Source organism: Schistocerca gregaria, chromosome 8 (assembly GCF_023897955.1).
Source record: "Schistocerca gregaria isolate iqSchGreg1 chromosome 8, iqSchGreg1.2, whole genome shotgun sequence".
In the NCBI taxonomy this organism is placed as follows: domain Eukaryota; kingdom Metazoa; phylum Arthropoda; class Insecta; order Orthoptera; family Acrididae; genus Schistocerca; species Schistocerca gregaria.
In genome coordinates this window covers 472,956,236-473,028,324 of record NC_064927.1, presented here as the reverse complement: position 1 = coordinate 473,028,324, position 72,089 = coordinate 472,956,236, and the positions used below count along the sequence as shown (strand labels likewise).

General features: G+C 41.6%; 1 protein-coding gene across 2 annotated transcripts; it reads right to left on the bottom strand.

Annotated features, from left to right (window-relative positions):
* Positions 1-28,687: 28,687 nt before the first annotated feature.
* LOC126284477 (KIN17-like protein) lies at positions 28,688-65,990 on the bottom strand. 2 transcript variants are annotated; one of them, XM_049983436.1, is made up of 3 exons: positions 65,786-65,990; positions 55,433-55,593; positions 28,688-29,239 (listed from the first exon to the last, which is right to left on the bottom strand). In XM_049983436.1, the coding sequence occupies exons 1-3, from the start codon at positions 65,801-65,803 to the stop codon at positions 28,915-28,917; spliced, it is 504 nt and encodes a 167-aa protein (XP_049839393.1). In that variant the 5' UTR covers positions 65,804-65,990; the 3' UTR covers positions 28,688-28,914. The 2 variants fall into 2 exon arrangements, with proteins under 2 accessions (XP_049839393.1, XP_049839392.1); XM_049983435.1 differs by having other exon boundaries at positions 65,724-65,907.
* Positions 65,991-72,089: the final 6,099 nt, after the last annotated feature.

The following is a 72,089-nucleotide window of genomic DNA, read 5'->3' as shown; positions in this document are numbered from 1 at the left end:
CGAGTATTTAAATAATTTCTGGAAATAAAGTAAAGTCTAGTTTTCCTTTCGGTTTGTTAAATTATACAGTAAATTTTGTGTAACAAGAAATCATGACGTAAATGATTCAGAAGTCATGACTGGTGCGTGCTAGATTTTGGCGCGAGGCGCACCCAAAGAGTTAATTCTGATTGGCTGTGTGATGTGTGAGCCAATGAGATGCGGGGACGGTTAGCAGACTAGGAGAGGGAGTCGCGAGTGGATGAGGGGTCGCGAAGGAACTGTGATCGAGAAGAGACATGCTTGATGTGTCCTCGCGAATAATGTGTAAAATGAAGTCATAAAACGGCTTCATCGGTTCGGTACTGTGCGATTTGAGACTGGAAGAGTCCAGTAACGCGTAGTGTGAGTTTGAGCGAGTTGTGACTTTTCGTTCCGCGAAAGACGCGAGTAACTTTAATAATTAAAAGCGTGGCGGTACTTCGTAAACTTTTACTAAGTGCTTATGGCGAGCATTAACGTTAAAAAACGAACTATTATTGAACATCGACTGCAAACGTGTATGTTAGAAAATCGTCTGTGTTGCAGTTAAGTAAATTCCGTAACTTTGAAAGCTAATTCTGGCGGGGTTTGAGTGTGGATAGAATTGTGAACTGAACTTTCTTCAAACGTAGATTAGCGGGCTGATGATCAGACTTAAAGACAATAAAGAGCTTAAATAGAATTACCAACTTCGCGTTCTCGTTTGAGTAAACAATTACTACCATTCCAATAACTCAATTTATTTAGGAAGATTGCTCATAGATTGTATTTCAGCAAACATGTATCGCGGCCTCCGGTGAGCGGCTATTAAATTGCAGTTTCTTCAACACTGCTTTTCTGCAATTTTTCCAGTAGCTGCTATCAGGAGAGGCGAGTGCAGCAACTACCTAAGAAACGAGGTAGGTGGATTTTCTTTCAGGGAAAGGAAACTGCGCGATAAGAGCCTGACCCGTCGCAACGCTATTAATAAACCAAAAGAAATGTGGAAAATCATTAATGAGAATCTAGCATCGGGTAGCAAAGAATTTGTATCTAGATCCAAAATCAGTGCTTATAGTTTTAATAAGTATTTTGTAAACAGTGTAGATAGTGTAGTTACTAAGATACCTGATAGTAAACATGAACCTAGCTACTATTTGGATGTTGCCTATAAAAACCAAAATGGTATGAAAAATGTGTTTTATTTCGAACACATTTGTGCGGAAGATGTACAATCTGTCATTCTTTCTCTTAGCAAAAGTGATTCACTGGATATTTATATCAGCTCTAAAATATTGAAACTTAGTAGTCATAATATAGCAGAGGTTCTCTGTAACATTATAAACTACTGCTTTAATGAAAGTTGTTTCCCTGAAAAATTAAAAGTAGCTAAAGAAAACCCCAGTCCACAAAAAAAGGTGACAATAATTTGACTAGCAATTATATGCCAGTTTCTCTTGTACCACTTTTATCCAAGGTCATTGAGGAACTAATGAGTAATCAATAATCAATTTTCTAGATTCTTGTCAATTACTTTCAAATAGCCAGTTTGGGTTTAGGAAAAGTCTATCAACATGTGATGCTGTTATGAGGTACATATGCAACTGTCTTGAAGCAAAAGAAGAAAAATTTATTGTAAGTACAAAGTTTTTTGATTTATCAAAAGTGTTTGACACTGTGTACCACAAAACATTGCTGCTGAAATTAAAAACTGTGGGTTTCTCAGTCTCTGCTATTAAAATTATTCAGTCATACTTATCTAATAGATCTCAAACTGTTTACTTAAATAACCAATATTCTAGTTTCTTACCCGTTAACCATGGTGTTCCTCAAGGGTCAATCTGGGGCCCTCTCTTGTTCATATTATATATGAATGACCTACTTAGCAATGTGATAGACGATACTACAAACTGTTACTTGTATGCAGATGATATCAGTTTAAGTGTTACAGTGCCTACGAACAATAACATAAGTACCTCTACCTCGCTCAAGGTAGATATACTTTCTGACTGGTGCAATCAATAGCCTGTCTATGAACATAAATAAAATGCAGGAATTAAACATTTCTTATAACAATAGAATCACCTTAGAGACAGTCCCTGTAAAGTTTCTTGGCATTGTTTTGCAAAATAATTTAGGCTGGCAGGCACACGAGAATTACGTAACTCCAAAAATTTCTAAAGGAATATTTATGCTCAGAAAATTACAAGCAACAGTAGATGAGAAAATTTTGCTTTCTGTCTATTATAGTTATATTCACTCTCATTTGATGTATGGGACAATCTTGTGGGGAAATAATTGCTACTTAAAATGCTTATTTACAGCCCAGAAAAAAGCTGTCAGACTGATATATAAAGTACTACCTAGAACTCACTGTAGAGAATTATTTATTAACCTTAGTATTATGACCTTGCCATGCATATACATATTTCAATGTCTCTTGTACATTAAAAAGAACTTTTCTAGTTTTGATCTGAATTCTAATGTACACAGTTATAACACACGACACTGTAATCTTGTAATAAAAGACTAATGCTCATATACCAAAACTCTAAACAGCTTCAAACACACATCTGTAAAGCTATTTAATAAACTACCAGAGTCTTAAGAGTATGGAGCTGAAAAAATTTAACATATTTGTAAGAACTTTATTAATTCAATTATACAATGGAAGATTTCTTTCTATGAGCATAATTTCTAACATAGATTAAATATTTGTGTATTTAGTGTCATTGTTGTTTGTACATTTATTGAGGTTGCTTATACAAGCCATACATCCCTGTAAATGTTTTGTTTTTGGACAATAAAAATCAATCAATCAATCAATCATTCTGTGGATTCACAGTTTGCACCGGCTCGGAAATCCCGTGCTCAAGCGTTTCATATGTCAGCGGCAGAACCCGGTCACATGACATGTGACACACGATCTGCTTGCGATCTTTTTGGCACCATTTCAGTCAATGGTTTTGTATTTGTAGCGTGTTGTGTGAGCTGAGCAACAAACAGTTTGTGTGTCTAGTGAGAGTGTGTCTTCGATATAACCTTTTTTTAAGATTTCATCAGTGGACATGAGTGAAAAGTGGAAGAACATTTTTCTGGAAGAGAATGTTTCTGCTATTGAAAAAGTGGAGGCATCTCCTGGCGTGAGTCGCATGGAGCTAGCAAAGCAATTTGAACTGGCTCCATCAACACTCAACACTATTATGAAAAACAGATCATCGATAATGGAAGGGTTTGAGAATTGTGGAAATTTGAAATGTATGCGTTTGAAACCATCGACTTAACATGAAATGGAGGAAGTTTTATTAACTTGGTTTTAGCAAGCACGTGCTGCAAACATTCCTATAAACGGAACTATTTTGAAGGAGAAGGCGCTTCAAATATCACTGCAGTTAGGAATGGAAAATTTTAAGGCGTCCAATGGATGGATTGATAAATTTCGACAGCATCAAGGTGTTGTATACAAAGCGGAATGTGGAGAAAGTAAAAGTGTGGACGAACCAACTGTAGCTCAGTGGATGCAGACTCTCCCTAATCTGATACATGGCTACAAAATGCGTGACATTTATAATGCTGATGAAACCGGCATGTTTTTCAATTTAATGACAGATAAGACATTTTGTGGCTTCACCACCGTCCAACGCACGAAGGGCTGAACTAAGGGCACTTGCCGACACAAGTAGGGGCAGCTGTACCGTTACGTTGAATTTCGGCAAGGGTGCGTCGCACACCGGACTGCACGGGAACAAAGCAGGTGGACAGTGCGAGCTAGTCAACGTGATGCAAGACACGTCTGTCAGTTCTCCTGCCGCAGACAAGTGCGTCGAGTCAATGTGACTCCGCCATAAATGTGTACACATGGTCGTAAACGCAGTCGCCGTTCCGCAGTGTGCACCATACTGTTAAAGTGTCTTTCGCTCCTTCACGGACGTTACGGCGCCTCCGGTCGCGCCAGGAGCAGAACATTCAGTGACGCAGCCTTTTGCCTCGCTCAGTCCACGCGGTCGCGCCACGGCTCATCACTGGAGTGTATACCCTCCGGGATCAGAGATCCAGCCGTGCCGCCAGTACAACGCACCTGTACAGACAGACATTAGCGACGAATGGTATTTGTCATTTATTGTAACGCTAGGAAGAATAAATGTGTCCTGACCCGAAACTGCTTTAGTCATTTTTTGCCACCAAGCCTCTCCCTTGAGCATTGTGTGTGGGCGCGGCGATAAAGCCAATTCACTGCGGAGATACCACACGTTCCCGCTTCACTGGTGACCCCGACGTGATCTGAGACTAAAAAAAAAAAAACACATGTTGACGAACGTTCGTCAGTATGAGAGACATGGAACCGCGAGTAGGCTTGCGCGTAAATGCCCGCGCCGAACAGTGCTCCGTAGTGAAATTTTTTTTTAACTAACTCTTTTTTTTGTATTGTTTTGTGCACGTATGTTTCGATTGCGAACTGCTTAGTGTTATTCTTTTTTCGTGTGTTTCCCTTGTCGTGCTATTTTCACTGTGTACTTTCCTCTTGTGTGAGGATTCGACTACGAACTAAAATGGCGACATTAGAGGAGTTGCAAAAGACCGTTGAAAAACTGCTCGCATGCAACACGAGGCTACAGAGTGAGCGACAAACACGGACTACACACACGGACCTCGCACAGCCACAGACAGCTCAGGACAATGTTGGCGTGAAAATCCCCACCACACCGACGCCTCCTACGACCACCGGAGCGCTGACAAGCGCTGGATGGGTATTGATCAGGCTGCATCCCTTTTGGCCGCGTGACCCTGTAATGTGGTTCAGCCAAGTGGAGGCGGTATTTATGAGCAACCACGTGACCTGCGATCTGGCAAAATTTGGACACGTAGTGAGCCAGCTGGACCAGAACTACACGGCCGATGTGTGGGATATAATCACCCCCCCACCGACGCAGTCAAGCCACAAAAAATTCAAGGAAGAGTTGATCCGGCGGATTTTGGCGTCCGAGGAACAACGAGTGCACCAACTGCTGCGGCAAGAGGAATGCAGCGACCGGAGGCCCTTGCAGTTCCTGCGCCACTTGCGGAGCCTCGCGCAGTCTGATATGGTGCCCGATTCACTGTTAGCACTATCTGGGTGCACTGCCTCCCAGCTCAGATGCAGGCAGTGATAGCCGCACAGACGGAGATGCAGCTGGACGCCTTCGCTAACTTGGGCGACAGCTGCACGACACGCTCACAACGGCGTCTAGCACTACGGCTGCGGTAGCTTACGGCTCTGTCCCCCTACTTCTGTGGCAGCATGCGCCTCCCGCACTTGCATTGGACGCCGACCTGCACCAGCTGGTGCAAAACTTGACCGCAGAGGTAGCAGCTCTCTCCACGCAAGTCGACCGGTTGCCGTGCTCGCAGCAAGAGGGCAGCATGCGCCACAGCGGCAGCATACCGGGTGACAGGCAGCGTGGCTCGCGCAGCCAGCAACTCAGCAACAGCCACTCCAACAGTACCCTGCAGACATCAGAGCACTCACTAAGTAGCTACTGCTGGTAGCACACCCGCTTCAGCAACGAAGTAAACCAGGTGCCTTGCTCCTTGCTAACACCCAAACGCCAGTGCGATATCGAAGCGTCTGTTTGTTGCAGAACAGGGGGCGGGCGTGAGGTACCTAATTGACATGCATTCAGACCTCTCGATATTTCCCCGTTCTATGTTACGAGACCGCATGCGGGCCGAGGCACTCTGCCTTACAGTGGAGAACAATTCCGCCATTAAAACTTACGGCACACACAGGCGCAATATAGATCTAGGTCTACGTCGCATGTTCTCGTGGACTTTTACTGTGGCCGACGTCAATGAGCTGATCCTGGGTGCAGACTTCTCCGCCACTATGGCTGAGGACGTCGTTATCAGGAGAAACAAAACTGGCGTTCGATGGATCGGAGCGTGGAATATCAGATCCCTTAATCAGGCAGGTAGGTTAGAAAATTTAAAAAGGGAAATGGATAGGTTAAAGTTATATATAGTGGGAATTAGTGAGGTTCGGTGGCAGGAGGAACAAGACTTTTGGTCAGGCGAATACACATTATAAATACAAAGTCAAATAGGGGTAATGCAGGAGTACGTTTAATAATGAATAAAAAAATAGGAATTAGGGTAAGCTACTACAAACAGCATAGTGAATGCATTATTGTGGCCAAGATAGACACAAAGCCCACGCCTACTACAGTAGCACAAGTTTATATGTCAACTACATCTGCAAATGACGAAAAAATTGAAGAAATGTATGATGAAATAAAAGAAATTATTCAGATAATGAAGGGAGATGAAAATTTAATAGTCATGAGTGACTGGAATTCGGTAGTAGGAAAAAGGAGAGAAGGAAACGTAGTAGGTGAATATGGATTGAGGGTAAGAAATGAAAGAGGAAGCCGCCCGGTAGAATTTTGCACAGAGCACAACTTAATCATAGCTAACACTTGGTTCAAGAATCATAAAAGAAGGTTGTAAACATGGAAGACTCCTGGAGATACTAGAAGGTATCAGATAGATTATATAATGGTAAGACAGAGATTTAGGAACCAGATTTTAAATTGTAAGACATTTCCAGGGGCAGATGTGGACTCTGACCACAATCTATTGGTTATGAACTGTAGATTAAAACTGAAGAAACTGCAACAAGATGGGAATTTAAGGAGATGGGACCTGGATAAACTGAAAGAATCAGAGGTTGTATAGTGTTTCAGGGAGAGTGTAAGGGTAAAAATGGCAGGAATGGGGGAAAGAAATACACTAGAAGAAGAACGGGTAGCTTTGAGGGATGAAGTAGTGAAGGCACCAGAAGATCAAGTAGGTAAAAAGATGCGGGCTAGTAGAAATCCTTGGGTAACAGAAGAAATATTGAATTTAACTGATGAAAGGAGAAAATATAAAAATGCAGTAAATGAAGCATGCAAAAAGGAATATAAACTACCCAAAAATGAGCTCGACAGGAAGTGCAACATGGCTAAGCAGGGATGGCTAGAGGACAAATTTAAGGATGTAGAGGCTTATCTCACCAGCGATAAGATAGATACTACCTACAGGAAAATTAAAGAGATCTTTGGAGAAAAGAGAACCACTTGTATGAATATCAAGGGCTCAGATGGAAACCCAGTTCTAAGCAACGAAGGGAAAGCAGAAAGGTGGAAGGAGTATATAGAGGGACTATACAAGGGTGACGTACTTGAGGACAATATTATGGAAATGGAAGAGGATGTAGATGAAGATGAAATGGGAGATATGATACTGCGTGAAGAGTTTGACAGAGCACTGAAAGACCTGAGTCAAAACAAGGCCCCAGGAGTAGACAACATTCCATTAGAACTACTGACGGCCTTGGGAGAGCCAGTCCTGACAAAACTCGACCATCTGGTGAGCAAGATGTATAAGACAGGGGAAATATCCTCAGACTTCAAGAAGAATATAATAATTCCAATCCCAAATAAAGCAGGTGTTGACAGATGTGAAAATTACCGAACTATCAGTTTGATAAGTCACAGCTGCAAAGTACTAATGCGAATTCTTTACAGACAAATGGAAAAACTGATAGAAGCCGACCTTGGGGAAGATCAGTTTGGATTCCGCAGAAATATTGGAACACGTGAGGCAATACTGACCTTACGACTTATCTTAGAAGAAAGATTAAGAAAAGGCAAACCTACGATTCTAGCATTTGTAGACTTAGGGAAAGCTTTTAACAATGTTGACTGGAATAGTCTCTCTCAAATTCTGAAGGTGGCAGGGGTAAAATATAGGGAGGGAAAGCCTATTTACAATTTGTGTAGAAACCAACTGGCAGTTATAAGAGTTGAGGGGCATGAAAGGGAAGCAGTGGTTGGGAAGGGAGTGAGACAGGGTTGTAGCCTATCCCCGATGTTATTCAATCTGTATATTGAGCAAGCAGTGAAGGAAACAAAAGAAAAATTCGGAGTAGGTATTAAAGTCCATGTAGAAGAAATAAAAACTTTGAGGTTCGCCGATGACATTGTAATTCTGTCAGAGACAGCAAAGGACTTGGAAGAGCAGTTGAATGGAATGGATAGTGTCTTGTAGGTAGGATATAAGATGAACATCAACAAAAGCAAAACGAGGATAATGGAATGTAGTCGAATTAAGTCGGGTGATGCTGAGGGAATTAGATTAGGAAATGTGACTCTTAAAGTAGTAAAGGAGTTCTGCTATTTGGGGAGCAAAATAATTGATGATGGTCGAAGTAGAGAGGATATAGTTTGTAGACTGGCAATGACAAGGAAAGTGTTTCTGAAGAAGAGAATTTTGTTAACATCGAGTATAGATTTAAGTGTCAGGAAGTCGTTTCTGAAAGTATTTGTATGGAGTGTATCCATGTATGGAAGTGAAACATGGACGATAAATAGTTTAGACAAGAAGAGAATAGATGCTTTCGAAATGTGGTGCTACATAAAAATGCTGAAGATTAGATTGGTAGATCACATAACTAATGAGGAGGTGTTGAATAGGATTAGGGAGAAGAGAAGTTTGTGGCACAACTTGTCTAGAAGAAGGGATCGGTTGGTAGGACATGTTCTGAGGCATCAAGGGATCACCAATTTAGTATTGGAGGGCACCGTGGACGGTAAAAATCGTAGAGGGAGACCACGAGATGAATACACCAAGCAGATTCAGAAGGATGTAGGTTGCAGTAGGTACGTGGAGCTGAAGAAGCTTGTACAGGATACAGTAGCATGGAGAGCTGCATCAAACCAGTCTCAGGACTGAAGACCACAACATCAACAACATGGGCTGCTAGCCGACATCGCAAACGGCCAGCTCATCGACGCGACAACGAATTTAAAGATAGTGGGACAGTGCCGGCAGGCTGCATACTACAGTATTAAACCCGTGGAGTGCCCCCGACCGTACGCTGACATCCTTGAACAATTCCCCGACCTAACCGCCCAGCCGGTGCACTGAGAGACATCAAACATTCGACATTGCACCACATAATTACCACACCCGGATCCCCCACATCATGTCGCCTATGTCGACTCGCGCCTGACAGACTTGCAGCAGCAAAGGCAGAGTTCGAGGCCATGCTGCGGCAAGGCATCATGCGACCATCAAGCAGCCCATGGTCATCGGCATTGCATTTAGTGCCCAAGAAAGACAATTCGTGGCGCCCGTGTGGGGACTGTCACACCCCTAATTCGCGAATGGTGCCAGACTGATACCCAGTCTCACACCTTCAAGACTTCAGCTACGCCTTGGCTGGCTGCGCGGTGTTCAGCAAGATAGACTGCGCAAAGGTGTACACCCAAATTCCGGTGGCGCCTGAAGACATTGATAAAACAGCCATCGTAATGCCATTTGGGCTTATCGATAGCCTGTTTATGACTTTCGGTCTTCGGAATGCTGCCCAGACTTGGCAGCGGTTCCTGGACGGCATCTTGCTAGGCTTGCCATTTTGTTTCGCATACCTCGACGACATCCTGGTGTATTCCAAGTCGCCCGAACTCAACTGCTGCCACTTAAAGATCGTCTTTCAGCGCCTGAGTGAAGCCAACATCGTTATTAATCCCACTAAATGCGAGTTCGGTGTGATGAAAATCGAGTTCCTCGGCCATTTAATCACGCCCACCGGATCGACACCGCTACCAGAGAAAGTGAAAGCAATACTGAACATGCCGCGTCCGCAGACGCACAAAGAATTACGACGTCACCTCGGCATGTTGAACTTTTATCGTCGACACTTGCCCAACGCCGCAGTCATGCAAGAGCCGCTGACTAAGGCGTTACAAGGTCCTACCTCAAAAGGAAAGACCCCCATGAATTGGACAGAAGCAATGGAGCAGAGCTTCACGGACCCAAAAAGGAATCTCGCAGAAACGAAGCTGCTCGCGCACCCGGTACATGACGGCAACTTAGCTGTAGTCATGGACGCAAGCCAGGCCGCCATTGGCGTTACAACAGTGCGTCAGTGGGAGTTGGCAGCCTATCGGTTTTTTCTCTAAAAAGCTTTCCGAATCGCAACGTGCTTGGAGCGTTTATGACCGAGAGTTGCTTGTGGTGTATGCGGCGGTGAAATACTTCCGACCATCCATAGAAGCCCGACAATTCGTCATTTTCACCGACCACAAACCCATTACCCACGCATTCGAGAAAAACCACACTAAGTGTTCACTGCACGAACTCCAGCAGTTAGAGTACATGTCGCAATTCACAACAGACATCCGACGCATTTCGGGGATAGACAATATCGTCGCTGATTGTTTGTCCCTAGCATGTGCCGTTATTTCGCCCCCTGTGAACTTTGAAGATGTGGCCCAAGTACAGGAGAGTGACGAAGAGCTGCACTGCTTCCGTCATGACACTTCCAGCGGCCTGCAACTGGAGCTGGTGCCTGTCCCCGGCTCCGCACGGAAGATTTGGTGTGACATCTCAACCGGCGACTGTTCCTCCAGGAGAAATTCCAGCGCAGTGCCTTCGACCGTGCCCACGGACTGTCACACCCCGGCACCAACACCACTGCGACGCTCGTGGCTGCACGTTTCATCTGGCCCACGCTTCGGAAGGACTGTGGCAAATGGGCGCGCACTTGCACAGCATGTCAGCGCGCCAAAGTCGGGAGACACACCCACGCACCCGTGGGCACCTTCCCGGACGCGACACGCCGATTTGCACACGTTCACGTGGGCCTCGTCGGCCCGCTTCCTCTCTCACAAGGCAAGCGGTACCTCCTAACTATGGTGGACCGCTTCACTCGCTGGCCGGAAGCAACGCCTGTCGCGGACATCACCGCCGAGACCGTCGCCACCGCATTCGTCGACACCTGGATGGCACACTTCGGATGTCCCAGTCATGTGACAACTGACTGCGGCCGCCAGTTATACTGCGTGCTGTTTACACACGTCGTCCCGGTTACACAGGACAACCAGCTACCATCCGGCATCAAATGACACGGTTGAACGGTTCCACAGGACTCTGAAAGCTGCTCTAACTTGCCACGACAACTCATGGCCAGAGGCACTCCCACTGGTGCTGCTCGGCCTGCGAGTAACGCCGAAGGAGGAGATCAGCGCGTCACCGGCCGAACTTGTTTATGGGCAATCTCTGACAATCCCGGGCGATTTTGTCGAAGATTTATGACTCCCCCGCAACGTTGTAGCACCCACTCTGGCAGAACGTCTGCGCACTCACATGGTCGGCCTCCGAGCGCACGCACTAACGCGACATGGCACCAGGAAGGGTTTCGTCCATGCCGACCTGTAGCGTTGCACTCACGTCATGTTGTGTACCGGCGCAGTACAGCCACCTCTCCGACCACCTTACAGTGGACCGCACCGCGTGATCGCCCGAGGAGACAAAACGCTGGTAATCGAGTGAATCGAGTGCAATGGGAAGCCCTCGACAGTGTCAGTCATCCGTGTCAAACCAGCCTACGTCTTGCCCGCTCCATCAGCCACGCATTTCTTCGACCGGGCAGAAGATCTGATCACAGTCGACACTCCCTCTGCCAGCTGTCAGACGGAACCCGCACCCATAGCCACAGGTGACGCACAGCTGCAGCCTGCTGTCATCGCACCGCCACATGCTCCTCCCACCACCACGCCCAGGCACATGGCACAGCCGCCCGGACCACGGCCACCAGAGGCGCACTAGTCGCCCCAACCACAGCCACCAGCGGACTACGTCACGCGCGCCAGCCACCGCGTCCGATTCAAACGGCCGTGCTGCGTCGCCAGCGTGCCACAACAGCCAAACCAGCAATCACGTGCGCGAGCTGCCGAACGCTGTCAGAATCCGGTGCCCACAAGCCGCCATCCGCTGTAGAGACCCGGCCTCCAGCTGCAAGTGCCGTCAGCCGGTAACTCCAGTCGAGCCCCGGACCCCATCTCGTGCATTCGTCACAGCTCCTGGACCTGTGTTCGCGTCACTTTGGCTCCGCCGCGTCGGGCGTCGAGGCCAGATCGGCATCCGCGCCAGTTTACCGCAATCACTTCGCCGTCAAGCTCCGGACATCGCGCTCCACATTGCCCGGCTTCTCCGTAGCAGCTCCCGGACCCGCGTTCAAGTCCCGACGGTACCGCAGTCGTGCAAGTGCCTTTGAGACGTCACCACCAATGACATTCAACGCGCACCTTCACGTGCATCGCTACGGACAGTCGCAGCCAGTGCCTGCTGCCGCTGTCACTAGCCGCCAGCGCGAAGACACGCCCACCGCACGCTCACCGGTCCGGTGCGCTGACGTCACAGGCCGCCGCCCTTCCAACGCCAACCCACCCCCACCAACGCTGACGCACTGCCATCACGCAGTACGCAAACTTTAAACACACGCGCGCCACCTATCGATACCCGCATTTTCGCAGTTACGGAGCTTCGCTCTCCAAGGGGGGATCTGTGTGGCGGCAGCACCGTCCAACACACGAAGGGCTGAACTACGGCACTACCGACACAAGTAGGGCATGCTGTACCGTTACGCCGAATTTCGGCAACGGTGCGTCTCACACCGGACCGCACTGGAACAAAGCAGGTGGACAGTGCGAGCTAGACAACACAATGCGACACACGTCTCTCAGTTCTCTTGCCGCGGACAAGTGCGTCGAGTAAATGTGACTCCGCCATAAATGTGTACACACGGTCGTAAACGCAGTCGCCGTTCCGCAGTGTGCACCATACTGTTAAAGTGTCTTTCGCTCCTTCACGGACTTTACGGCGCCTCCTGTCGCGCCAGGAGCAGTACATTCAGTGACGCAGCCTTTTGCCTCGCTCGGTCCACGCGGACACGCCACGGTTCATCACTCAAGTGTATACCCTCCAGGATCAGAGATCGAGCTGTGCTGCCAGTGCAACGCACCTGTACGGACGGACATTAGCGACAAATGGTATTTGTCATTTATTGTAACACTAGGAAGAATAAATGTGTCCTGACCTGAAACTGCTTTAGTCGTTTTTTGTCACCAAGCCTCTCCCTTGAGCACAGTGCATGGGCGCATTGATAAAGCCAGTTCACTGCACGTGAGTGACTGTGAGTGGAGATACCACACGTTCCTGCTTCAATTTGCTTTTCGTGAGGAAAATTGCCATGGCGGTAAGAAGAGCAAGGAACGTCTTGCTGTTCTGTTGTGTACAAATGCAAAAACTAAAACCTTTGGTTATCAGGAAGTCAAAAAATCCGAGGTGCTTCAAAAACGTGTCCATGTTTCCGTGCAGATATACAAACAATGCCAAGGCATGGATGACGAGTGATATATTTTTACATTTTCTCAGAGAATTTGATGTCAAAACGGGGAGAGTTGCAAGAAAAGTGCTGCTGTTTGTGGATAGTTGTGTGGCACATCCACCAGATGTGTCCTTTCTGAGAAATGCGAAAGTAATTTTCCTGCCACCCAACTGCACCAGCCATCTGCAACCTTTGGACTTGGGAATAACACACACCCTTAAGGTTAAATATAGGACAGCCCTTGTAAAGAAAGGCCTTGAATTTGATGGACCAAAGAAAACCAGGAAGCCAACAGAGCTCACAACTGAAGCTGAATATTTTACAGGCAATGAGTTTAATTATATACTCGTGGAGGGAAGTCAGTGCTGAAACTATTAAAAACTGTTTCACAAAAGCGGGATTCTGTGAGAATGAGATGGCAGCTCCTGTGGAAGATGTTGCAAGTGATTTGCGAGAGTTTCAGGAATTAATAGGCAGTGATTCTGATACTTTTGAGGACCATGTGGCTGTGGATGACAATGTGGAAACCACAGGAGTACAAAGTATTGAGGAGCTGACTGCAGAGAGAAGCTTGGAGAATAATAATAGTGGTGGTGAAAGTGACAGTGACAAGGAAGATGACCTGGTGCCCTTATATACTAAGGCAACTGAAGACAATGAAACATTCAGGAGATATATGGTGGCCCACAGACTTGAGGAAAGAACAGTAGTCCAACTTACACATTTGGAGCAAGAAATAGAAAACAAACATGCTTGCTTGAATATTTAAAAAATCATAGGTACCGTCATTTGAGGTTACTTTGCTCCATAGGGTCCATGGAGGTATAAGGAGGGGAGATTCTATGACATTACAAACTTGAAGCCGACATAAACCGAGCACCGCCACTGCAGTTTGGTCAGAGGACTGATTTCCGATTTGTGCTACTGTGTAGAGCTGAGGAAGTATTTTTCATTTTATAATGCCAGTTTGCATTGTTTACGGTTGTACTAACCGTTGGAATAGTGCTACCAAGTTAAAAGGAATCACGTTTCATGCGTAAGTGGCCCCGTTCGTAAAATATTGTCATTTATGTTCGTGAGATGTGCGTCCTTGTTTACGTTTTGTGAAACTGTTTTCTTCTTATTTTATTTCAGTTTTACGATCAATGAAGCTCGTAGAACTCTGTGGGGTCATACAGTAAGAAGGAAAGACTGGATACCTAACAAATGGAGCAAATATGTTCCCAGCATTTTCGAGAAGAAGATATTGACCGAACTTCAGTTTCGAGTGTTCGAAGCAGGGAAAATGCTGTACCATCAATTTTTCCTGCCTTTCCACCTCACTTACAAACGGTAGTCTACGCAAAATCAGCATATTGATTCTGAATCCCTATAAAACTAGGAAATAAACGTACAATGCCAGAAAGTATGACTGTTTTAATTAGGCCTCTAATTTCAGTTGTGTTTTTATCTATAACCAATAATGTGCGGATTACAGTGGAGTTAATCAATGTAACAATAGTTTCCCACATCCTTTCATCTTTCCCTCTCCTTCCCTCTTTCCTGACGAAGCAACCGCCGGTTGCGAAAGCTCGAATTTTGTGTGTATGTTTGTGTGTCTATCGACCTGCCAGCGCTTTTGTTTGGTAAGTCACATCATCTTTGTTTTTGGATATATTTTTCCCACGTGGAATGTTGGCCTCTATAATATTCATATCATTAATTTGAACCCAACAATTACGTTTGTTATTGTCACTGTTGCATTTTGAAATCTTTTCTGTCGTCTTATTTTCTCTTTCTGTTTTTGCCAGTAGTTTCACTTTGTATTCACCTTCTCCTTTGTACCATAATCTACTGCACAATTTTATCCCACCTATATATACTCAATAATACGTAACACACTTCCAAACCATTACCAAAAAAATTTTTTTTCTTTTCTTTTTTCCGCTTTTAACACTACCACTACTATAAAACCAACCATTTCTAGTTCACAAACTGTTCCTTTCACCTATGAAACAACCATTTTGGCTAGTTTCGCTTTATTTCCATTTCCATTTCCGTTTTTCCCATGTCACTGATCATTTTTAGCCGCTTCCCACAGGTTTTAACGTCATTATTTCCTCGTCAGGCAATTGTTAGCCTCATTTTATTAATCTGCCAACACAAAACCACTCCTTTTAATACATTTACACGTAGGTTTTTCGAAATTTTCCCGAATATCTCCATCCTTTAACGTGTTTTGGCGGCAACACAACCACCTAACCTTTATGCTCATCGTTGTCTATCAACCCAAGTTCACCACAGGATCAACATAGCCCACCTTTAACAAACACTTTTTCGCCTTTTTTCACACCAGATCACCAGTTGCTTTCTAGTTCACCTTTATCTCTCCCCATATATTTCTATTTTCATTTTCATTTCAGCCTCATGTTACACTTTCCACCTTCTAATACCATGTCACCCTCATAACACTCCCACAAAGACCCCATTAAGTTTTCTTTACATTCCCTCCGCAAACATGCTTTCGCCCTAGCCAGATTACGCTCTCATATTTTATTTTCTCAGGCTTGCCTGGCATTTGGTATTACTCCCAAAGCCCTCACACTTAAAGTTCCCATCTCTGGCTGCAACCCTTATTTCCATCAGTCCTTATACTAGTTCCAAACTGAACAATATGCCACCCTCCAGCTCAAAAAACTATCCAATCTCCTGGTTTCCCACCTCCGAAAAGGCAACTCACTCACCCTTCACAACCTTTCCAGCAAACCTCAACCTCCTCTCATTGCACACAAACCCAGTCTCTCCCATCTACTCAATCTCCCACTTCCAGCTCCACTCCCCCCAACACCTCAAAATTCCAATCAACACAATCTGGAACCACAAAACCCTAATTCAGTAGTTAACCTTTCCTCCAAACCTCTCTCCCAATCCGAAACCTCTGTCCTATCCAAAGGCCTCACCTTCAGCCCCACTCCCAGATTCAACCAAACACCCCTCTTCAAAGATTTACTGTCCTACACTCGTACTCTCTGCTGGAAATATCACTTTGCCACGAAGAGAAATCATCCTAATCCTACTCCTAATGATCCAACACCCCAAGACACTATCCAAATTGAACCCTGCCTGGAACAGTTCCGTCCTCCGTCACAGCGGGACCCACCTCCTCTTCCTCAAAATCACCCTCTTCAAACCTTCGAGGAATTTCTGACTTCCAGCCTTGCCTCTCAATCCTTCTTAAAAAACCTTAATCCTACTCCCAACATCACCACTGCTGAAGCCCAAGCTATCCGTGATCTGAAAGCTGACCGATCCATCGTCATTCTTCTGGCGGACAAGGGTTCCACGACCGTGGTACTTGATCGTCGGGAGTATGTGGCTGAGGGACTGCGTCAGCTTTCAGACAACACCACATACAAAGTTTGCCAAGGTAATCCCATTCCTGATGTCCAGGCAGAGCTTCAAGGAATCCTCAGAACCTTAGGCCACCTACAAAACCTTTCACCTAACTCCATCAACCTCCTGACCCCACCGACACCCCGTACCCCTACCTTCTACCTTCTTCCTAAAATTCACAAACCCAATCATCCCAGCCGCCCCATTGTAGCTGGTTACCAAGCCCCCACAGAATGTATCTCTGCCTACGTAGATCAACACCTTCAACCCATTACATGCAGTCTCCCATCCTTCATCAAAGACACCAACCACTTTCTTGAACGCCTGGAATCCTCACCCAATCTATTACCCTCGGAAACCATCCTTGTTACCATTGATGCCAGTTTCTTATACACAAATATCCCGCACGTGCAGGGCCTCGCTGCGATGGAGCACTTCCTTTCACGCCGATCACCTGCCACACTACCTAAAACCTCTTTCCTCATTACCTTAGCCAGCTTCATCCTGACCCACAACTTCTTCACTTTTGAAGGCCAGACATACCAACAATTAAAGGGAACAGCCATTTATACCAGGATGGCCCCCTCGTACGCCAAGCTATTCATGGTTCACTTAGAGGAAGCCTTCTTGGTTACCCAGGCCTGCCAAACCAAAGTTTGGTACAGATTTATTGATGACGTCTTCATGATCTGGACTCACAGTGAAGAAGAACTCTCGAATTTCCTACCCAACCTCAACTCCTTTGGTTCCATCAGATTCACCTGGTCCTACTCCAAAGCCCATGCCACTTTCCTTTACGTCGACCTCCATCTGTCCAATGGCCAGCTTCACATGCCCGTCCACATCAAACCCACCAACAAGCAACAGTACCTCCGTTATGCAGCTGCCACCCATTCCACATCAAACGGTCCCTTCCCTACAGCCTAGGTCTTCGTGGTAAACGAATCTGCTCCAGTCCGGAATTCTTGAACCATTACACCAACAACCTGAAAACAGCTTTCGCATCCTGCAACTACCCTCCCGACCTGGTACAGAAGCAAATAACCACAGCCACTTCCTCATCCCCTCAAACCCATCAAACCCAGAACCTCCCACAGAAGAACCACAAAAGTGCCCCACTTGTGACAGGATACTTTCCGGGACTGGATCAGACTCTGAATGTGGCTCTCCAGCAAGGGATACGACTTCCACAAATACTGCCCTGAAATGAGATCCATTCTCCATGAAATCCTCCGCACTCCACCAACCTTCGTAACCTCTTAGTTCATCCCTATGAAATTTCCAAACCACCTTCCCTACCCTCTGGCTCCTACCCTTGTAACCGCCCCCGGTGTAAAACCTGTCCCATGCACCTTCCCACCACCACCTACTCCAGTCCTGTAACCCGGAAGGTGTACACGATCAAAGGCAGAGCCACGTGTGAAAGCACCCACGTGATTTACCAACTGACCTGCCTACACTGTGAAGCTTTCTATGTGGGAATGACCAGCAACAAACTGTCCATTCACATGAATGGACACAGGCAGACAGTGTTTGTTGGTAATGAGGATCACCCTGTGGCTAAACGTGCCTTGGTGCAAGGCCAGCACATCTTGGCACAGTGTTACACCGTCCGAGATATCTGGATACTTCCCGCTAACACCAACCTGTCAGAATTCTGGAGATGGGAACTTGCCCTTCAGTATATCCTCTCTTCTCGATATCCGCCAGGCCTCAACCTCTGCTAATTTCAAGTTGCTGCCGCTCATACCTCACCTGTCTTTCAACAACTTCTTTGCCTCTGTACTTCCGCCTCGACTGACATCTCTGCCCAAACTCTTTGCCTTTACAAATGTCTGCTTGTGTCTGTGTATGTGTGGTTGGATGTGTGTGTGTGCGAGTGTATACCTATCCCTTTTTCCCCCTAAGGTAAGTCTTTCCGCTTCCAGGATTGGAATGACTCCTTACCCTCTCCCTTAAAACCCACATCCTTTCATCTTTCCCTCTCCTTCCCTCTTTCCTGACGAAGCAACCGCCAGTTGCGAAAGCTCAAATTTCGTGTGTATGTTTGTGTTTGTTTGTTTGTTTGTGTGTCTATCGACCTGCCAGCGCTTTTGTTTGGTAAGTCACATCATATTTGTTTTTAGATATATTTTTCCCACGTGGAATGTTTCCCTCTATTATATTCATAACATTAATTTTCTGTGCAATAGTCCTTCAAGTGGAAAATTTAAGAGGATGCTTTCTTCCTCAAATATGACGCAACTTCAGCTGGCACCTACTCATCACACGACTACATCACACTTTCATAGATATATTCAGAATGAAATTTACAAACAGAATAATCCACACCTTTCATATATCTGCCCATGACATTATTTTCATGAAATATTCACTAGAAAAAAAACAAAAACTTTCTACATAACGAGACTCCAAACGCATAAATTTGCCTGAACTTAAAACTGAGGCACAAGAAATAGTTTGGAGGATGAACTCTACTCCCCTTGTGGACATAAACAAAAAAATTCAGGGATTCACTAACAAAATTACTCAACTATATGAGAAATATGTTCCATTAAAGAGCAGAAAAGTAAAAAGGGAACCTGCACCTTGGCTGACTGATGAACTAAAACAGCTCATGAATTTCAGAGACACATCGAGCAGAAGAGATACACCCTACAACTCAAAATTATACTGTATACAAGCAGAAACGGAACATAGTCAGTCAACCAGTGAGAAACACTAAGCTCAGGCATGCTTGTACATTAACTGACAATAGATGTAGACCAGCTACCCTGTGGAAAAATCTCCGTAGTCTCGGTTTGGGCAAAATAAAAGTTGCAGAAAATCCCATGGCCCCAGCTGATGAACTAAACCGATTCTTCACATTACCTACAATCACAACTGAACTGAAAAAAAAAAAAAGAGAGAGACAGAATCTCTGATTACATCATGGGGATGGACGACTGTAGCAAAAAAAAGTTCTATCTACAGAATGTCACTTGCAATACTGTCAAGAAAGCCATCATATGGATTAGATGAGCATCTACTGGACATGATGGCATCACTATCCAGATGGTAAAACTTATTATTGATCCACTACTGTCCTCTGTAACAGACATTTTCAATGATTCCTTAATCACAAGTGTTTTCCCTGAGGCCTGGAAACTGGGACAAATTAAGCCACTGCCTAAAAAGGAGATTGCCACAGCACCCTCTGACTGCCGTACCATCAGCATTCCTCCTGCACTATCAAAAGCCGTAGAATATATAGTCCATGACCAGCTCACCAACTGCCTAACTACTAACAACGAACTAGATGAATACCAATCAAGTTTCCATAAACATGGAAGCACAACATCTGCACTGATAAAGGTGACAGATGACCTAAAACTTGCCATGGACAGAAAAGAGGCGACTATCATTTGCTTCTTAGATTTCAGCAAGTATTTGATACTGTCGACTTAGACATCTTACTTGCCAAACTAAGCGGTCTAAATTTCTCACCAAGTGCAGTGCAATAGTTTCGCTCATAGATGACGTCTTGTCTGGGAATATAAAATCACAATGGCGGCGAGTAGTGTTAGGCGTTCTCCAAGGTTCAGAATTATGTCCTATACTCTTCTCTCCGTATGTCAATGATGTGTCATTGGTTCTGACCTATTGCAAATATCACGTATATGCTGATGACCTTCAGTTGTATCTAACAAGAAGACGTGAGGTCGTGGATTTGTCCAAAATTTTGTGTGGTGATGAGGACCCCTAACACCTGACATGGTTAAAATATTAGGACACACTACTCAGAAAATCCAGAGAAAAATCAATCCAAAGTTTCTTAGGTGCCTTATGTTAGTCCAGAGCCTAGTCGCCGTCTGGCCTAGATGGTTAGGGCTCGGACTCTACGCCAGAGGTCTCGGGTTTGATTCCTCCTCTGGCACTTTTTTTTCCTTCTGTTTCATTTTCTTTTGTTATTCCACCAATTATTCAAAAAGTTTCTCAATCCTGCATTATTTTTAAAACTTTATTTTAGCTCAATAATGTAAAGTTTTTCATTCACTGAAAAATATTCGTGCTCATTGTTCTATTTCTTTTTATGGGGTTTCAAGGTTTAAAGGGGCTTTGTAAGGGTCCCCTTGGCATTATAACGGTCATCTGCACATAGGACAGTGCGCGAGCCGTGAGACGTAAAAGGCAGTTTGTTTTTCGATTTCGTCGTGAACAGACGTGACTGTTTCAAATTTCAACGTGTTATTCCGATCCGAGGTTATACATGTCGACTGAAGAAGATGCTGGCTCATCTGGAATAGGAGAAGAAATTCCTGAAGAATCCATTCACAGTGATCTATCAAAATTACGACTGAAGGACGCAGTGGTGCATTATGAAAAGCTGTTGTCGGAAAATAATTTAATTGCATCGACATCCTTGGAAGAAATCTCTCGTAATGCTATGTAATTGGTCAGAGAATTTTATAATAATACACTGGAGCTTTTGGGTGAAAAAACATTAGAAACTAAAGAGGAATTAATTCACGCTCATGAAGATTGCGAAGAGTGTATTCCTGGCTGCCAGGGCTGATGGGGTTGAGATTGATCCCCTCTCCGAAGATGAGTTGGCTGCGCAGTTGCAGGCACTTGGCACCAAGAGGGCTGGAGGCACTGATGGCATCACCAACCATCTACTGAAGAACCTGCCGACAGGGGCACACCCACTCCTGGCCGGCATCTTCAACTACGTCCTTCACACTGGGGTCTACCCTTCCCAGTGGAAACTTGTGGAGGTAGTGGATATTCCCATAGTGTACATGTACCCATGCCATGCTGCCAGTTACCATCCCATCAACTTACTTCCTTCGCTCTCCAAGGTGTTTGAGCATCTGTATGCCAAGCAGCTGCTGTGTCACGTGAAGGTTGAGGGCACCATCCCGGATGAGCAGTTCAGATTTAGGGGTGGCCATTCCACCTTCCACCACCACATGTGTCTGGTGGAAGAGGCCATGTGTGCTCTGGAGACTGCAGAATTCCTCTGGGCAGTGTTCCTAGACGTCTCCAGTGCCCCTGACTCCTCGTGACATGACAGCCTCATTTACAAACTCTTTGTGCATGGGGTCCTGATGTCGCACAGAGTCCTCCTCCGCTCCTACCTGGCAGACAGGACATTCCATGTCTGGCTGGATGATAGCTCATCGACACACTGTCTGATACATGCTGGAGTGCCTTGGCCCTCTGCTGTACTCCCTCTTCACCATGGATGGTGAAATTGGCTCTCTATGCAGGTGACACTGCGCTCTTTGTGTGAAGCATGAAAGTGATGGAGATGAGATGTCTTCTCCAGTGTGGCTGTGAGGCCCTGAGCACATGGCCAATCAAGTAGCGGCTCAAACAAAATGCTGAAAAAAGCCAGGCAATAGTCTTCACGTGGAGACTACTGCCACCTGATCTGCTGCCAGTCACCAAAATGGGAGGCCCCATTCCCTGGAGTAAAACTAGCAGATATCTCGAAATCACCCTCGATGAAAGGCTCATTTGGTGGCCACATGTCCAGGATGTCAGGAGAAGAGTGATAGGGAACCTATGTGCCCTGTACCCTCTGCTCAACTCGTTGTCAGCATTGCCTCCCCGCCACGGCATTGCCCTTTACTTGGCACTGGTCTGCCCAGTGCTGGAGTATACAACTGTGGTCTGGGGCTGACACCCATGTCAGTGTGTTGCAGAGGGTGCAGAACTGGGCACTGAAGCTTGGTCTGCACATGTTGTGGCTATACTCTACACTTGCCTTCATGAGCAGTCCAGCATTCCGTTACTATGGGATAGATTTCAATAGTCTGCCTGGCTGTCCTACACGCGGACCGAACAATCCCACAACCAGCTCATCAGGGATCTGGGCCATCAAATGCACCACAGGCCAACCACACATTGGCATGACCTGTTGTGGAACTAACAACCAGTAACAGAGTCAGATTGCCACCAACAGCATCCCATCAGACTGGTTCCAAACATTAGGGCACCACACCAACAACATAGGAATGGCAGGAATAGCATTCCACATTTAACTAGCACCAACACGAGCCAGGGTAGGCTCATTTGGAACAGCAGTAATGTTTCATATCAGTTACCAGCAAGAACAGGTAAGCTTTTCTCACCTGATGATGGTGGCCAGGTGGACCGCAGAAATATTGTGTGCAGATGACAGTTTGATCTGGCTAAAGATGTGATAAGAATTTGATCTGTTAATACGCTGGGAAAACCTACGTAGTCACAGCCCCCATCGCTCTATCAATTGTAGAAAGTTCAATCCAATTGGCCTAAGAAATATTTTAAACCATCATAAAAGTATGCTAAAAGCATTCTCCACAACACATCTAGCTCTTTATGGTCTGTAATGAAATACTTTTTCTGCACTTGATAACCCAGTTCTGCTGTAAGAATTTTTCGCAAGGGAAAGGCATCATCATCGCTGCAAAGGAAAGGGGTCATCACCTAAAATCGCAGATTTTTCTGGTATTTGAAGCAGACTATTTGGCATGGCTATACTGAGCGCAGTCATGGAAAATGGCATTGCCACCAGCATGCCCATTTCCACCCACATCTAAATATTGGAAACAGTAATCTCCATTACCAATAAAAATAAAATAACAAAAAATGTTCCCTTATAGCTGAAAGATATAGAACAACTACACAGTGGACACGTTATTTGGACTTGTTTCCCACCACTTGTTCCACAGCATCATGGGAAGTTCCACCAATACTGGAAACTATTCGAAATTTGAATCCATTCATCTGTTTTGCTTGGAACCCAAAAATAATAACAACAACAATCATGATAATAATAATAATAATAATAATAATAATAATAATAATAAATAATAATAATAATAATTTGTTTCAGGAAATAAATCAATTGACAGAGGATTCCTTGGAATACGATGAATATGAACGTTGTAGTAATGATTCGCAATGGGAAACGTCTCTTGAAGCAGCAACTACCTCAACTAAGAGATCACCAGAAAAAACGAAGCCCCAGCAATACCAAACACTGAAAATGAAAGCACTATCATTTGATGAATCACTACAGAAGTTCAGTAATATTGTTGACAAGGGTTAAAACGATGACACATTTGACCATTTTGGAAAATGTGTAGCAGTGGAAGTGAGGCAACTTTTGCAGCATTCCGCCATGAAATCCAGAAATCAATTATGGATGCAAAACTTTTCGAGTTAAAAGAAAAAGAATGCAGTGAAAATATTCCTGTGTACATTCTATCCTCTCCCTCAAATGATGCAACTCGAGCACATACGGCAAATGTTGACTATTTTCATTTGACACCAACAGCCAAGTTATCACAAACCTTAATTTCAGTTGTTTTTTTCCCTTCTTTTTTTTGCATTCTTCTTGCTTGCTGTAAAAATGTAATTTGGAAAAGAAAGGGCAATTGTATTTGGATATTGTTCCTGACAGACTTTTTGAAAATAAATAAATTTGGCTGTACATATGGTTTTAAAACCTCTGCCATTGCATCCAGGACTTGTGGAACGAACTTGGAGATAGACTTGCAGACAAACAACACATGTGCAATGCCAACTGGACACACCATGCATGCGGTACGTGGCATCTTAAATACGTGAGCTCAGTGCCTTTCCTGTCAGTATTCACCTACAGACTGCCACAAGACTGTGCCAAAATACCGTGGCAGCACGTTGCAGACATCCGGCAGTTCCCCCAAAATTTTATGGATCAAACTATATGCCGGGAAAGTTATAAATCTCACATATTTTGGACTTGTGTACCTTTTTAGCATTATTTAGTGTTACATTATGAGGAGGAACAATTTGTACACATGAACAGAGTCTGTGTGTTACAGAAGAAAGCTCTGAGAATAGTAGCTGAAGTCAGAGAGACTGCTGAGCACAACCTGCTCAGTTTTGATAGCTGCTTCACAATCCATGCCACCTAGATCCTACCCCCAAACATTTCCTTGCAAACATCATAGTTTCTGGCCCAATCACCACTAACCCCTTTTCCGTAACCTCCCCTCAACCCACTCCTCTACATCAAAATGCCCATGCATTGCCTTCCTACCTCATCAATCTGCTGCCTCTCCCTCCCATATTCCTGTCTTGTACACCTGCTGTCTCCTTCCAAACCATTAGACACCCTTCCCAAGCTTCTCACCCTCACCCCGCCTCCTTTCACCCACCACCACCCCTCACACCACTCTACCGACCAAAGTGGAGTCCCGGTATCGCAGTTTCAGCCACCATAATGCAGCTGTGTGTGTGTGTGTGTGTGTGTGTGTGTGTGTGTGTGTGTGTGTGTGTGTGTGTGTGTTTGTACACCTGCTTGCTTGAAAAAGGATTTGTCCGAAAGCTAGTGAACTATACAGTCTTGTTTGTGTGCCTCCATATAAGTCAAGCCTCCACTACCTGTTGAAATGTTATCCTTACTCCTAAATTATTTACATTCTGCCAGAACTTTCCGTGCCTTATTTATTAAGATTTCTAATGAGGTTGATTAAGGCAATTTTTGGTGGGATTTTACAGAGGTTTCCTTGAATACTAGTGTAAATGTTACAGTCGAGACACATCCCACTAAGAAAGGAAGAAATACAGATTCATTTACTAATTCTGCTATCGAAGACAGGAACTAAGAGAAAAAACGAACAGGAAACTGAGGATGAAACATGTCGCAATTAAGAATAAACACAATCCCATATATGACATACATGAAGTAAGTTGATTGAAGGCATCAAAGAGTACTATATTCTCTGTACATCCACCATCTCCCCTCAGAAAAGAAAGGAAAGGGGGAAAAAAGTTTATGGGATGTCATCACCACTATAGGTGTTGTGAAAGTTGTTTTTAAAATATCAAACTCAAAAATATGGACTGTTACTTGATACTTCACCACAAAATTTTAGAAAATAATTTGTAAACCAGGTTCTGCAACACGTCATGTGTGTTAACAATACAAAAACAACCTAAAGATACTGAAAACTTTTAAAAAGTTTTGTGACATTTTGAGTAATCACTTCACTGGGAGAGAGCTGGTAGAAGGGGATGTTAATTGTCAGTGTGGGGGCTGAGCAATGCTAGCCCAAGCAAGCAGTGGCACTGGATTCAGTATTTCCCTAGCTGATCTATGCAGACATGTTTGAGGTGGTCCGAGAAGACAACACTCACTATGATGAATGAAACATAATATGGATACTGCATTTTCATGTGAACTATTTTACAAACATGGCAAAATAAAATAAAAAACATGATAAAAATCGCAGCTTTGAGACGAGCTCAATACAACATCCATTTATGAAAACCCAAAATACCAAACACGAAACACCATGAGTGCATGCCATTAAATACTTTCTGTGATGTCACCCGCCACTGAATTTTCAATTATGAATGCTATGCTGGACAATATTGATTAATAATAATTAAGCCACTGGAGCAATCATATCACATTAAGTATCAAACAAGAGCTAACATCATCAGCAAATACAACAACAGGGTACATTTCAAATTCCAACGATTTCATAAGAGACAGATATGCAAATCTGCCACAGCCATAAATCGTGAGCAGTTACATACCGTAGGAAGGCAGCATGCATGAGTTGCCTAGTTTCTCACCTAATCATCCCAGAGAATGATTACCTTCAGTTAACTATACCATTTACCGTAAGTGATTATTTGTGCAGACCATCAATAACAGTTATATTAAAATGCTAAGGAAGTGAGAATAATAAAAAGTAAGGATATGTATCTAGAGGACAGAAGGAGGCTCTTTACTATAGGGGCTTTGTAAATGTAACTCTTTCTTACTGTAGCATCAGATGTAAGCATGTTTATGAATTTTGCTTATAACTTGTGTAATACTGCACTGTTTTCATAATGAGAGGTCAAAAAATGACTGTAATAATGATGAGATTATTTTAATACTATGTATGTGTATGTGCAAATAATATTAAGTTTTGAATGGTGGTAATTGTTTCAATTCAGTGGCGGGTGACATCACAGATATATTTAATGGCATGCACACATGGTGTTTCGCGATTGGTATTTTGGGGTTTCATCACTGGAGGTTGTACTGACAATGGCAGTTGAGAGATTGTGTAGAGAAGCGGCTCCACTAGGTAAAAACTTTTCACTTTGTTTGGATGCCAATAGTTGCATTTAGAATAATTTTGCAGAACTCTGGTTAACTTTTCACTGGACTTAGTATACTTGACTTTGGTTTCAGTGATTGAGTTTGACAGTCGGCATGAACTTCCAAATTTATTTTTGTGACTTGAGGCAGCTGAGAACTTTATCTATGTAGCTGCACTCAATACTGAGACTTTGGTGTGATGGACTTATTTGCATGTTTTCGCAGTGATTATTTAGGACAGTTTGATGTCACAATTAAGAGTGAGAAAGTGTGCTTTCAGACTTTGAGAGAGTGCTTTTGAATTTTGTGATTAATGGATTGGGAAACAAACTTTGCACCCACAGGTTCCAATTCTGTTGCTCTGTCTCACTTCATTAATAATTATTATTTTTGTTTTCATTTGTGTAAGGCCACCACTCACAAATGCATGAATAATTTGTAATAAGCATTTACTGAATTTAAACAGCAATTATTATGTTTTGACAACAATATAAATCCAGAGAGACTTATCCATGTAATTTATTTATTCATGAATTTTTTTGTAAACGCCCTACTAAATTTTAATGGTCTAAGGGTAAGTTCTTAAGTAAACGCATGTGTTTCAGAGTGCTGGTGCACAACCAAACTCTACAACACTGAAGCAATCCAAGCTAATAGTCTGCAGTTCCTGCACCAAAAATGGACATTAAACTGCCAGTGCAGTCTAATGTTTTTTAAAAACCGGCCACTCATGTGCCACAACACTACTGATCTTTTTCAGTTGTCAAAAAAAAAGTGTCTCAAAAATATTTGAATTCCTGAGGTACAATACACTAGACAATTATTTTGAAAAGCAAGATCATTTCTCCGGTAGTCAGTCTGTTTGGACACAAAAAAGTACTTCCTCTGCTGCCTTTTTAACTGTTGACTAAGCAGTGCCTGTATTTGAAAAGAAGAATCCATGGAGTTGCATGGTTTAAGAGAAACTCTAAATTGTGTTACCTTTGACAAATGGTTGCAAAACTTGAATTTTGTGGTAAAAATGCCTCACCCTTAGCTACAACTGATTCATTACTAAGTAATAGAAGGCAGTTCTTCTCGATTAAAAACACACTGGTGTGAAGGAAGGTGTGGAAAGCATTCTTAGACCATTTTTTGACATAGCTGCACTAAATGATTTGTTCAGTTATGTAGCACCTCAATTATCTGCTACGGGGATTATAAGACTCTACTTAATGCACACCATGACACTACAGACATGCACTTCGAAATGTAAAAATTTACTTTGCTAAAAAACTAGCCCACATCAAATAAAATTCTCTGTAATCCTCTTTTAAATACACCTTCTGCTAGAAGTAAACAAAGACAAAAAAGTAAATTGATACAGCTTTTAAGAATAAATATTGACACACAACTAAACTGGAAGTAAATTACTAACTAAACCAGCAGGGAAATAAAACTGCATAGTGTTCTTCCACTTTCATATCTTTTTGTGGCCTGCTGCTATGGAGACATTCTTGCTGCAACTCTAGATATTTTCCAAGGAAAACTATTTTCTTCTCTTGGTCATTAATTTCTAAATGCATATTAAAAGAAACAGCAGAGCTAATATCTACCAACGCAAAACCACACACAAAGTAAAAAATGACAAAACAAAAATGTAGACTGCCAAAGTGATAAACAGCTACTCCCTTCCTCCCCCGAAATCAACTTCCCTCTTCTGTTCAGTCCATACATTTAACAACTTCAAAGTTAAAGTGTACAACTCGTTACTCACATTGAGTATACACAGAATGCTCCTGACTAATGTACTTTCAGTCTCTGAAGAGTTGCAAAGCGTTCTAAGATGATATGGATACCATATAGGGTAGCCAAGAAGATGGCTTATTAACTGAATGAATATCATCAGAATCATTTAATTGTTTTGAATGATTCAGAATGTAATTCTGAGACAGCAAAACTGGACACACGATGCACCTTAAATTTTATACATGTAGTAACTAATTCCAAAAGTTATATTACTAAAATTTAATGTCCGATGACCATATATTTTAATTTTATGAAACATCCTATAAATTAAACAAGTAATCTAACAAAAAACCACAAACTGAAGATTTGCTGAGAGCATTTTTCTTCAAAAGTGAACCAACATGGCTTGCACCTGACAATACCATATTTACTCTAGTCACAATCAACTAATTGCTTAATTCTGCTTACTTGAATGCCCAAAAAATTACAAAAGTCACTGACATTGCTACGTCTGTTGTTGTTGTAGCTGTTGTTGTTGTTGTTGTTGTTGTTGTTGTTGCTGCTGCTGCTGCTGCTGCTGCTGCTGTTGCTGTTGCTGCGGCTGCTGCTGGTTTTGTTGCTGATCTGTCAGGGAGGGATTGGTAGGAGTTCTTGTTTGTTTCTCCATTTCTGCTATCTGTCGGTGCCTGCGCATATTTGATAGTATACCATCCAGACTCGTAGTTTTCTTTTTGGCACTACCAATTGGTTGTGCACCACGAGTTGGTAGTGGGCCTGGGTTAACTGTCGGCATTTCATCACTGAAGTCAAAGTCAGATTTCTCTTCAGGCCTGTAAAATACAGTAATTCAACTCAAAAGACTGCTTGTAATTATTGTGTCACTAAAAAGTAATGGCTAAAGAGAAACCTACAATTTCAATCCACAAATCTGACAGAAACCTCTTTGTTTGTGTTCACAGAGCAAGGACATTCTTGACATTCATTATAAGTAAACTAAACAATGACAGGAAACAAGAAGAGCATGTGAGAAATAGACATGATGTCAGAAACCTAATTGCTTTGCATTTGGTACATGCACAGTTGAGCAGGAAAGTGACAAAAATCACAATAAATATTGTGATCCAAATTAAATTTAGAATGAACTTGTACAGTCAGATAGACAAATGGACAGCAAAACAAGTGCTATTTATAGAAGTAACTCAGATTGTTTGCTTTTAATAATATATTCAAGGTTCAAATTTTTACTACACTGTAAAATAACGCGTAGTATATGGCATTTGCATTTATCTGTGAATTGTGTAACAGCAGTGGGAAAGTATTTATAGAAAGGAACATAACTGAAATGGCTGCTGAATATTATATTTGGACAATTTTTTTAATGTCAATTTTCAATTGTAAAATTATAAAAAATTTCGAAACTTTCTATAAATTTTTTTTAAGATTTTCAATTTTTTTCTATATATTGTCTCTATTCTGTTTAACATTAAAAATTATTTACAAAGTGATGATCATTTCCTGTAGTTTAACTCCCATCTTAAGTTCACATGTAGTTGCAGTTGCAGTGTACAAAATCAGTACCATCTATAACACTCTTATTTTAAATTTCCAGGTAAAATGTGTTAGGTACAGTCAGGTTATCTATGACACCAACTGAAACAAAAAACCTGTACGGTGTCATAACTTTTATTAATAAACTGAAGCATCCATGTAATTATTTACGACACAGTCAGTAACTGCAAGTAGAGATTTGCCATGTACACTGTACTTTAAGTCAATCATAAAACATAAAATATGCATTACATCATCACATTGGATAACTTGTCCAAACAGTAAAAATACATGTATGCCAGGTGACACATGACCCCCGAGTTACAGTAAAACAAACAAACACACACACACACACACACACACACACACACACACACACACACACACACACACAGAGAGAGAGAGAGAGAGAGAGAGAGAGAGAGAGAGAGAGTCCTGGTTGGACAAACAATGCCAGTGCTGCTTTTCGGCAGTTCAATGGGTTATGGTGGGGGTGTGTGGCATGTGGGGTGGGTAAAGAGGGAGAGAGGCAGGAGGCAGGAGGAGGATTGTGGTCAGGTTGCTAGTGCCTTGGAGGGAGGGAGGGAGGGAGGCAGGCGGCTGTTTGCCAGAAAGGAATGTGGGAGAGAGGGGTGACAGATATATGGGCTAGGCACATAATGCACAGCTGTAGGAGTCAGTAGGGAGCGGCACACACCGAAGGTGATGTGGGGACGTGAATTGGGAGGGGGTGACAGGACAGAGGAAGGTGAAACTGTTGGGTGGAGGGTGTGGGGACAGTAGGTTACTGTACATACAGGAGGCCACAACAATTATGGAGATAGAGGCCAGGGTAATTACAGGAGTGAAGGATGGGAAATAAGAATAACTCCCATCTGTGTAGTTTAAAGAAGCTTATTGTGGAGGGAAGTAGTCACACGACTTGCGTTGTGGAGCAGCCATTGAAACTGAGTGTGTTGTGCTCAGCTGCATGTTGTGCTGGGAGGTGGGTGGGTGGACTGGGCATCTCTTAAGACCTTGGTCAACCACTGGAATATGATCCCAGTGGCAAAGGGATAGGAGTGGGACAGATCAGTTCTGAACCGTCTCCTTCATCAGGGCTTTGATATCTCTCATCATGCCCTGAAATGACACACATCCTACCCAAGATCCTTCGCAATCTGCCCCCCTCCCCCCCCCCCCCCCCTCCCCCCACTAGTGTTCTGTCACCCACGCATCATCCTAGTCCATCCCTATGCCACTCACTCCCAGACATAACCCATTGCCACATGGACCATATCCCTGTGGACATGCCAGATCCATCCTCCCAGCACTTCCTACTCCAATCCAGTCACAGGCTTATCATATTCCATCACAGGCCGGGCCACCTGTGAAAGCAGCTGTGTCATACACCAACTGTGTTGCAAACACTGCACAGTTTCTTTTTTCTTTTTTGTGTTGGTATGACTACCAACCAGATGTCCACCGGGATGAACCACCACTGCCAAACTGTTCCCAAGAACAAAAATTGACCACTCGGAAGCACAGCTAAGCACACTATGCTCAATATCAACAGCTGCTTCAAAACCAAAGCCATCTGGATCTTTCCCTACACCGCCAGCTTTTGTAAACTATATAGATGGTATTTATCCTTACAACACATTCTTCACTCCAATAATCATCCTGGCCTCGATCTACAGTCACTCACTACCCCTCACCCTCCACTCAACAGTTTCAGCTTCCTCCATCTTGTTACCCACCCCCAATTCACATTCCCACATCACCTTCAGCATGTGTCCCTCCCCACTGGCTCTGACAACCTCAACTTACATGCCTAAGCCGTATACCTGCCATCCCTCCGACCTGCAGTCCTAGCCAGCAAACCAGCTGCTTCCTCCGAGCAGCTCACCACTCAACCCCAAATTCTCCCCCCTGCCTCTCTCCTTCTATCCACCTCGCCCATCTCAACAAATCCACCTGCCAAAATGCAGCACTGGCAATGTCTACCCAGCCAGCACCATGTTGGGGCATAGGTGCACATGCAAGTGTGTGTGTGTGTGTGTGTGTGTGTGTGTGTGTGTGTTTAGCAAGTTTTCTTTCTTTTTGTGTGTGTCTATATACGACTCAACATTTCTACTTTTCCGGGAGTGGTCTCATTTAACCCAAAAGTATTTAAATTCTACAAGAACTTTTCTGCAACTTTAAACATGGTGGTCATAATTATGACTCTCGGTCCAGCCTAATCTATTTGCTTATTTTATTGTCTGTTCTTGGAATTCCCAATGTGTTTTCCTCCATCGCTCTTAGACCAGTCCTTAGTCTTTGAATGGTTTCTGCATTAAAAGTTCATGTCTCATTGCTGTATGTCAAACGAGATAATACACAATAAATGTAAACTTTCCTTTCTAGGCATATTGAAAGTTTAATTCTGAAAACCCTGTTTAGTTTAACAACAGCACTCCAGACAATTTTTACTCTTTGGCTAATTTCTTTTGCTGTCCATCCCATTGTATTCAATTGTACTCAATACAAAAACTACCAACTGGCAATACAACTTCATTGTTAAGTTGCAATATTTTCTTTTTTCACAGTACTCATTATTAAATGATACTGAACCACTTAAAATACATTTATTTTAGCATACCTTTTACCACATTCAAAATCTAATGAGTTTTTACATGGTAGGTCCTCAAATTGTCTACTTTAGAGTGTCAGTTTTTATAATGAAGCACATTTTAAGAAGCAAATGACTGATCAACATTACTGTCAAGAATAAATTTTTTTGCAACAAAGTGTCAGCTTTGAGTATTACAGTAACCTTTTAAATATATTTTAATTCTGAACCATGTGAATGCCTCCCATGCACCCTCCCCCACTCTCCTGGAATACCTACAAACACTGCCTGAAATTTTTGTCCCAGTGGGAAATTGACACTTAGTACTGTCAGATGTGAATCCACTGCCTTGAACACTGCACCATCTGACTATATCTGACAATAATTAAATTATTATCAATGGACTGAACATTTTCTCTTACTAAAACACAGCACAGATAATTGAAACTACTTCAAACACAATTATCATGAACTGTAGTGTCACCCCCTTCATAATCAAAATAAGCTAATAAAAATTTATTTCATCAGGATTCAAACTTGCTACCTTAAAAAACCAAGCATTACAATGTTATGCTAAGGAATCAACTCCGTCAGCAAGTGTATTATTCATTGCTCAGGGCTCCTTACCAAGCTGGGGTAGTAGAAGAGGTGAAGAAATTTTCAAGAACTACGTAATCCATCACAGAGTCGTCTGCATAAAAATCACATACATGATTAGCAACATGCAGTGGGAGAGGATAACAAAAGATGCATAGATCATAAGATTTTTCTCTGAGTCTTTTTAACAAGATACATTCATAGATAATGTAAGAAATGGCTCAAGATGAGAACTGTGATTTCATTGGAACTTTAAAGTCACAACATTTAACACTATGGAATAATGCATCAAGAGGGAATAAAGAAAGACAGAAAGAAAGAAATATAAATGTATTTGCGGTTCATTTATAAAAAAAATAATAAACATTAATAAAAATGAAGAAAGAATGGTGTGGTGTTGAATATCAACCCAGAAGATTGATGCATATCCCTACGCCTTCTTTACCAGCAAATGATGCTCACGAATGACAGAACAATAAATCAAATTAGTGTACAGGAGATCACTGTGTGGATTTATTTGCTTATGTGCATGTGAAGAACCAGGGCACAGGACAATCACAGTAATTTCGAAAGAGGAAGTACCTGCACGGGCACGATGTAGAGGCTCTGTGAATTGCTGGCTGCCGAAAAGCATGTCTCCTCAGAATAAGTGGAGGAAAACATGACAATGGCTGTATTAACATTGAAACAAATGAATTGATCTATAATTCTGCACTTTTATGTAGTGTTTGTGTGTTAGATGTGATCACTAAACTCTTTTGTTATTTGACGGACACTGTAAATGTTTTTGATATACACATATTATCGAAGAAATTGAAAATTGTATTATTTCCTTCTCACACAAAGCAAAAGAGAGAGAGAGAGAGAGAGAGAGAGAGAGAGAGAGAGAGAGAGAGAGAGAGAGAGAGAGAGAGAGAGAGAGAGTCCTAGGTTGCTGCACAGAAGACTATGGTCAACTAAAGAAAAAGAAAAGCAGAATAGTATTTAATCTCCAGTAAGTCAAATAAATCCAAAAAGGAGCACTGCAATGGCAAATCCTGCATTATGAAAGGAACATTAATACACTGAACATGAACTGTGACTTACAGACCAGTATTTGTCATTATAAGGTTCATGTTCCTTATGCTGGGAATCGAAGGACCATATGGGTTCCAGGGGTTTTCTTTCAATTTTGGTGACAAAGTGTTTGAAATCGTCATTCGTAGCATCACGGGGTACAACAGAAACAAAGTATCCATTATTATTTTAGTTTCTCGACCTTGGATTAGGAAAAATGCCATGAAACCTGTAGTGCTTTCTTTGCAATCTCATACGCAAAGATTATGACAGACAGTATTGTATTCCAGTCTCTCTGTTCAGCATCAACCTATGTAAAGAGCACAATGACCAAAGTCTTATTAAAATGTTCTGTGATGTCACTTGTCTGGAAGTGGTAGGCAGATATCATCCTTTGAGCAGTGTTGCATTGTGTAATTATTCCCGATACCAGTCTTGGCAAACACTTTTCTGCAACCGGCATTAATTACAGGTGGTGCCTCCTGCTTCAAAATTATGCATTCTACAAGAAACCTGGCATTTTTGATAGCTTCGGCACTTGATACAACCTTTCTAACAGTGTAGTGGGTAAAGTACTTAGTGCAGACCATTAATCACTTATTCCTACTCATCGGCTTCGGAAATCTTCCAAGAGGTCAACTACAAAAAAAAATGGTTCAAATGGCTCTGAGCACTATGGGACTTAACTTCTGAGGTCATTAGTCCCCTAGAACTTAGAACTACTTAAACCTAACTAACCTAAGGACATCACACACATCCATGCCCGAGGCAGGCTTCGAACCTGCGACCGTAGCGGTCTCGCGGTTCCAGACTGCAGCGCCTAGAGCCGCACAGCCACTTCGGCCGGCAGGTCAACTACAATCTTGTTAAATGGAGCAGCTACAAGTGGAATTGGTAGCAGATGTCCTGCAGGTAACTCCGGCATGTGTTTCCATTGTTGTCATTCTCTACGTTGGATTATGTATCTGACAGATAGATAGACGCCAGACAAATGATACTTGTTTCTGATGTTATCAAAGGTCTTTGCAAATAAATGTACCCTGATATCGGAACACCATGAAAAAACCTCAGTATGTCTTCACGTTATAATGTAACGGACCCAGACACACGTATAGTAGTATAGATACATCTCATTATTAATCATCACAGAACAACATATTTAGTGTACTATGCAATACATTGTGTCTTTTATTGTAGTCTTATATCTCCATTTGTGATTGTGAATTTCACAGTTAGTAATCTTTAGCTAACAGTACTTGGAATAATTATACATCCTGTAAATGACAAGTTAGTTGTGCTACTTCGTTTGCAAAATTACAATAGTTTGGAATTTCATATACACACATTGCACATTTTTAAAACAATTTCTAATGTGGAAAGGTGATGGTTAACTTTTATAATATAGATTTCTAAAATTAATAAATAGGAAGTTCTACAAACAGCACTAAGTAGTGTCGAGTGTAATAATTTTTAATATGTGTGAAAAGCTAGTTATAAGTACAGTCTTCCGCCTGCTGGCCAGCTGCCACATCAATTAAGTCTAAATTGTTCACTTAAGACTGCCAACAAAACCGGACACCCACTCAGAATTCTGAGGCCTGCCATGTGCACAATTTGGCAACAAGGTAGAATTCGGACGAGGCTAGAGGAAGTGTTGTCCCCTTAAGCTATTACCACAATGTATGTGATAGTGGTCTAGTGGTAAACACTGCATAATGTAGACAAAGTTCTGAGTTTGAGTCCATATACTTTCTTATTTTTTAAGCTGCATTTTGGCTGTCTTCTAAAGTTATCAGTCTGATGGAGCCTCAAAGATAATTCACTTCACTTTCAAACCCATCAGTAACAGCAAAAACTTCCAGCTCTTAGCTACAGCAAGATCAGAACAGTACACACTCAGAAGTTTCCTCATCCTACTGCAGCCATCAGACATCAAAAGTGCCATCTGACCACATGACCGTGGCATGGTGCTGTAAGTTTATTTATCAACTGACAGTTTCTTGTTTGAAGTTCTAGTACTTATCTTGCAATTATGTACTGGATTTTGCATGTTTGAAATTTATGAAAGTTGTGCAAGTATTGTAAAATAGAGTCACATGTGGAATTTGTCACATTTGTGACATGTTGTTCACTTTGAGTTTAATAGAGAGATGAAGGCTGAGTTTACATCCCACGAGTGAAACTTCATAGGGATCTGGTTATTATATGTGCAGCCATACTGTGGTATTCCATGGGCACCATGGTTACTCTGCAAAGTGGCATTACTACCAAAGATTATGTGACCAATCTCACTGATCAGGTTCATCCCATAGTACAATGTTTGTTCTCCAACAAGTGATGCTGAGTTCCAAGACAACAGGGCACTTGTTCACATGGCTCGCATCATCCAGGACTCGTTTTGTAAGTACAAGGATGAAGTGTCGCATCTTCCCTGGCAACCACGGTCACCAGATCACATTATTATTGAGCCTCTGCTGTCTACTTTGGGGAGAAAGGTGTGTGATAAGCATCCACATCCACCATCATTATCTGAACTTGCCATTATTTTGCAAGGAGTATGGTAAAAGATTACCTTGACAATTTCTACACCCTATTAGGCACAGTAACATGTTTTTTTTTTCCTTTTTCCATATTTTTGTCCTCCCTGTGTACATTCTAAAAACTAGTATAAATGCTCTTTGTACTCTTCTACTTGAATTCAATATTAGTCTCTCTTTACAAGACATGATATTTTATGCTGAATTCACTGCCAATGACAGTGCACCACAAATGATTGGTTACCACCATGTAGTGTTCACTGGTTTGTGGAAAACTATAAACAAATTAACTGGATGATGTATTAACTGTTTTCCTTACACTGTAATTACCACTAAATCCTCTCAAGTAGAACATTAGCATCAAATTGCAAAAAGGAACAATTTCACTTTCAAAAATAGTCAAGTACCAAGGAAACACACTTGGTCCTTTTGGAATCAAAAGTTCAAAATGACAGTACCTCACCACATGTTCACTCTGGAAGAATGGAAGCTAAGAATATTTCACATGTTCCCATCTTCATTTCTTTGATGTACATCTTTCTCTACATAACTGTAACACACTTCTCCTGCAGAAAACAGGCTAGGAAAAGCACTGTAATTGTATGGTATATGTGGATTTGATTTGGAAAGGAAAAGTATTTTCCAGTTTTCAGTGATAGTTGATAGTAAGAAAAGATGGTCACAAATCAGTTGTACATTACAAATAATAAGTTATACCTATAGCACAAAATTCATCAAAATAGAGCTGAAGTACTAAAGAATTGGAAAAGAGGAGTTCAAGAATAATTTATATCAGTGAGAAGTGCATTTTTCATCATATTCTGAAAATGTTCAATTTGCATTTTGAAGTTATAACAAATTCTGGCATTGTCAGAATTTGTGTCAAAATTACACCATTTGACAAGGCACCATCCTCAACTACAACTGTATAATGATGATACATTGCAAATATAATATGTTGAGCTACATATTAGTCTCTTTGTTATACATCAATGAAAATACTCAAACGATGTAGCAAATTTACATTAAATAAAGATTTACTTAAAGCATTTTTGCCTTCAAGAGAAAAGTCCACAATACTTCCAGCAATTTCATTTGACAGCATTAAGTGAATCAGCCATATAAATATATGAAATGGATTTCATGAACCCTGTTTTAGCAGACAAATCGTGTAACATCTCAACAAATAACTAGCACTAATTAACTTGGAATCGTTCTTCGAGTACTGTAATGTTGTTGACTGAACATAGTTTCGATTGTAAGAAACTGTATTAGATTTTCTGAAGTGTTGGTTGAGACAACTGACTGTTGGTGACCATTCTCCAAGATGAGTATGTAACACAGAATGAAGTCTGTGCTCAAACTAGACAGCAAAACTAATATTTCTTTCCGAGTCCTCAGCCTAGAAATCAGCACAAACATAAAAGTTATTTTCCAACAAATCCATATGTGTGTATCTTTATTCAGATAAAGTTAGTAATACAGTTGAACAAAGTGCTGCATAAGGCACCAAGGACTGGCTGTACATGACAAATGCGTGTAACACAATGTCAACTGATTACATCTGCTTATTCATTGTAAAGAAATCTACACGGACTGACAAAAACAAGAGAGTGGTATAGTAACCTACATTAGCTTCTTAATGGTAACTTTCCTTACAATGTTGTTATGTTAATTTAAAACAAGACCAAAAGGGGTATACCTATCACAGTTAACATTTGGAATGAAGAAAAGTAATTTTGCTGATTAACTGATAATTGTGGTGCTGGACTGATGTGAATATTCTGACAGGTCAACTATTTGGTAACTTTTTGTGATGTGAGGATTTAATTTTCTAGTTGAATGTGAATAGTGTTCACAGTTGAGCAGAGAAGTGGGGAAATGATATGGTACAGCTTCCATCCCCTTAAATTTGATTTGAACAGTTATTGAGTTACGTGATAGTGACTAATTTTTTAAATAATATAACAATTAGTAAATCTATGCTACTGCACATCTTGAGTTTTGCTGTTCTGCAAATGTGGCAGAAACAAAAGTCTTTCAAATTTAACCAGTTTCAGACAGTTATGACTTAGAGTAATGTTTTGTAGTGCAATGTCCACATTATTTTTAAAAATATTCTGGTCCACACATTTCGTACTATAGTCAATTTTAGTGCTAATTACTGTGGTGTTATGAGAACTGTGTAATCTCTCTATTTATGAAGTAAAGCTACCATTTTAGAGTGAAACATTTTTTCCTTATATTTAAGTTAGAAGTTAAAGTATTTTTTTCAGAGGAGAACCACCTCCAAGGGCACTGATAGCAGTGCATTTCCTTTCTAACTGCCACTTGAACCAGTTTGGTGAGAAAATATGTAAAAGCCCACTAAAAGTGTGAAAGTGCTTGTGAAAATACTAAACATTGAGCAAGTGAGATTTTCTGTCTAAAAAATGAGCTGCAATGTGCAGCATAATTTAACTTTTTGTAACACATGAGGATTTATTTTTTTTAAGCAAGACAGGACTTGTACAATGTGAGATGTATATTAAAATGTAATCTTCGTTTACCCAAAAAGGACATCACTTAGGATGAAGATGACCAATTTCTATTAAAAATACAACTTCTGCATATTTTGTGCCATTGTACAATACACTGTATGTAAATATTTTGCATCGCGATTTTCATATGGCCAAGTCATATAAATACAAATTTGAAAAAGTTATGTACTGCAGCCCCCCATGAACCATGGACCTTGCTGTTGGTGGGGAGGCTTGCATGCCTCAACGATACAGATAGCCGTACTGTAGCTGCAACCACAACGGAGGGGTATCTGTTGAGAGGCCAGACAAACATGTGGTGCCTGAAGAGGGGCGGCAGCCTTTTCAGTAGTTGCAGGGGCAACAGTCTGGATGACTGACTGATCTGACCTTGTAACACTAACCAAAATGGCCTTGCCGTTCTGGTACTGCGAACAGCTGAAAGCAAGGGGAAACTACAGCCGTAATTCTTCCCGAGGTCATGCAGCTTTACTATAGATTAAATGATGATGGCGTCCTCTTGGGTAAAATACTCTGGAGGTAAAATAGTCCCCCATTCGGATCTCCAGGCCGGGACTACTCAAGAGGACATCGTTATCAGGAGAAAGAAAACTAGCTTTCTACGGATCGGAGTGTGGAATGTCAGATCCCTTAATCGGGCTGGTAGGTTAGAAAATTTAAAAAGGGAAATGGATAGGTTAAAGTTGGATATAGTGGGAATTAGTGAAGTTCGGTGGCAGGAGGAACAAGACTTTCGGTCAGGTGAATACAGGGTTATAAATACAAAATCAAATAGGGGTAATGCAAGAGTAGGTTTAATAATGAATAAAAAAAATAGGAATTAGGGTAAGCTAATACAAACAGCAGAGTGAACACATTATTGTGGTTAAGATAGACACGAAGCCCACACCTACTACAGTAGCACAAGTTTATATGCAAACTAGCTCTGCAGATGACGAAAAAATTGATGAAATGTATGATGAGATAAAAGAAATTAGTCAGGTAGTGAAGGGAGACGAAAATTTAATAGTCATGGGTGACTGGAATTCGAGAGTAGGAAAAGGGAGAGAAGGAAACATAGTAGGTGAATATGGATTGAGGCTAAGAAATGAGAGAGGTAGCTGCCTGGTAGAATTTTGTGCAGATCATAACTTAATCATAGCTAACACTTGGTTCAAGAATCATGAAAGAAGGTTGTATACATGGAAAAACCCTGGAGATACTAGTAAGTTTCAGATAGATTATATAATGGTAAGACAGAGATTTAGGAACCAGGTTTTAAACTGTAAGACATTTCCAGGGGCAGATGCGGACTCTGACCACAATCCATTGGTTATGAACTGTAGATTAAAACTGAAGAAACTGCAAAAAGGTCAGAATTTAAGGAGATGGGACCTGGATAAACTGACTAAACCAGAGGTTGTACAGAGTTTCAGGGAGATCATAAGGGAACAATTGACAGGAATGGGGGAAAGAAATACAGTAGCAGAAGAAGAATGGGTAGCTTTGAGGGATGAAATATTGAAGGCAGCAGAGGATCAAATAAGTAAAAAGACGAGGGCTAGTAAAAACCCTTGGGCAACAGAAGAAATGTTGAATATAACTGATGAAAAGAGAAAATATAAAAATGCAGTAAATGAAGAAGGCAAAAAGGAATATAAACGTTTCAAAAATGAGATCGACAGGAAATTCAAAATGGCTAAGCAGGGATGGCTAGAGGACAAATGTAAGGATGTTGCGGCTTATCTCACTAGGCGTTAGATAGATACTGCCTACTGGAAAATTAAAGAAACCTTTGGACAAAGGAGAACCACTTGCATGAATATCAAGAGTATCAAGAGCTTTGATGGAAACCCAGTTCTAAGCAAAGAAGGGATAGCAGAAAGGTGGAAGGGATATATAGAGGGTCTATACAAGGGCGATGTACTTGAGGACAATATTATGGAAATGGAAGAGGATGTAGATGAGGATGAAATGGGAGATATGATACTCCATGAAGAGTTTGACAAAGCACTGAAAGACCTGAGTCAAAACAAGGCCCCCAGAGAAGACAACATTCCATTAGAACTGACAGCCTTGGGAGAGCCAGTCCTGACAAAACTCGGCCATCTGGTGAGCAAGATGTATGAGAGGCGAAATACCCTCAGACTTCAAGAAGAATATAATAATTCCAATTCCAAAGAGAACAGGTGTTGACAGATGTGAAAATTACCGCACTATCAGTTTAATAAGCCACGGCTCCAAAATACTAACACGAGTTCTTCACAGACGAATGGAAAAACTGATAGAAGCCGATCTCGGGGAAAATCAGTTTGGATTCCGTAGAAATGTTGGAACACATGAGGCAATACTGACCCTACAACTTATCTTAGAAAAAAGATTAAGGAAAGGCAAACCTACGTTTCTAGCATTTGTAGACTTAGAGAAAGCTTTTGACAATGTTGATTGGAATACTCTCTTTCAAATTCTGAAGGTGGCAGGAGTAAAACACAGGTAGCAAAAGGCTATTTATAATTTGTACACAAAGCAGATGGCACTTATAAGAAACGAAGGGTATGAAAGGGAAGCAGTGGTTGGGAAGGGAGTGAGACAGGGTTTAGCCTATCCCCAATGCTATTCAATCTGTATATTGAGCAAGCAATAAAGGAAACAAAAGAAAAGTTCGGAGTAGGTATTAAAATCCATGGAGAAGAAATAAAAACTTTGAGGTTTGAAATGAGACACTTAAAGTAGTAAAGGAGTTTTGCTATTTGGGGAGCAAAATAACTGATGATGGTCGAAGTATAGACGATATAAAACGTAGACTGGCAATGGCAATAAAAGTGTTTCTGAAGAAGAGAAATTTGTTAACATCGAATATAGATTTAAATGTCAGGAAGTCGTTTCTGAAAGTATTTGTATGGAGTGTAGCCATGTATTGAAGTGAAACGTGGACGATAAATAGTTCAGACAAGAAGAGAATAGAAGCTTTCGAAATGTGGTGCTACAGAAGAATGCTGAAGATTAGACGGGTAGATCACATAACTAATGAGGAAGTATTGAATATAATTGGGGAGAAGAGGATCATGTGGCACAACTTGACTAGAAGAAGGGATCGGTTGGAAGGACATGTTCTGAGACATCAAGGGATCACCAATTTAGCATTGGAGGGCAGCGTGGAGGGTAACAATCGTAGAGGGAGACCAAGAGATGAATACACTAAGCAGATTCAGAAGGATGTAGGCAGCAGTAGGTACTGGGAGATGAAGAAGCATGCACATAATAGAGTAGCACGGGGAGCTGCATCAAACCAGTCTCAGGACTGAAGACCACAACAACAACAACAACAACAACAACAACATGTACTGCAGTTCTGATAAGATTTCTCATATAATATTTTTTTTGTGTTTAGATTTTTAACTCATTGTCTGGGGTCATGAGATATGATAAGTGTTTAACGTCCCGTCAACAACGAGGTCATTAGAGATGGAGCAGAAGCTCGGATTACTGAAGGATAGGGTAGGGTAGGAAATCGGCCGTGCCCTTTCGAAGGAACCACCCCAGCATTTGCCTGAAGCGTTTTAGGGAAATTACGGAAAACCTAAGTCAGGATGGCAGGACGCGGGTTTGAACTGTCGTCCTCCCGAAATTGAGTCCAGTGTGCTAACCACTGCGCCACCTCGCTCGGTGTGTCTGGGGTCACTTGTTGTCACTGAACTGCCCAGTTAGCTATTTGCAATATCTATCTGGCCAATAGGATGAGAGGGTGATGTGAAAAAGCAAGGTGGGATATTTTTACTTCCCCTCTTGTTTTGCCATCTGCCTCCTTAAAATTAATTTTTTCATGTCTGACAAATTACATTAACAAACTTGAGTATAATCTACATTTTCATTAAAGAGAAAGGTTGGCCCTCAATTTTAAAGAATATAGCACGAGATCTAATTTTGTTCTTAGTTTTATGTATGTAATTGTTTTTCTAATTTATTTGAACTATTCCTAGTTAATACTTTCATTATAGAGTGAAATTTGTAATTGTTCCATAACTTAAATTCTATTGTTGACTTATAAACAAATATAAATTCTGTAATAATTATAAACATTTGGAGGAACAACTAATAGTATTCTTAAAGGATCTATTTGGCTCTATTCGAGAACATGTTAGCAAAGCCAGTCCTTAATTAATTCCAAAGTAATTACCAGTTTTGTCAAAAGTATTATTTGTATAACTATATATGTTAATTTTATCATTTAAACAAATAATTCGGACTAATTCTCATGGTAAAAGAAATTGTTAAAAAGAGCCACTTTTTCAATACGAGCAGTTAATTGAATGAGTTACGTTTCAATTGTAATTTCTGTAAATTAAACGTCACACAATGTGTAGTTTCAGTGTGTCCACAAAGTAAGTTCCATTTGGTTACATAAAAGAAACGTGTACATACAGAGAAAAAATATTTATTGTACAAAAATCTACAACTGTTAATTTACTTTTCTACATCACTTCCAAAATTTTGTAGGCACTCATCAGAGTATGGCACAAGTTTTTGTATGCCTTCTTCATAGTAGGTTGCCACCTCTGTATTCAAGCATGTGGTAACATGTTCTTTCAGTTTGTCATCATCATTGAAGTGTTGACAACCAAGGACAGATTTTAGGTGTAAGAAGAGATGAAGTCGCTAGGAGCGAGGTCTGGGCTGTACGGAGGATGATCAAACGCGTCCCAGTGAAATTCCCTTAAGAGTTGTTTGGTCACATTCATTGGGCACTTGACCACATCCTTCACTGAACAGTCTGACCCATCTTCTAACCACTGAATCACTTATAGCATTTTGTCTGTAAACCTCGCATATTTGCCAATGAATTTCCTTCGGTTTAACTTTCTTTGCATTTAGAAAACGAATCACAGATCTGATTTCACACCCAGTGGCATTTTCAATTATGGCTGACATTATAAAGAAGCACTACAAAGCACACATCAACATCAGCGATCTGAAAATGGCGTCATGTTGTTTTCTTGAGTCAGAGGAGCTGCAATGCATGCTCAGAACTGGTATCGTAGCGCTGCCATGGATAGAAAGAGAAACAGATCTTACTTTGTGGATGACCCTCATATATAAGGGCTTGATTTTTGGTCCCAAGAAAGTCAGTCCATGGCCGAGTTTCAGACGAGGTGTGAAATAAGTGTAATAGGGCATATGATAAAACAGTGACAGTGTCTGTTCAATACATAATGTATTATGTGGCAAGAACTGTGTGGCTGGGTTTTTACTGCTTGTAGATATTCAACAGTAAACTATTGTAGCAGTATGTTGATGTCTGCCTTCAACCTATTAATGAGACTTATCGAAAGTTAAACGATAGTGCACTTGATATATAACTGTGTATTATTGGGGGGTTTGTGAACAGTGAAAGTAAAGCACTGTGGAACGCAAATGTGCACCTGTTGGTTACATCATTTAAAGTAGTCAGGGTTGAACTTCAACCCCCTATTTTTCAGCCAGTGTAGTAATGCAGTGCATTGACATGAAGGACAATCAACGTAGAAGTAAATCAAGTGAACTTCACACACCGCAAAGCAGATTTCATTTCACACTCATACCACACAGGAAAAAACTCAAAGCAAAAAACTTATCTTCATTCATATTGGACTGTTAACTGAATGACATTTGCTTTTAACATACTTGCTATAGCCATCAAAGTCACAGGTACCGTAATTCAAAGCATGTTATGAGCTGTCCATGTGGAATTTGCTTAATGTTAGTAGCTGCTTCCCATTGCTAGAAACTGCAATGGGATATTAAGCCCACAGATGCAGATCAAATGTGTCTCAAATTATTCAAGGGAAACAAGGGTTTGTAAAACTAAAATGAATTGTAAATTAAGTAATAATTGTGAAGTCTGGAAGGTAGGAGATAAGGTAATGGCAGAACTGAAGCTGTGAGAATGGGTTGTGAGTGTGCTTGGGTAGCTCAGTCGGTAGAGCACTTGCTCGCGAAAGGCATCATATGGCATCTAGAGCAGTAATCAATTTCATAAATTCAACTCTATGTGTGTGTGTGTGTGTGTGTGTGTGTGTGTGTGTGTGTGTGTGTGTGTACTCTAGCTCATCCTGTGCATCAGTCTGAAAGCTAGCACGTTTTCCTTCTTTTTTTGTTAGTGCCTATAAAGGAATCAATGCTTCTGTTTTTTGTGGTCTTCTTTAACCCTAAAGTATTTACAAACACAAAAACATGTAAATAGGTCTAAGAATTATACGACCAACGGCCTTACCACAGTTGTATCACTGAGAGCTACTCGATTGAGAAGTAGCGGCTCCAGTCTCAGAAACTAACATATGGCCGGGAGAGCAGTGTGCTGACCACACACATATCCGCATCCAGTGACGCCAATGGGCTGAGGGTTGTTGACACGGCGGTTGGTCTGTACTGTTGGGACTTTTGCAATGTGTAGCCAGTTCACAATTCAACTGCTCCTGTTGTTGCTGTTAGCACATCATCCCTAGTCCCTTTGAATTTCCTGTGTGGACACTCGATTAATATGTACTGTACTGTTTGTTTAGAGAACCAGTCACTCTGAGGATTTTCAGCCTTTTCCACTTAAAAGACTGTTGTTGTTGTAGTCTTCAGTCCTGAGACTGGTTTAATGCAGCCCTCCATGTTACTCTATACTGTGCAAGCTTCTTCATCTCCCAGTACGTACTGCAGCCTACATCCTTATGAATCTCCTTAGTGTATTCATCTCTTGGTCTCCCTCTATGATGTTTACCCTCCACGCTGCCCTCCAATACTAAATTGGCGATCCCTTGATGCCTCATAATATGTCCTACCAACTGATCCCTTCTTCTAGTCAAGTTGTGCCACATGCACCTCTTCTCCCCAATTCTATTCAATACCTCCTCATTAGTTATGTGATCAACACATCTAATCTTCAGCATTCTTCTGTAGCACCACATTTCGAAAGCTTCTATTCTCTTCTTGTCCAAACTATTTATCGTCCATGTTTCACTTCCATACATGGCCACACTTTATACAAACACTTTCAGAAACGACTTCCTGTCACTTAAATCTATACTCGATGTTAACAAATTTCTTTTCTTCAGAAATGTATTCCTTGCCATTGCCAGTCTACATTTTATATCCTCTCTACTTTGACCATCATCAGTTATTTTGCACCCCAAATAGCAAAACTCCTTTACTACCCATTTCCTAATCTAATTCCACTCAGCATCACCTGACTTAATTTTACTACATTCCATTATCCTCGTTTTGTTTTTGTTGATGTTCATCTTACACCCTCCTTTCAAGACACTGTCCATTCCGTTCAACTGCTCTTCGAAGTCTTTTGCTGTCTCTGACAGAATTACAATGTCATCTGCGAACCTCAAAGTTTTTATGTCTTCTCCACGGATTTTAATACCTACTCCGAATTTTTCTTTTATTTCCTTTACTGCTTGCTCAATATACAGATTGAATAACATTGGGGAGAAGCTACATGCCTATCTCACTCCCTTACCAACCACTGCTCCTCTTTCGTGCCCCTCGACTCTTATAATTGCCACCTGGTTTCTGTACAAATTGTAAATAGCCTTTCGCCCCCTGTATTTTACCCCTGCCACCTTCAGAATTTGAAAGAGAGTATCCCAGTCAACATTGTCAAAAGCTTTTTCTAAGTCTACGGATGCTAGAAATGTAGGTTTGCCTTTTCTTAATCTAGCTTCTAAGATAAGTCGTAGGGTCAGTATTGCCTCACGTGTTCCAATGTTTCTACGAAATCCAAACTGATCTTCCCCGAGGTCGGCTTCTACCACTTTTTCGATTCGTCTGTAAGGAATTTGTGTTAGTATTAAAAGACTATAGCTTGCATTCTGACATGTGGTGTCTTGATTCTGTTCAGGCAATCCCCTGATTTCCAAGGCAAATGCATTCCTGGGAGTGATTTGGTTAGGTCTGTGTAGACTAAGTAGCTGTGGTTCTGAAAGGATGCCCATTCTGACCTCCACTGTTGTTCCAAGTCATTGGTGGGTGGAATGTAGTTCCCCAGAGGGGTTATATAGATTTAAACCTACTGCAGGATAAGAGGCTCATGATATTATTTACTGGCAGATCTTTGGAGAGTGAGATATGGCTGATATTGTCCCACTCTCAAATCATTTGTTGTTGTGACCTAGGTGAGGAAGGAAAATATTCAAGACACAATGGGTAGCTACGGAATGGAATAGATGCGGATTTGAGTGTTCCATATTATTAGCCACACTTTTCATTAAGATGTACACATATCTTTTTAACATGACTGTTTCTACTTCATACAGGAGTGCAATGATCAGCAACAGAAGAGATCAGTACTTGTGTTACTATGCGTAGTCTCTCTGTGTGTGCTCCCCAACTTGTTCGAGCAAATTTTCTGATCAAGTTACGTGTGGTTTTCTATTTTCGCTCTGATGTTTCAAGGTGCTTTTTAAAGGTGATGGAGTAAGTTAGGTATACTCCAAGGTATTTTGGGAACTGACTGTGTTTTACATTTCTACCAAAAAAAGAATATGTTTAGTTTTGTCCTTAATGTGGGGTTGCTCACTTGAAAACAGCATACTTCAATTGTATGAGGGTTCAGGCATAACATCCACTCTTTGTGATACTTAATTATGGTATTTAGATCCTTAATGAGTATTCACTCAACTTGCTCGTAATAATTTAGTGTGGCTATCACCATGTCATCAGCATTTTCCTCCTTACGACGAGACAGCGGAAGATTGGCCTGATCACGCAAAATGTTGTCGACAGCACTTCTTGGCATTTCACGTCACAGACGAACAAACATGTAAATCTCTGTTCCTGTCATGGATTTCACTTCAAATGTATCGGTTATTGTCGCAATTGGCTCCTTTGAAAGATCCTGCATCTTTGTCCTTTGCTGAAATGTGCTCACTTTTGCCCATATATTTTGAAAAGCAAATGCATGTGGTAGCCTCTCATGATGCCTTTTATCGTTGCCAAAAACAACCGCATCAATCCTATCGCGCTTGGGCTGCTGAACTTCATGGCCTCAGTAGAAAGTGTCAATTTGTTACTGAAGTTCACAAAGAATCCTACGCCGATTCCGTGGTACGGGATGCTATTATCCGGTCGGCGCCCAACAAAGAAGTTAGGCAACGTGCCCTTCAGTTGGCAAATCCGACTCTCAAAGAAGTCCTATCCATCGCTCAGTCTTTTGAAATTTCTCGTGCCGCTGGGGCACAAATAAAGGCGTGGGGTGATGTCAGGGAAGTAAAACCTCTGTACGCTGTTGAAAAAGTGTGCGGTGTGTCCCCGCTGGCCGACATGGCCGCAGTACGCTCCCAAGCGCAGCCTCGGCCTAACCGTAAATAAACCTCTAAGAAATTGCAGCAAAACCCATGGCAACTTCCTTCGTGTCCGTGGTGTTTTACGCAACATTCACAAGAAGATTGTCCACAACGTTGGGCCGTGTGTTATAAATGCAAAAAGAAGGGTCATGTGTAAACCGTTTGCAAATCTGACCGCATATCTGACATTCATGAATGTGACGCTGATTCTGTGTTGTCTGTCAATGATACTTCTTCCCTTTCAGGGAAGTTATTCCTCACTGTCCAAATCCTTGGTCAGGATGTTCGCATGCAGGTGGATACTGGTTCTGCTGCCACTATCATTAGTTCTCAGACATACCTTCAGTTGTGTTCTCCAATCCTATCACCTGTCACTCGGCAATTACGGACGTACAATACACAGAAGATTTCTCTCTTGGGACAATTTAATGCTGAGGTATCTTCCAAATCCGTCATTCGCACTGTTCCCATAGTTGTGGTCGACCAGAGTAACGCAGAGAATCTTTTCGGTTTCGATGCCTTTCACGTTTTTGGGTTCTCCACAGATGACTCTGTCACTATTGTCTCTGATGCTATTCCTTATGCTCAACTGGATTCCTTATTGACGACATTTTTGTCCCTGTTTTCTCCTGGGTTAGGCCGTGCAAATGACTTTGAAGCTCATATCACGCTCTAACCCACTGCTTGGCTTAAGTTTTTTCAGGCTCGGCCCATTCCTATGGCCCTTCGTACTCAAGTAAAACGGGAGCTGGACCGTCTCACTACTTCCGGGGTCTTGATTCCTGTCACTTCCAGTGAGTGGTCGTCTCCTGTCATTGTTGTTGCTAAGCCCAATGGTGATATTCATCTCTGTGGGGATTTTAAAGCCACTGTAAATGCTCAATGCCTGATCAACACTTACCCTATGCCCCGACCTGAAGAATTGTTCACTAAACTTGCTGGAGGCCAGTATTTTTCTACAATTGACCTGTCAGAAGCTAATCATCAACTTCCTCTCGACGCTGCTTCCCGGCAGTTTCTGGTCCTTAACACGCCTTTCGGCCTCTATCAATACCAACGATTGCCATTCGGAGTTGCCAGCCCCCCTGCTCTATTTCAGCGATTCTTGGAACAATTATTGCTCACTGTCCCTGGGTGTATCAATTACATGGACGACATTGATGTGACGGGCTCCACCACTGAAGAACATCTTCAGAATCTCCGCACACTGTTTCATGTCTTAAGGACTGCCGGTCTTAAGTGTAATCTTCAGAAATCACAATTTTTTCAGGCATCTATCACGTACTTGGGGTTGGTATTCGTCTGCTTCAGCAAACTGTCGCTGTGATTGATGCCCTTCCTCACCCTACATCTGTTAAGGAACTGCAGGCTTTCTTAGGGAAAATAGCATACTATCACAGGTTTTTACCGACTGTGGCTTCGGTGGCTCAGCCATTGCATCGCCTGTTGCATAAAAACGTGCCCTTTCACTGGTCCACGTCATGCGATGCGGCTTTCCAGAAATTGAAGACTATGCTGAAACAGGCCCCATGCCTGGCTACTTATCGACCTGGCCAACATCTCATTCTTGCCACGGACGCCTCTCAATATGGAGTTGGTGCAGTCCTTGCCCACCATTTTTTCTGACGGTTCTGAACAACCCATTGCTTATGCCTCCAAAACACTCACGGATGCCCAACGCAAATATTCTCAAATTGAAAAAGAAGCTTTGGCCATTATTTACGCTCTTCATAAGTTTGGTGTTTGTCTTTATAGATCCAAATTTCATCTTGTTATGGAACACAAACCACTTGTTTCCTTGTTTCATCCACCCACGTCCCTTCCCGACAAGGCTGGACACTGCCCCCAGCGTTGGCCTCTTTACTTGTTCTCGTTTCAATTATGAAATTCATTTCCGGCCGATGGCTCAACATGCGAATGCTGATGCACTGTCTCGCTTTCCCATGGGTCCTGATCTGGCATTCGATAGGGACGAACTTTTGTGTTTCCACCTGGATGTTGCCGAGCAGTGGGTTGTGAAAGGGTTCCCCATCAGCAGTGACCGGCTGACGGCTGCTACGGGTTCTGATCCTACCCTCTCCAGGGTTTTACGCTGTATTCAGAAGGATTGGCCAGATCGTCCGTCCGCTAAGACTTCTGTGGAGCTACTATGCTTTGCGCAACCGCCTCACGGCTAGGGATGGTGTTATCCTCCTTTCCACCGACAATGCTTCGCCGTGTGTTGTGGTACCTGCATCTTTGCGTGCTTCGGTCTTGTGCCTACTTCAACAAGGGCACTAGGGTACCTCTCGCACAAAATCTCTGGTGCACCATCATGCGTACTGGCCCAGCATTGACTCTGAAATCGCACACATGGTCGCTGCCTGCGGCCCTTGTGTGTCACAGGCCGCCGCCCCGAAGTCATCTTTGTCACCATGGCCTTCGCCTGAGAAGCCCTGGGAGGGTATTCATGCTGACTTCGCGAGACCTTTTTTAGGTACTTATTGGCTACTCGCGATTGACACTACTCTAACTTTCCTTTCATTGTCCAATGTACGTCACCTACCACCGCAGTAACCACAAGTGCTCTCACTCGCATTTTCTCTTTGGAAGGCCTTCCCTCTACTCTTGTTACTGATAAAGGTCCGCAATTTGCCTCTTCTGAATTTGCGGATTTTTGTGCTCATCACAGTATCATGCATGTCACGGCCCCTCCGTTCCATCCACAATCAAACGGTGAGGCTGAACAACTGGTCCACACATTTAAGGTTCAGATGAGGAAACTCCTGACTTGTTCTGCTGCTGATGATGCGCTTCTCCAATTTCTGGCTTCCTACTGTTTCACCCCCATGGACGACCACAGCCCGGCTGAGCTCTTACATGGCCGACAGCCCCGCACGCTACTTCATCTTCTGCGGCCTTCCACCTCACGGCCGCAGGTGCCTTCGCTTGGTCGATTCACCGCCAGCGACCTCGTATGGGTACGGGGATATGGCAGTCAGCCAAAATGAAGTCCTGGCCACATCTTACGACACTGTGGCCGACACCTGTATGAAATCCAGATGGACACAGGTGTTGCAGTGCGTCATTCGGACCAGCTACGGCCTAGTGTGCTGGCAACACCTGTTCCGAATGCTGCTACACCACCTTTGGCTCTACCTGACACCCGAGATCTTGGCATCTCTCATTACTCCAACAGAACCATCTCATCATCATCTCGATGCCAGCACAAGAACGGACGCCACCAGGAGACGTGCCCATGCAGGAACCGGATGACCATCATCTGTCGGAGCAACTCTACTCGCCTCCTTCTCCTACGGACGCCGACACATCAGCCATGTCTCCTGTTATAACAACCGGACTTGCCACAACGGGCAGATTAGTGAACGGGGCACCAGCAGATTTGATCCCTATGTCTCCTTTCATCTCGACCTGTTATCATCAGGGACACTTCCGTCCGTACGTGAAGCCTTCTCCTCGAGCCTTTAAGGCCAGTCAAACAACACCTATGGATGTTAGCAATCTACGGGCCACCTCCATCAAGACCAGTGCAAAAAAAGTACAAAGGGGGGAAAGTGTTGTGACTTGCCGATCTTTCAAAGTGCCGGCGCACAGTTACGCGCGTCCTCTACATGCGGCGCTGTCTGCCAGCCATGCAGCAACCGCGCCACATAAGCGGGTCTTACTTTGTCTACTTGCTCTGTGACTTACATGTATTGTGTCGTCTTTGAAACATATGTGTTGACGTTATAACAGTCTCACACTTCAACCAGCTTAATTTTGTGAAATCTACATGCTGTAACTGATACTAAGAGAATACAATTTTTCGTGACATGGAGAATGATGTTTATTTCCATACTTCTAACAACAACTTGGATCTCTCACAAACATATGACAATGTGCCAACTTCAACAGCTACATACATATCAAGGTTCTGTATATTCCTAGTCTTAAAATTACGTACCCCTAAAATCAGTCTGAATTAGTGGCACTTTACAGCTATATGTTTGTCTGTAGATAGGTGGGTATATTAGAAGCATAACTTTTACAAATATTGCTCCGAGATTTCCCGAGGTAAAATTGTCTGACACATTACCAATTTTTTTTCTTTTTTCTTTTCTGAATTGGAGGCAAAACCATATGAAGCAAATTTTCATTTACAGATTCATCCATTCGTATAACACTGGATAAGGATGAGGCATATTAAAACAATATCTTATGTAGAATAGCATTGTTAAGATACTTACAATGCCAATTTGGAATGAAATGATGATACTACTTAACACTTCAAATCAATTTAAAAAGTTTCATTTGAATATTAACCTCAATCCTACATGATACAAAGTGGGTATACCGTTTCCACTGTCTTGTCCTCTTCATCCAAGTTTTAGACCACATTTTTGTCCTTTCCCTTTGCTCACTAGCATCCGCTTCTACCTCACTAAGCACTAAAAATAACTGACAATGCTCATTTGTTTTTAACATTTGCAGTTTAAAGGACATTTTGCCAACAAACAGCTGATCTTACACAGTGTGACTGCCTAAGCAAGCAAGCTTACAGTTTCCTGCATACTGCTAGCCAACACTATTGCATGGCGTTTATCAAATTTTTGGCGAAGTTGCTGTGTGACATAGGTTATAGCAATCAGTTGGAGCTGTTTGTGGTGCAAGCTCTCCTTGCACACTTGTGCAGTTTCACCACTCTGTGAAACAGCCTCCTGATTTTGGGTTCTATTCTTCAGTTGCTCTTTGGCTAAGCAGACCTGTTGCTGGTTGTCAGTAAATGTCTTTCTGATTTCCACTTGAAATTTTTTCCATGAAATTCCTTTCATCACTATTCTCAAACCACTGCTGGGCTGTACGGTTCACGTAAAGGTAGACATTGGCAAGATACATCATGAGATGGGCAAATCCCTTGACCATTTAATTGCATCCTGACCAGCTTCCCCAAGTACGTTGCTGGATGCCTCGTGTGCATCTGACTCATAGACATTTTTGTATTCACTGGTACTTAGGTAATAAAAATCAACTGAGATTTATATTGTTTACTAGCCTTAAACAACAAGTAATTGCAAGAGATATGAACTTAATCACTCATAGACATGTCACTAGCCAGCAATTACGACCACCGACAATTATGACCACTGCACCACCACAGAAGTTGAGACGCCAGCACTCGGCAACAGATGTACGTGTCTTGTCTGGCATAGGGCAAGGCAAGAATATTAAATTCACTGAAAGTCATATTCCTTTTCCTAAATAACAACATGAGTCAATTCTCACACGCATTTCTGTGTTTGGCATCATGATCACCATTTAATAACACACTGGTTCATCTTTGACAATCAAAATCAATGCCATGTTTTGCCAGTCCTTTGTTTGTGGACAGAACATGTCACCAGATGTTACACAGGTGATAATTTCTGTAGCACATAATATGGTAATTTGTTATCTCCGAGCTAATATCTAGTGACAACCCATTCGAGTCCACTAAAATTTGTATCTGGTAAATTTGAATGCCACAGTATCAAGCGGAATTCTGCAAGATGCTCAACAAACCAATACGGTATGTGTCAGTTATTTGTGGCATGGACATTATTCTTCTCTCAGAAGAAAAAGTGTGTTTGACCAAGTTTGTGTAACAACTGTAGTTTCCAACAATGGAAAATCCAGGTTGGAATAATGACGTAGTATGAAAGATAGACTGCTACTCATCATATAGTAAAAGGATAAACTGCTACTCACCATGTAGTAGAGATGTTGAGTCACAGACAGGCACACCAAAATGGCTGCTAAACAAGTAGGCTTTTGGCCAAAAGGCTTTCTCCTGAAACACACACACACACACACACACACACACACACACACACACACACACACACACACACACACACACACACAGAGAGAGAGAGAGAGAGAGAGAGAGAGAGAGAGAGAGAGAGAGAGAGACTGTCAATGGTCACCTGGGCCAGACGCAGTCTAGTCTCATGCTGCTTTGGCAGTTCTTTATAACCTGTTGCGCACGCGCGCGCCCACACACACACACACACACACACACACACACAAAGATAGGCAAGGGGTGCTGAACTGAACTGTCAAGTATGTGGCGTGAGAAGGCTAACCTGTAGAAAATATGGATGCCCCGGGAACTTGACGATTCCATCTTGCCATATTTAATAACCTTTAAATATTAATTAGATTGTGATCAAATAACCATTAACAATGAGAATAGTTTCAATCAAGACCAGGCAGAGTGCCCACCAGATGTAACAGGACTGGTTTCCGTTCCAAGTGTTCGGAAGTACATAAGCTGGGAGAGGGCCCAATTAAAGCAAAACATCCGTGTTCACCAACAAGATACTTGCTAGTGAAGTTGCCAGTGAAGACAATTATCTATCATTTTCACAGACAGCATGATGTGACCACTCTAATGTGCAATACTGAATGCAACCTACAAGATCACCCGCCGGAGTGGCCGAGCGGTTCTAGACGCTACAGTCTGAAACATCGCGACCACTAGTCGCAGGTTCGAATCCTGCCTCGGGCATGGATGTGTGTGAGGTCCTTAGGTTAGTTAGGTTTAAGTAGTTTTAAGTTCTAGGGGAATTATGACCTCAGAAGTTAAGTCGCATAGTGCTCAGAGCCATTTGAACCTACAAAATCAGCTGATAAGATCACATACATGCCATAACATATTGTCCTTTCCCTGACAAAATATGTCTGGCATGCAGTTATGCATAGGACAACTTGTATGAATAGGGGCAGTGAGATACAGTGATATAGTCACTTAGGAGGGTACAGGAATGACTGACAAGAAAAAGATCAGAGAATAGAGGTATCTGGTCATGACAACTCAAATTGTTAATATACAACGTACTTGGATTCCAACATTTCTTCTTCACCTTCTTTGTATATTTCGTCTCCTGAAGGAGACAATGCACGCTTTCCTGGACACTCCCATTGTAGTTTCAGGATTTTTTCTTTATCCAGTGTTTCAAACATTTGTATTACATCTTCTCGTGGTATAAACCAGTCACCCTGAAACAATTACAAATGAAAAACATGTTCATTTATCCAATGAGATGCCTAAAAAAATTTTCAGCCTATAGAAAGTGTGGAACAGTTTACTAAGAGACGACAGCAGCTGTTGCTTCTTTTCCAACACTAACTGCTGCCATTAAGTAAGGCTGTGTAGGTTATACTAAACATAAATATTTTCTTTTCTCACCTTTTAGCAGCACTAATAGTAGGAACAGGTCCTTGGGTTGGATTACAGTTAAATATTTCAAATTACATAAAATAAAATAAATGGTGTTTCTACAAGCTCGATCCAATTTCAAAGTACTACACATTCTAAAATTGAATACTCTTGCCTACAGCTTACAGCAGAGAACAGTTAGGAGATGTTCTTAATGTATGCAGGACTACAACAATTCAGTGTAATCCAAGATGGCATGCCAACAAAGGAAATCAGAATCAAAAACATAAATCTGTTACCACTGTATAGTACAATTTGAATCAATTCTTATCACTTCAGTTCCTACTGATACTACTTTTTTAGAGTGGTGAGGTTGTGCAAAACAAGGTTACTGAAATATCACACCACAAGGCATGAAAACTGATGCAGCAAGCAAGTCAAGAATTTGGTATACCAAAAGAAACAATTTCGAAAGTTTTTGGCATTTTCCTCACATAAGAAACAGTTTCCGAAAAAATACACTCGACTTTTCAATTTTCTTGGGAAGGGGAAACAGACAAAAGCTTTCAAACTTGCTTTATTAATTCCATTAGTTATTGAAATTTACATGTACTAATAGAGACACACAAAACAATGTCATCACACAACTGAGAGCAGCTCAAAAGTATTTTTAGGAGCACATATGCCTTCATCTTTATCCCATTTTAAGGATCTGAAAACTCCCTCCAGATTTTCAGAGAATATAGTTGGTGAAATGGGATCACCTTACCTGACTTTTCTTTCAATTCTAAATTGTTCACTATCCTGATGAATTCTAATAGAAGCTATACCACTGAAGATCACATTCTTCAGCAAACTAACATATATTGAATTAACACTTAATTTTTTCGAAAGCTTTATGTAGTGATTTTGTTTAAACTGAGTCAAACATGTCCTAAAAATCAATTAATTCCAGGCAAATTGAAATTCAAATTCATTAATCTTGTCTACAATTTGGTGCACAGCTTGCAAATCATCAAGTGTGCTTTATCCACTTTAAAATGAGAAACCCAATGCTTTTCCTATGATATTTTGCAATATTTTATTGAATAGGCCTACAGAGCAAAGGCTGTGTGCTTCACTGCTTTGTGTCGCCATACTGACCAGTTTTATGGGAGAAGTTAACCACACATTATTGCGCAGTATTTTTAAAGCGCTACAGGCAATACATTAACTTGGGTGTATTATCAAAGAATACAACTGTCGCAATTCTACTTCACTAAACATCATGTTAGACATTACAAATTGGTGCAACAGTTTTATTTACGTGTTCTGTTCCACTGTGATACATTATTACAAGTTTGTGCCACAATACATTAGACTAGTGATGTTTACTTTCCACTGTTAACATAGATCCCCTTAAAATAGTTTGCCAACATACACTCTTTGAGAAAAAAAGATCCACCACTAAGGAATTATCCAAATGGGACGGATATTAGTATGTGTGATGCACATGAACAAACAAATTATTCCAATTTCAGAAAAACCGGACAATTTATTCAAGAGAAGGAGCTTCACAAGTAGAGCAAGTCAATATTGCACTGGTCCACTTCTGACCCTTACACAAACAGTTTTCGGGTTGGCATTGATAGACTGCAATGTTGGATGTCCTCATGAGTGATATTGTGCCAAATTCTATCCAACTGGCATGGTATTGAATCAAAATGCCGAGCTGCTTGGAAGGCACTGCTCACAATGCTCCTAATGTTCTCAATTGGGGGAGAGATCCAGTGATCTTGTTGGCTGAGGTAGCATCTGGAAGGCATGAAGACAAGCAGCAGAAAAACTCACCATGTCTGGGTGGGCATTATGTTGCTGGAATGTAAGCACAGGGAGACTTTCCACCAAGGGCAACAAAAAGGGGCATAGAATATCATCAAAGTACAGCTGTGCTGTAAGGGCACCACAGGTAACAATCAAGGGGATCCTGCTATGAAATGAAATGGCACTCCAGACCATCACTTCCGATTGTCAGGTCATATGGAGGGCAACAGTCAGGTTGCTATCCCACCGCTTCTGGGGTGTCTCCAGACAAAAATTTGCTGCTCATCAAGGCTCAGTTCAGAGTGGGATTCATCACTGATGACAATTCTACTCCAGTCAATGAGATTCAAGGTTGAATGTGCCAGACACCACTGCTAACGAGCTTGTCGATGTATAGAGGCCAATAGTAGTTGGCAGAGGGGTGCCATGAGCTCAGCCCCTTTCCGTGAGCCACCTACAAATGGTCCTTGTGGTAACTGAAGCACCAGTTGCACCTGTTCTTTGAGCCCAACAACAAGTGCTGACATCTGTTCATGCACGTGTCAGTGAGGCATAGGTACTGTGTTACTGAGCACACGGAATTAAATTCACAAAGACTTTACTTCCTGGTACCGACATGTTCCCTGTTTACTACTCTTGCCAGCTGTGCGATGAAATTGCACTGCAATGTCACACCTTCATCCATCGGCCAACAAAGTTTACAATTTTGCATTTTCCATCAATACCTGTACGAAAATCAATTTATGATAAATTTGCTTATATCCTTTGTGGTGCACCTTTTGTGTTAAGAGTGTACTATTGCATCAAATGACATAGGCCAAGAAGTGAAAAATCACTTTTACTTTCCTTTCAATAATTTTAAATTCAGCCACAGCGGGAGTTTACAGTACGTTTATCAGTCACATTTCAACATATTTCTGTGAAGTTATGAAGCGTTCATTCTTAAGCCGTTGAGAAATGGCAGCATCCTCATTCTCGTAATGTCACTGTGTGAGGTTCTTCAGCTTTCATGGCTGGGCACAAAGTAGATCGTACTTTCCCAACCAGTGTAGTACGGTCCTATTAAGTGTATCAAAATATTCTATTCTCTCTAATATTTTTACAATGACACATTTCACTTTTTCAGTGTGAAATGAAATTTGAGACAACATGTAGAAGTCAGCCCCTGAAACGGAGGGGCAACTGTCATTTCTGATTGCCAATAATTCAAGTGATGATAAAAACCTGGAACAGTAGTTGCCTTACTCTTTCAGCTTAGTGAAAACAAGAGTAAGATCATCTAGGTAACTTCGCCAGTTTCAGTATATACTCTACCTCAATTGGTAGTGGTCTAAATATTTTATAATGGAGAACCTAATTATTTGTAAAAGGTGAATAATCTTCCCAGACATTTTGCAACAGTACAGCAAATGAATTTTTTTATCTAATCATCATTTGTAAGAACATGCTGTGCATTAAAAATTACGGTACTGAATACTTGCAATAAAACTGCAATCTGAGAATTTAAAATATTTTTAGACATGGATTTTGAAACGGATCCTCCTATTTTCGCAAACAATTGTTTTTACCAGTTACGCCAACTGTGCACCATATCATATACCCACTCAATGTCATGTGTGTGCCTCACAGTTTCTGGTTCCTTCAGCATTAAGGAACTGCTTTCCTCAATTCAACTGTACAGTTAACTGTGGCAGCATTAAGCTTTTCCCAATCGACCATTCCCTCGGGTGTGCTAATTCTTAGGTACCGGAGAACTTCTAAGCATTCAATCACAGAAACTGTATGCAAATAAATGTGAAAATTAGAATGTAAGTTGGTATGTGATGTGTATTCAAGTGGCCTAATTGGTAAAGTCACACATGAATGAGACACAGGAGATCCAGGTTCAAACCCCATACTGAGTCCAATCTTTCAATGGTCATACTGTAACAATCAAAGATCATATTTGGTTCAAACAACATTCTTCAATTTGAACTGTACAGTATTTCCAGTGAGATTTCATGTGGAGTTGAAATGAACATAAGCAGAAGGCCACACTCCTTATATGTGGAGCTGATTTACCAAAGCAAGCAATAGAAGCAAATAAACTTAATTCACAAAGAAATCATCCATATGTGATGTTGAACTCAAGATAATATTCCCAGCGCCTTCCAGAGTCACAAAATAAATCATTTAGCACAATGCATTTCTGCTTCTGAAGAAGTGTTCCAGGCTTCACATTCATCACAAGCCTATGCATTGAAAGAGCTCTGTGGAACACTGTCAAACACAGACATCACGATAACTGTAGTAGGTGACTCTCCCCCCCTCCCCCTCCCAACCCCATCCCATGAAACAATACTCTTTTATTTCACACTCCAAATGGTATGTTACTATGTTTCTGAATGACACCCACTTATCACTGTTATTTAGAAGGATGTACTAAGCTGTGTGCTGACATAGTTCTAACTACATTATGTCTATGGAACTGTTAACAGTCTGTTGTGTACATCACTGTCACAATTCTCTGCTTAATACTGGTTGTCACAAGAATGACTTGGGGGCTCACTCAAAATGTGGCTATAAAATTTTATATGTTACTTTCAGGAAGGTTTCTGGGATAGCAGCAGCAGCAGCCACAGAAAATGGTACATCATGGCAGGGGGAGGGGAACTGGAGAGCAATTTCACTACACAGCAATGAAATACATTACACAAAATGCACAGATGCCAGATTTTACATATTTATCGACTTTATTGTTTGAGGAAATGTCTAGCACATATGTCTAAATGAGATGACCAATGGTTACATCTGCAAATTGACATACAAATGTCGAAATTTATTTTCACGTTAGCTTTCAAATGTAGATGGTATTTCAGTATTCTTCCCGTTTGTGTGAAACATTTATAGTCCACAAGCCATCTGATTGTGAGAAGCAGAGGGTTCTTCTAGTTCCACTACCTGATCCCACTTCCCTGATCCATGCAAATGGCACGAGGGAAGAATGATGGTCAGTAAATCTCCATATTAGCTCCAATTCCTCATATTTTCTCACTGACATCATTTTGTGTGATGTGTGGGAGAAAGTAATATGTTGTCTGCTTCTTTCTGAAATGTACTATTTCAGAATTTCAATGGAATACTTCTCCACAGTACAGAACTGAGGAGGATACATTTCTCCAACCCAGTAGTGCCTGAAAACCACACCAATATTTACCAACAAGAGTGAGACTTTGAATAACCTGGGTCGAATCGACACAATATGCCCCATACATGATCTGGAAGTCTTGAAATGTTGTGGCATTGCCATTCATTGGGTTGACTGTTTTCCTGTTGAGAAGGGATATCCAACACAGGATGACATCTATTTACTTAAATTGCTCAGTAAAAAGTTCAAAAATGAAAGCACCTGGCATCTGTTTGTGCATGTGTATTCAAATACAGTGATATGTGAACAGGCAGAATACAGCACTGGGGTTGGCAACGCCTATGTAAGACGACTAGTATCTGGCACAGTTGTTACATTGGTTACTGCTACTACAATGGCAAGTTATCGAGATTTAAGTGAATTTGAACGTTATGTTATAGTCGCCGCATGAGCGACGGGACACAGCATCTCCAAGATAGCAATGAAGAGGGGATTTTCCCGTATCACCATTTCACGAGTGTACTGTGAATATCAGGAATCCAGTAAAACATCAAATCTCCAATATCGCTGTGACTGGAAAAAGATCCTGCAAGAACAGGACCAACGACGACTGAAGAGAATCATTCAACATAACGAATGTGCAACCCTTCGGCAAATTTCTGTAGGTTTCAATAATAGGCCATCAACAAGTGTCTGCGTGTGAAACATTCAATGAAACATCATCGTATGGGCTTTTGGAGCCGAAGGACCACTTGTGTACCCTTGACGACTGCAAGACACAAAGCTTTATGCCTCTCCTGAGCCTGTCAACACAGACATTGGACTGTTGATGATTGGAAACATGTTGCCCGGCCAGGCGAGTCTCATTTCAAATTGTATCGAGCAGATGGACGTGTATGGGTATGGAGACAACCTCATGAACCCTAGCACCCTGCATGTCAGCGGGGACTGTTCAAGCTGGTTGAGGCTCTGTAATGGTGTGGGGAATGTGCAGTTGGAATGATATGGGAGCCCTGATGCATCTAGATATGACTCTGACGGGTGACACATACATAGAGCATTCTGTCTGATCACCTGCATCCATTCATGGCCACTGTGCATTACAACAGATTTGGGCGATACCAGCAGGGCAATGGGACAACTTCTGAGCTTAAACACTGCAGCTGGCCACCGAACTCCCTAGACATGAACATTATTGAGCATACCAGGGATGCCTTGTAATGTGCTGTTGAGAAGAAATTTCCACCCTCTCATACTCTTAGAGATTTATGGATTGGATTGTTTGGGGAAAGAGACCAAACAGCGAGGTCATCGGTCTCATCGGATTAGGGAAGGACAGGGCAGGAAGTCGGCCGTGTCCTTTCAAAGGAACCATACCGTAACTGCCTGGAGTGATTTAGGGAAATCATGGAAAACCTATATCAGGATGGCCGGACGCGGGATTGAACAGTCATCCTCCCGAATGTGAGTCCAGTGTGCTAACCACTGTTAGAGATTTATGGACAGCCTTGCATGATTCATGGTGTCAATTAGATTCAGCACTACCTCAGACATTAGTCGAGGACATGTCACTTCTTGTTGTGGCACTTCTGCGTGCTCCCGGGGGCTTACACAATATTAGGCAGATGTAGCAGTTCCTTTGATTCTTCAGCGTATATATTTATATTGGGATAACGTGGTTTGTGAGTTGTGCACAATGGGAAAATAGTCATGTCTTCCATTCAAAACCAGTAAAATGTATTCTAAAAACATTTTGAATTCGGTAAATTCTGATTTGTACAGGCTACTGGACATAATGTCTATTGGAAGATATCTTTATTCTCTCACATTTACTGGCGATTTTTCAAGAAACAAGTTTAGTCTGTTTTTGAACAAACTGAGGTCACACAAACATTTAAAAACTTCAAAGTCATGGCAGAAAAGTGTACAAGCAGAAATATCTAGAAGCTGCAATGGAAAGGAATATGCCAACAATCAACCAAAAAGATTTCAGAGTTCAAAGGTACCATGATGTCTGATGCCAACTTACCAAAGCAGTATCGGGCAGATGCTGTGTCTACAGCTCTATACCTATGTATTCATTCTTCATCTACCACACTTGAAGATAATGTCATACAAGTTTTGATACAAGAGAAAGCCTTAAGATAAACACTTGAGGAATTCTGGGTGCAGTGCAATTATTCACATTCTGAAATCCAATTGCAAGGAATGGAAAAAGAATTCACAGAATCTGACAATTTGTAGGCTACTGCCGGACAACCAGAGGCTATTGATTAATCAGTATATAGACTTGTCAGATAACTGCCAACAGAGATGCAAATTTTCTGGAGGATGAGAATTTTCCATGTTCAAAGGTACAGGAACTTAGGACCACCAAAGCCTTAGGTATAGAACAAGCAGTTCTTCATGACATCAATACTTCATGTACTGAATAAATTAAATTGATAGGCAGGGATGAATCTTTATTATAGTTTTGACACTAAACCAATGGAAACAAAGTCAAGATGTGGAACATGAGAGTTAAAAAAAAATGGACCCTGGAGTTGAACAAGATTACTTCTATAAAGTAAAGAACCAAATCCCAAAAAATGGCCTAACCATTTTATTTACAACTTGCAAGAAGGACTGCCAAATGAAGACACTGATGCCCAAAGGGATCTTGCACGGGATACATAAAGAAGAATGAAAAAAACAATTAACAAAGAATTCTTACCTCCAGTTTGTAATGAGAAATTTGAAGCTGAGGTACTCGGGAGAGACAAACTTCTCAAGACTAAGTGGCTATTACTGATAAAGCCTAGAACTGATAGTACAACAGAAATATTTAAGGCAAGAATAATGGTAAAAGGATGCACTGAAGATGAGTGTGTTAATTTTAAGGAAACCTTTGCACCGGTGGTCAAGCAAGTGCCCATTATTATGTCTTGTATCTACAGCAGCTCAAAAGAAATTTATTTCATTCCACCAGAAAATTTTGCAGCTCCTGGAAAAATGTGGAGGCAGACAAAACACTGATCCATCTATCTGTTCTTATAGAGATGGCACCAAACTAGTCGTCATTGCTTGATGATGATATGCTATTATTCTCTAATGACAGACAGGTTTTGAATCACATAAAAAATTCTTTGGCGAGATTTTTTGAGATAAAAGACTTAGGACCAATACACCAATGCCCATGCATGGAAATAACACAAAATTATGAAAAAGGAAAAATTAAGATCTCCCAAGAATAAAAAGCAAGAATAGTTCTGCAGAAATATGGAAGGAGTGAAGCTAAGCCATTATCAATACCACTTGAATTCAGTCAGTCGAATCAGCTGATGTCAACATGTACCTTATCAGGAAGCAATAGGAAGTGTTCTATATCTAACCCAACCAAATATTCGGATCTGAGATACGCAAATTTCCTTAGTAAATATAATCACTGTTGGAGTTGGCAACAGAAAAATAAAGGCCTGATCTCATGTAGATTGGGGAAATAAAATCAAATGACCAAGCCTCTGTAACTGGATCATGTATAAAACTGCAAAATTATTCAATTTTGTGGTCTAATATTTAACAACAACAACAACAACAAAAAACTGCAAGTGTTACTGGTGAAGCTAAATAAATGGCTTTGGAATCAACTGTTCAAGATTTACTGCGGTTAAGTCAACTTATGACTCAGTCAGATCCAGCTGGTAGCACAAAGTCACTTTAAATACATTGTGGTGATAGAGGAGCCATTCAGTTAGTCAAAAATATAGTGACAAATTCAAGAACCACAAACAAATATAACATATTTTATAAGAAGGCACAATGAATCACACGTTATTAATACTGAACATCTTTCTGAACAAATGTTGGCTCATACTTTCAAAAAACCCTTATGTAAAGCAAGACAGAAAACACTTAAGAAACTGTGACCCTGTGAAGTAAATCAGGGAACAGCTGTTCATTCGAACTTCGCACTGCATGTCAATGTCAATTAATGGAGGCCTTTTGAGTATGTAAATTGATTTATAGTTTTCTGTTTACTCCTTTGTCTTTACTGTTATATCTCCAGTTGTTGTGTGTTCCTATATGAGTAGTCACTGAAATGCATGTACTGAGTTTTCAGTCACTAAAACGTTTTTTTACAAAGCTTTCACGTTAGCACTAAGGCTGCTCAGGATAATGGAATGATCAACTTTCTCGTTCGTACGGAAAGGAGACAGGCTAGTCTTCGATTCATTAACTGGGTATTACGAAAATGTGATTAGTTTAAAAATTACTTACGAAAAGTTAATGCGACCAATCCTAAAATATCACTCTAGTGTGTGACACTCGTACCAAACAGGGCTAACTAGATCTATTGAACGCGAACAAGAAGGGCATCGCGTACGGCTATAGGTGACATGTTCAAAAACGTGAATTCGCAGTCGTTTGACGGTAGACGAATATCATTCCCAGAAAGTCTACATAAAGAAATATATGTCGAGGTCCCGTCGAGGATGAGGGACAAGATTAGACCAATTACAGGGCACACACACGCGTTTACATAGTCAGCCATCCTGCGCAGCATACGCAATTGGCTAGTGAAGAAACCCCCCTTAACATATAATACAATGCTAAGCACTCTCTTGCACATAATTCAGTGATTTGCAAAGTATGCAGCTTCCTTAATAATTGGTGCTAATATGTACGCTTCATTTCATTGTGTAGAAGAATAGTCACTATATTTCGACAGTGACAGAGAAGCCTAGACCTACAGGGAAGTTGGAGTCTGGTCGACTGTAAAAGACATTCCACAAAAACTTAAAAACAAATACTCTTGTTGCTTCTATAAACTCAAGTAAACTTCACACGTAATCGTAAACAAAGTAAACAATCAATACGAATACTTTCAACCAGTTACACAGCTTTCATTAAACGATCTATAAACTGGACAGAACTAAATTCTGCATCTCAAGCCAAAAATTAATGAGCTACAGTCGTGTAATGTTCTCAACATCAAAGCGATATGAACATAGTACTTGCCGAAACAACGAATTATGTATTTATAATTTTGACAGAACTTACGTTAGGTTTAACTCCATACTTTTCGTCGTCAGAACAATCAACACACCAGTCGTCTTCATTACCTTCATTTTGAGTGACATTCTGTTCCCCAGACATTACGATGATTATTTTGTATCTCTTGTATATCAACAAACATTTCGCGGGCACGCTCTTCACGTTCGATCAAAGAAAATTATGTCAAAGATATTACGGGCAAAGAGCACACAAGAGCTCACACAATACGTTCAAGCTAGGTAAGGTGAGCACTACGTCATAGTGGCGTAATGCTACGTCATAGTGACGTGTTGTTGTGGTCTTCAGTCCTGAGACTGGGTTGATGCAGCTCTCCATGTTACTCTATCCTGTGCAAGCCTCTCCATCTCCCAGTACCCACTGCAACCTACATCCTTCTGAATCTGCTTAATGTAGTCATCTCTTGAACTCGCTCTACGATTTTTACCCTCCACGCTGCCCTCCAGTACTAAATTGGTGATCCCTTGATGCCACAGAACATGTCCTACCAACCAATCCCTTCTTCTGGTCAAGTTGTGCCAAAAGCTTCTCTTCTCCCCAATCCTATTCAATACTTCCTCATTAGTTATGTGATCTACCCATCTAATCTTCAGCATTCTTCTGTAGCAGCACATTTCGAAAGCTTCCATTCTCTTCTTGTCCAAACTATTTATCGCCCATGTTTCACTTCCATACGTGGCTACACTCCAAAGAAATACTTTCAGAAATATCTTCCTGACACTTAAATCTATACTCGATGTTAACAAATTTCTCTTCTTCATAAACGCTTTCCTTGCCATTGCCAGTCTACATTTTATATCCCCTCTACTTCGACCATCATCAGTTATTTTGCTCCCCAAATAGCAAAACTCTTTTACTACTTTAAGTGTCTCATTTCCTAATCTAATTCCCTCAGCATCACCCGACTTAATTTGACTACATTCCATTATCCTCGTTTTGCTTTTGTTGATGATCATCTTATATCCTCCTTTCAAGACACTATCCACTCCGTTCAACTGCACTTCCAAGTCCTTTGCTGTCTCTGACAGAATTAGGATGTCATCGGTGAACCTCAAAGTTTTTATTTCTTCTCCGTGGATTTTAATACCTAGTCCGAACTTTTCTTTTGTTTCCTTTATTGCTTGCTCAATATACAGATTTAATAACATGGGGGACAGGCTACAACCCTGTCTCACTCCCTTCCCAACCACTGCTTCCCTTTCGTGCCCCTCGACTCTTATAATTGCCACCTGGTTTCTGTACAAATTGTAAATAGCCTTTCGCTCCCTGTATTTTACCCCTGCCACCTTCAGAATTTGAAAGAGAGTATCCCAGTCAACATTGTCAAAAGCTTTTTCTAAGTCTACAAATGCTAGAAATGTAGGTTTGCGCTTCCTTAATCTAGCTTCTAAGATAAGTCGTAGGGTTAGTATTGCCTCATGTGTTCCAACATTTCTACGGAATCCAAGCTGATCTTCCCCCAGGTCGGATTCTAATAGTTTTTCCATTCGTCTGTAAAGAATTCGCATTAGTATTTTGCAGCTGTGACTTATTAAACTGATAGTTCGGTAATTTTCACATCTGTCAACACCTGCTTTTTTTGGGATTGGAATTATTATATTCTTCTTGAAGTTTGAGGGTATTTCGCCTGTCTCATACATCTTTCTCACCAGATGGTAGAGTTTTGTCAGGACTGACTCTCCCAAGGCTGTCAGTAGTTCCAATGGAATGTTGTCTACTCTGGGGGCCTTGTTTCGACTAAGGTCTTTCAGTGCTCTGTCAAACTCTTCACACAATATCGTATCTCCCATTTAATCTTCATCTACATCCTCTTCCATTCCCATAATATTGTCCTCAAGTACATCGCCCTTGTATAGACCCTCTATATACTCCTTCCACCTTTCTACTTTCCCTTATTCGCTCAGAACTGGGTTTCCATCTGAACTCTTGATGTTCATACAAGTGGTTCTCTTATATCCAAAGGTCTCTTTAATTTTCCTGTAGGCAATATCTATCTTACCCCTAATAAGATAAGCCTCTACATCCTTACATTTGTCCTCTAGCCATCCCTGCTTAGCCATTTTGAATTTCCTATCGATCTCATTTTCGAGATGTCTGTATTCCTTTTTGCCTGCTTCATTTACTGCATTTTTATATTTTCTCCTTTCATCAATTAAATTCAATATTTCTTCTGTTACCCAAGGATTTCTACTAGCCCTTGTCTTTTTACCTACTTGATCCTCTGCTGCCTTCAATACTTCATCCCTCAAAGCTACCCATTCTTCTTCTTCTACTGTATTTCTTTCCCCCATTCCTGTCAATTGCTCCCTTATGATCTCCCTGAAACTCTGTACAACCTCTGGTTTAGTCAGTTTATCCAGGTCCCATCTCCTTAAATTCTCACCTTTTTGCAGTTTCTCAGTTTTAATCTACAGTTCATAACCAATGGATTGTGGTCAGAGTCCACATCTGCCCCTGGAAATGTCTTACAGTTTAAAACCTGGTTCCTAAATCTCTGTCTTACCATTATATAATCTATCTGAAACTTTCTAGTATCTCCAGGGTTTTTCCATGTATACAACCTTCTTTCATGATTCTTGAACCAAGTGTTAGCTATGTTTAAGTTATGATCTGCACAAAATTCTACCAGGCAGCTACCTCTCTCATTTCTTAGCCTCAATCCATATTCACCTACTATGTTTCCTTCTCTCCCTTTTCCTACTCTCGAATTCCAGTCACCCATGACTATTAAATTTTCGTCTCCCTTCACTACCTGACTAATTTCTTTTATCTCATCATACATTTCATCAATTTTTTCGTCATCTGCAGAGATAGTTGGCATATAAACTTGTACTACTGTAGTAGGTGTGGGCTTCGTGTCTATCTTAACCACAATAATGTGTTCACTCTGCTGTTTGTAGTAGCTTACCCTAATTCCTATTTTTTTATTCGTTATTAAACCTACTCTTGCATTACCCCTATTTGATTTTGTATTTATAACCGTGCATTCACCTGACCGAAAGTCTTGTTCCTCCTGCCACCGAACTTCACTAATTCCCACTATATCTAACTTTAACCTATCCATTTCCCTTTTTAAATTTTCTAACCTACCTGCCCGATTAAGGGATCTGACATTCCACACTCTGATCCATAGAAAGCTAGTTTTCTTTCTCCTGATAACGATGTCCTCTTGAGTATTCCCGGCCAGGAGATCCGAATGGGGGACTATTTTATCTCCAAAATATTTTACCCAAAAGGACGCCATCATCATTTAATCATACAGTAAAGCTGCATGACCTCGGCAAGAATTATGGCTGTAGTTTGCCCTTGCTTTCAGCTGTTCGCAGTACCAGAACAGCAAGGCCATTTTGGTTAGTGTTACAAGGCCAGATCATTCAATCATCCAGACTGTTGCCCCTGCAATTACTGAAAAGGCTGCTGCTCCTCTTCAGGAACCACACGTTTGTCTGGCCTCTCAACAGATACCCCTCCGTTGTGGTTGAACCTACAGTATGGCTATCTGTATCGCTGAGGCACGCAAGCCTCCCCACCAACGACAAGGTCCATGGTTCATGGGGGGGATAGTGACGTGATTTAACCTAAATCGAGTACTTATACCGATCTTTGCAGTTGTACCACAGTCTAGACTGGTTGTACAGAGGCTGCAGGGTGACGTGAAAGCTAAATGTAAATAGACGTGTACAAAACGCAGTGACAGCATCTGTGTGGTATGCTCATCTCAGCGGAATTTCTTATTAAGCTGTAATTTCAAATATTTTCGATGTTATTGTGTGTTTCTTGGCTTAATGAATGTCTGAACCAAGAAATCATATCAATTACGAAAGTCAAAAATAGCGTCTAGTCATTTTTTAAAAAAATCTGATTAATTATGCACAAATCATGTGGATAGAAACGTGAAACAGAGAGAAATTAAAGTGTTTCGTATTTTTATAAAAGCCAATGGATTGTACGTAATACTTCTGGGCAGAAACGTTAAACTGAGAAATTAATATGGTTCCAAAGATAATTCCGAATGTTGCTAGAATTTTAATTTTGCCTTCATGCTGTAGATCAGCACTGCGATTGCAGGGAACCAAGCGACCAGGAAGCGGCTGTTGAGTTGGGCGAGAACTTGTGAAAGCGAAAGCGAATCCTAATTGTTTATATTGGTATACAGAATGTTTTTATGCACGAGAGCGCCTATAGCGATATGAACTGCAGCAACAACAATGACAAGACACTACTTTCGTCTTTTTTTTAGCTTTCGAAACGACCCTAGGAAGTGTGAATCGTTGCATTAGAGAAAAGTTTATTTACGATTTTCTTGTACCCTACAGATATTTAATAAAGGATGTGGTGTTCTCTAAAAAGAAAGAAAATGCTAGTAAACTGCAGAGGACCTGATCTTTTGCAGAATGGCGGCGTGTATCTAATGAAAAACGGGAAGGTTTCTTCATTACACTTCCAGTCAAATCAGTGAATGTGAAACGCAGGAGACATGTGTGGAACACAGTACCTACATTATTTAACGTAGCAAATCAAGTACAATAGCTGTAGAAAAAGGAAAAACCACACATACTCCCTCGAGAATGGGTGTGTATGTTGTCCTTAGCGTAAGCTAGTTTAAGTTAGATTAAGTAGTGCGTAAGCCTAGGGACCGATGACTTCAGCAGTTTGGTCCTGCAGGAACTTACCGCGAATAAAACTTTCCCAACACAGAAGAAACCAGTTCCACAATTGTTGCTCCATCTGAGCCGCAAACGACAAGGAACTTCAATAGATTCTCTTCCAAAACACAAGTAATTACATTTACAAAAATATTTATGTATTAGAAAGTCGCGTGAAGTGTAAAACTGTGTGAAACTTTAAGCTCCATGGCCGGCCAGAGTGGCCGAGCGGTTTTAGGCTCTACAGTCTGGAACCGCGCGTCCGCTACGGTCGCTGGTTCGAATCCTGCCACAAGCATGGGTGTGTGTGATGTCCTTAGATTAGTTAGGTTAAAGTAGTTCTAAGTCCTAAGAGACTGATGACCTCAGGAGTTAAGTCCCATAGGACTCAGAGCCATTTGAACCATTAGACTCCCTACAAAGTTGTTATGTGTCAATGAAAGTGCTTGTCATAATAAGAGCAGACAACAAAAGGGAATATAGTCTTCTCATACATAAATATATGTTTATATTGTCTTACTGTCAGAGGGGTAATCTGCAATTATACACATATTCGAAAGTATTTCTTCACCATGAAGTTGTAGCTTACATCTTCATCTACATCCATACTCCGCAAGCCACCTGACGGTGTGTGGCGGAGGGTACCCTAGGTACCTCTATCGGTACTCCCTCCTGTTCCAGTCTCGTTTTGTTCGTGGAAAGAAGGATTGTCGGTATGCTTCTGTGTGGGCTCTAATCACTCTGATTTTATCCTTTGGTCTCTTCGCGAGATATACGTAGGAGGGAGCAATATACTGCTTGACTCTTATGTGAAGGTATGTTCTCGTAACTTTATCAAAAGCCTGTACCGAGCTATTGAGCGTCTCCTCTGCAGAGTCTTCCACTGCAGTTTATCTATCATCTCTGTAACGCTTTCGCGATTACTAAATAATCCTGTAACGAAGCGCGCTGCTATCCGTTGGATCTTCTCTATCTCTTCTATCAACCCTATCTGGTACAGATCCCACACTGTTGAGCAGTATTCAAGCATTGGGCGAACAAGCGTATTGTAACATACTTCCTTTGTTTTCGGATTGCGTTTCCTTAGGATTCTTGCAATGACTCTCAGTCTGGCATCTGCTTTACTGACGATCAACTTTATATGATCATTCCATTTTAAATCACTTATAATGCGTACTCCCAGATAATTTATGGAATTAACTGCTTCAAGTTGCTGACCTGCTATTTTGTAGCTAAATGATAAGGGATCTATCTTTCTATGTATTCGCAGCACATTACACTTGTCTACATTGAGATTCAATTGCCATTCCCTGCATCATGCATCAATTCACTGCAGATCCTCCTGCATTTTAGTACAATTTTTCATCGTTGCAACCTCTCGATACACCACAGCATCATTAGCAAAAAGCCTCAGTGAACTTCCGATGCCATGCACCAGGTCATTTATGTATATTGTTAATAGCATCGGTCCCATGACACTCCCCTGCGGCACACGTGAAATCACTCTTACTTCGGAAGACTTCTCTCCATTGAGAATGACATGCTGCGTTCTGTTATCTAGGAACTCCTCAATCCAATCACACAATTGGTCTGATAGTCCGTATGCTCTTACTTTGTTCATTGTCCACTGATCCTCAACACTATCTGTACTTGTGACAAAACTTTTGTGTTGAGCCACCAAGTACTCTGGAATCTGCTTTTTGTCACT

Excerpts from the sequence above, each read along its gene's own strand:
- LOC126284477 (XM_049983435.1), bottom strand. The coding sequence starts at position 65,819 with ATGTCTGGGGAACAGAATGTCACTCAAAATGAAGGTAATGAAGACGAC. Across the intron at positions 55,594-65,723 it reads AGTATGGAGTTAAACCTAAC|GGTGACTGGTTTATACCACG; the intron begins GTAAGTTCTGTC and ends TAATTGTTTCAG. Across the intron at positions 29,240-55,432 it reads GAAGAAATGTTGGAATCCAA|GCCTGAAGAGAAATCTGACT; the intron begins GTACGTTGTATA and ends TGTATTTTACAG.